Raw genomic sequence first — 72,089 nt, 5'->3', positions numbered from 1 at the left:
CCAAAAAAGGAAAAGATTCTAAATTCACCCACCAAACGGAAGCTACACAACAAGCTGACCACGCCGAACAACATGAGGAAAAGGAAGCTGAGCCAAAACCAGATCAGGCAGCCGAAGAAACTCACAAGCCGGTGGATAAAACTGATAAAGAGGTAGATACAGAAAAAGAGAAAACCACTAAATATGAGAAAGAAACCGAGACTCAGAAGGCAGAAAGGCCTGCAACCGAAGAAACGGTAAGGGTTGAGACCACACCAGTTATTTCCACTCCGCCAAAAACTGCCAAGGTATCAAAGCCTCGGGATGGCCAAGGACAAGAACAACCATCCACCTCTAGAGAACCACCAGCCATTACAACACAACAAGAAGCAACACAGGAGGCTGCCAGCACATCTCAAATAGCACGACATGAAGAGTGGCAGTCCAATGACGAAGTCATTTTACAAGTAAACGAGTATGCAAGGCAGATGCAAATCATGACGGAGAAACTCTGCTTAGCAACCTTCAACCGCAGTACAAAAGCCAAAGAACTAGAAATGGTCATTGATGCTCTTCAAGGAGAGCTGGACGAAAAAATGGTTACTATCACTGATCTCCAAAGGCAAGTACGAGAGCTAAAGACAGAAGCGGAACAGCATCAGAGAGCAAGGGAAAAACAACAGAAGGAAATGGAGGAGCTAGGTGACCTCCTCACTAAATTATCTGATGCCTGCAAGGTGAAAGACGAGCAGCTAACAGAAGTGACAAACGAACTTCTTACCACCTCTCTGTCAGCTCAGAAAATTCAAGTATAGTTAGATGTCGCTAACGCTTCTCTCCAATATTTTGAACAAAGAACCAATTATCAGGCCACTTTCTTGTAGCAAATAAGAGAAAATCCAATCTTGGCCTCGATCAAGGGAACATATAAAGTGTACAAGGCACTTGAAAAGAAAAACAGAGATTTAGAATTGGAGTTGAAGCTTGAACAGTCACAACACAGAGACCTGGCATTGATGCGAGTCCAAATAGAGGAGGAGCTCCTTAAGGAAATTGCAGAACTGAAAAGAATGAATCAACTCCTCAGAGATGGAAAGCTTGATACATAGGAAGAGGCAGGCACTTCAGAGCCGCCCCAAATGGACATCCCCTCGGTCTCATTTGTTGAATTTTAGACGCAATCTATAGCAGAGCCGAGTAGTGGCGAAGACTTTTAGGTCCAAATTACAGATGAAGATATAGTGCCAATGGTCCAGTTATCAAAGGCTCAAGAGGACGCACTGAAAGAGAAGATTACCTTAGAGGAAGATGAGCAGTGGAAGGCCGCTATGGATTGGGAGTTGAGAGTTTTACACTCTATCAACATCACGCAACTCACTCCCAATCAAATCAATGTTCAATGGCACCAACAATCCCTGCCATACCCTCTCATCAAGTTAGAACTCTTACAGGTGAAAGAAAGGTTATACAAGGATATGCAAGAAGATGGCGCAAATAAAGATCACCCAAAATGAAGGTTAAGCTGTCTAAACAAGAATCCAAGATACCTGATTCTATTCACAAGAGCACTTGCGGCCCTACAAAAAGATCCAACATTCTGTCCTATACCTAGAGTAAGGACATGGCAAGCACATGAAGCACTGCAGAAGAAGAGGCCAATATGGCTCAATTTTCCCAGGCTGCCAGCTCCAGAGAGAGGCCAAGCAACAGAAGAATACACGATGAAAACCCTAATGGGTGCCATGACATTCTTCAAAAGTCTATCAGATCTCTCTTGTGCAATGCTATATAAGATCTGCAGAATGCTACTCACATGCATACAGGTTTTCAATGAGCCTGAACAGACAGGAGCCCCATGGCTCTCATTCTTGGAAGGGAACAAAGGCCTATGCTATGACCTAAGTGGGCAACCCTAAGAAGAAATTCTTTATGGATTTTATGCCCGATGCATGTTCCTGTCCTCGCATAATATGCTAGCTTTTGAAGAGGCATTCTACATTGGATTCTTCACCTGGCGAACGAAGACATTTACCGGTGATAAGCAAACTCACGTCAAGATTTGTAGGATACTCGGTGGTGGAACTGAAAAACAGAGTCACCATGAAATTTTTGCAAGTGCCAGAAAAAGAACGAAAATCAGATACCAAAAAGCACTGGAAGCACTGAAAGACCGCCTCGCCCGCCATCAACCCAAAGACTAATTCAGCCCATAAAGCTGTGTCAAGGGACGACACAGGCGAGGAGGGGGGGATTGTTAGCAACAAGCTAATGTGGACACTATTTTTTGGAGTTCTCCTTGTAAAACAATTATTATTTTGATAAATTGGGAATATTGTAAGTCCTATTTTCTTGGTAAACTTTGTAATTAATGAGCCGGGGCTACAAGCTTCCAGATTGTATCAACCAGTCAATTCCCAGCTTTGGTAGAACTCCATATTATTACTTTTGACCACCCAAAAACCTTGGCTAAGGTATAAAAGCCAATTTTTGTAAGTTTTTTATAAGTGTTTGGATAAGAAATACACAACGTGAGCTAACGACGCTCCCTTCTCTCCTTCTCACGCTTCCTACTCCCTCTCCAGTTGTCACATTGTGAATGCGTTTGTTGCATTGCAACCGCAGGTAAGAGCTCTACGCATTGACATAATCCATTCATAGTAATTTGTAGCTTTTGGCGTCACCGACCCGCGGTCTAATTTCATCATAACTAGGAATTTACACTTTTAAAACAAAACTAAGCATAGGCAGGATATTGGGGCATTATTGCTAAGCATTTAGATGCATTCTGGGTCGAAAATGACTAGGTCAAAAATCCACTGTTGTTAATAATCGCGATTTTGGAACTTGACCAAAAGTGGGGTTTGAGGGCATAGGCATGTGTGCTTAGGTCTTATAAACTTGTCCTAGAAGTTTCGTTACGTTTGGATGTCATTTGATGTTGTAACGGATGTGATTTGCTTGCCGATGAGCCATTGGCTTTTGGTGATTTCAGTCACTTGAGTGTAGCCTGAGTTAGATGCGAGTTGTTAGTTGTTTTTCGAGAGATTGACAACCTCTTGTAGCCTCTATGCACTAGTCGAGTCAGCTTCGTCCCATGGTTTGACAAATTAATCGTGGTTCTCGCTAATACTACAATAAGATAGGATGTGAGGTTAGACATGCGTCCCACACTGGCCACTAGGAATTAAGCAAGCCATTGGGGTGCTTAATTCTCATTAGACCCCTTAGCAGGCTATCCAATAATCTTCTAGGAGACTTAATTTCCATTGGTTCTTTTATCAAGTGTTTTTAAATTAATTAGACTAAATTTACTCTAGCCTAATTCTCATTGGTCCACCTCTATGGCCATCCAATAGGATTTGAATGGGAATTGGGGGCAACTGGGCTAGGAACTTGACATGTGTCTAATATGCCCTTTGTGTAAAGGGAAGCCTTGAGTGTGTGTATGTGTGTGTGTGTGTTCTCTCACTTCTTCTCTCTCTTCCCCTACCTTTAGGGCTCTCCCCCTCCCATCTAGGGATATGGGAAGACTTTGTGGTCTTTCCAAAGCATCCAATTTCCCTAAGGATTGACCATTGAACATTTCATTTGAATTTTGGAACCTAAGCTTTTTGGAAGTCTTAATGGGCTGAACCTTAGGGTCTTTGAAGCCCATTGATGAACATTGCTCTTTTGCAGATGGTCCCTCTTTGGATCCCTATTTTCCCTCCTTTGAATCCCTACTATGGCCAGTTTGCTAGCCTTACTAATATTCTAGCTTTTTCTCCCCTAGTACTTCCTCGTATTAAATGATCAATTTAACATGAGAAAAGCATTTAGGAGAATTAGATATTAGTTATCATGACCGGTGTGGTCCTTGCAACAGAGAAGTAATCATCCATAGCTTCAATCCATACTTCTACATCTTTCTCGATATCACCACCCTCTCCTTTAAAAGAAGGTGGTTGCATTTGTTTGACAAAATTTTTTTTTCTTGAATTTTCGTATAAATAGCATTGTTCTGAGGGTTTTCCAACGTAGAAGTGATTTGAGGGTTCTCCTGAGTGTACGTATATATTAATGTTAATGCTCATAATAACTCAAAACACTAAGGTATTTTCCAAACTTAGACTTATCCAGTGCACTAAAAACTCAATAGTATGACTTAACCAATCATTACTTATCCGACCCATATAGTCATAGCCCAGAACTAATGATTGAAGACATAGTTGATATGAGATAGACATAATTTGGGCTTACTCTACAACTAATATTATCGCCAATATGGAAAGTTTCTTTGGTATTCCATCCGTCTCCAAGTACATTATCCAATTCAGTCATAGAAAGTCTTCTTTTAAGACACATCGTCTTTGTCCTCTGCAAGTCCATTGTTTTGAAACATTCCACAAAGACATGTATAGGCAAGAACCATTGAACTTTAATCCTTCTTGGTATCCTGCCCGGAGACATAGCTTTAAGGATTTCTTCTCTGATCTTGGATTTGAAGCTTGATACGGTACATGCATCAAGAGCTTCCCAGTCAAGCGAACTTATGGTGGGAACGGGTAACTAATGTAGTTCTCCATATGCACCTTCTCGTGATGGAACCTTGTATTCTGCAAAATAGACAAACAAATCCATTGTTTTGTAAAAAGAAGGGGTGGCTTGTTAGCATACATAGCATTTGCAATCCCTTTATGCATTGCTTTGAACGTCCTCCACAGGCTGCCATTCCACAGCTGTTGAAGAAAATATATTTGGAATGGAATCAAAAAATGAAAAAACAATGGGAGAATGAAAAATTCATTGTATCAAATAGATAAGTTTTTTTAAAACTTACAGTAAGAATGCAGTGTGGGATGTTCCTCCGTGTGTAACACCATATCCTTGGCCATGTACACATGCTGAACCTTAGCTAGCCAGCCATTGTTGGTCACTTTGAAAGCAAGAACACGACCTTTTCAATGGTTTTTTACTTTATCACGTTTGGATGTTCCTCCATGTCTAACACCATATCCTTGGCCATGTACACATGTTGAACCTTAGCTAGCCGGCCATTGTTGGTCACTTTGAAAGCAAGAACACGACCTTTTCAATGGTTTTTCACTTTATTGCGTTTGGTTCTCTTCACTCTGTGTACACCTTTCCATGAACGAAGCATTGTTACCCAATCATTCACACAAAAAGACATGGGTTTCCAAAGACCATCCTCTCTAACATTATGAAAGTCACAAGAAGTTATGTTATGTGAAGGGCAACATGCAGAAGACGCCATGGAAACTCAAAGATTAGAGAAGAAGAAAGAAAATACAGAGACGAAAAGACCTAAACCTCTCACAAAATAGAGGGAAAGTGAAAAAGGTATACGTTTGAAAAAAATAGGTGATTTGTCATTAATAGCCTTGTTTTTAGAGCCTTATCACATAGATTTTGTATCTTTTGACAACGATTTTTGAAATATAAAAAAGAATAAAAGATGAGACTTCATTACTTTTGGCTGCAAATTTAATGAGCTTACTTATCAAAAGCACCTAAAATAGCAGTTTAGCCTCATGATCAAGACATTTAGCCACTCTTCGTCAAAATAGGACCACCAAAACCCAAGATAGAGGAGACAAGAGTGCCATACTTTTGTATACATGTCAAATAACTATTGGACTATTCCTTAATCCTTAGATTAACAAACAACCCTTTTCTAGCCGTTTTTGGTCCTAATGAGTTACTATCCAAGGTAAGGGATAGTAATTACTTCTGCGGTATAGACATTTCATTCATATTCTTGCATGGTGATTGACATTACATAAGTTGAAAAATTATTGGTACTGATGGGTTCATGAGGACTATTGAATTTCATTCATGATTGAACATATATGATATGACGGAGTGTCAAAAAGGAATTGCTTGCAAAGTATATTAGTCTCTAATCCATTCTGAGTATGCTATCAGATTTTTGAGCTAGTAACATGTGATATACTGCTAGTTTTTGATACATGAGACATATTTTAGTTCCAAAAGTTGTAAACCTCCTGTGGAGGATCTTGTTGGGAGATGGCATATACTGAGTTTTTTGAAATACTACTCAAATTGCAAAGGAGGTGCTGTCCGATTTTCCCCCAGGTGGTCTACATCGATCTTTAACCCAGAAATACATAGGTATTTGCATCATATGTGGTAATAGACACTATTAGTTCTTTTGAGGGAACTCAACAAATATTGGGATATACATGACTCTACATTCAGATGTTATCGTACTAAAAATCTTAACTTAATAGTCAATCCTAAGGGTAAGCTGTAAACTGGGTCTACATGTGCGACATGGATGACAACTGGATCTAGTGTTGACACCTACAAAACGCACAAACATAGCCAGTTAACTGAATGTTTTTGTATGGATGCAGGTAACAATTGGATCCTTCTCCTTGTAGGTTTAGTGGAGGCTTATCCCAAGTAGTGGATGCATACAGATACAACAACAAGATGCCAATTTGTTATGATCAAAGATTGTATTGATTATGAGATGCAGATTGTTGTATTTGACAAAGAAAGGACATATTCTATACACGAAATGTATACTCACTTTATGATGTCTTGTTTTAATGTATTGTTTTTTAATGTATTATTTAATGCAATTGTTTAAGTATGGTTCAAATATGAGGGGATTTCCATACATAAACACACACACACACACACACACACACACACACACACACACACACACACACACACACACATACATAAACACACACCCTCTATCCCTACTAGTCTTTGGTTGGACTAGTACCATACTTAGCAAATGCATTAAAAAAATACGTTAAATAATAATTCAATTACTCCAATCTATCCTGACTTCAATCAAACAATTTTTGTCAAGATATAGGTATTCATACCCTAAGAATTGGAGTATGTACTTACTTATTTTATGCTAAACTTATTCCAAAGTTGCTACTCAAATTTATTCGGACTTTAATCAAAAGATTTTTGTCGGGATATGAGTTTTTGAACTCTAATAATGGGAGTACAATTAGGGTTACCTATATTTGAACTAATAAAAACACGTAAATATTTGGATACTTTCAAATGTACAAGATAGATGAAGTTGGTAGGGTAATGTACATGGACATTCTATCCCTATGAAAAGATGTGTGGTTGCAACTTTTCTTGTCTTATAGGATGGAGGTATACAGTGGCCAACATGATAAAAACCAACTTGATATATCAACCAGATGCATGAGAATCCAGGTATGTCTTTCATATTACCATATTCTCCTCCTACGAGAACCCCTTTATTGAGCAATTCACATATCAAATGTAACATACCCAAAAAAATTCAATAACAGTATTTCATTTACTTTGCAAATGTTCAAGGTTCGTATTTTGTTAAGTTATAAAGCGTTCCAATGGAGCAGTCAGATCGGACTCTGGAACTATTAATTTTGGCCTATATTCACTTGGAAACTACATGTTGATATTGAAAACTTAAGCCTGAAGTCTATTTCTAAGGATAAGAGTTGACCCTTCAGAAAGGAGGAGTATTTTTAGAGAAGTGAGAGCCTCTTTTCTTGGAAGCCAAGCTTCTTCTAAGATTAGAGACTCAAAATCACGAATCAGAATGCTTGTTCGTTAATATATATATATATATTAAAGAGCCGCAAACATGTGCGAACTTATCTTTCTGCTTTTCGCTATTCTTAGCTTGTGCTTTTGGCTCTTGAGAGCCTATATAAAGGCCCCTCTTCCCTCACTTTCAGACACACATAGAAGTTCTCAGAAGCAGAAGCTCTCTTGCCATAATGCTGGAGTTACCCTCTCTCCCTCAACCTCTCACCGTCAACCAATATCCATCTCTACCATTGTCATGTTGGCCTTTGAATTCTTGAGTCCTCTTTCTCTGTTTCCCCCTTCTCTTTTACGATACGATGACCCCGAAGCGAGTGACTCGAAGCTCGAAGGATTCTCATGTCGTTCCACCTCCAAGGAAGGTGCAAAAGAAGGTATCATCTACTCCAGTCATAACTCAAGCGAAGGTATCGGCTCCGAAAGAAGGTGAAATTGTCCAACCTCAAACACAAGAGGTAGTTGAGCGTGTCGCTATCGGGTAAGACAAATGTATAATTCTGCATTGCTATTCATGTTGACTTGGGAAGCTAAGCACATGGATTCCCTTAAACTGTCCAAGAAACGTGATTCTATCACAAGAAACAAGCATATGTTTTCATAGATTAGTGAAAGAACTGTTTGATAAATTGTCACTCTTTGTTAAATTGTTATTGTTTAATAAGTTGTTACTGGTTAATATGAAGAGTTGGTTGATCATGTTTGAAAAATCATTTAAAGAGAAGAATTGTTGGAAGAATATCTTTTATGCCTCGCGGGTAGCAAGATGATTCTATGGTTAGCGTAGATTAAGCTGATGTTATCGGCTCTCTTTTGTTCCTCGCACGGTTAGCGGGATGCCTCGCGGTTAACAAGAGGTGGTTAGTAAGATGCCTGGCGGTTAGCAAGATGGAAAGGTTGCGTAATTCATGGTTAGCTAATTAATCCTTTGCAAAGGCTTTGTTGGTTAGACAGAGAAAGTCCGCAGGTAGCGGCAAACTCATAAAATATTGAAAAAGTTCTTTTTGTTGAAATATAGGACTATCTTCATTAGGCCTTGTTTGAACTGTTTTGGTATTGTTTGAAGGGCTGTATAAAAGAACTTGTGTCTGAACTTAATTAAGAAACACTGTTTGTATATGTAAAACAATGTGGTAGTAATTAGAAAACCAGCTAAAAAGTGTGAGTGTGGGGTGGAAAGTTGGGGCTCGCTTATGTTGCCAGTCAAGGATGGGAGGTCTCGATTAGTCAAGAAACTCTCCACTCCCTCTTAGAAGCAAATTAGGTAGTTGGGTTCCTCTTGACTCTGAGGAAAATTGTCCAGAGTTCAAACTAAAGATCACAGTCCATCCACACACTGAGCATAGAAGCATTATAGTAACAACAAATTGGAGACTACAAGATGTTAGAGAATCTCTTGAGTTTCTTGATGAAACATCTGCCGATGATAGATTCAAAGTGGATGGAATTGTGGTGAGAACAAGGATGGAGAATTCAACGTCTTGCATCACATGCCTTTCGCCAAAAAGATTTGTATTTGAGCCACTTGCAAGCACTTAAAAAAACAATTTCAATGTTGTAATCATTGCATTTTGCAAATATATTTGTCTTTTCTACCTTCTTGTGATCATTATTTATGTTATTTTAAACTAGAATGACACCATGATACACATTTAAGAATCGAATAGTTGGTATTAAATATTTGAAGTACAAAATTATGAACCACCAAAGGGTATATGTTCATATGGACAAAATGAACAAAAGTGTACATAGCTTTTCTGGAGTAATCAATCATGAAACTCCACTTTTCTTTTTGCTTGAGAGGATTCTGCATCCTTAGAGACCCTTTTTCTTTTGTGTTCAAGAGGGGGTGAAGTCATTTTAGGAGGGTGTGGTGGTGACTTGGGCTCTTTAGGGATTGGCACAGGGGACTTGGCAGGGGTTGGTGCTTTGGGCTCCTGAGGAGTGGTTGGCTTGGGTTACTTGGCAACCTTCTTTGGCGACATAAATGGTAGTTTGAAAGGTGATCTAGTTGCCTTACTGCTCTTAGATGAACGATGCTTTTGAACCTTGAATTTCAATGGTGAGTGGAATGGTTGGCCCTTTGTATCTGCTTTTCTTTTGGCAGGGCTCTTCTTCTTGGTGGGGCTCTTCCTTTTGGCTCTTCTTCTTTGTATGGCTTCTCTTTGAAGGGCTCTTACTTGTATGACTCCTCTTTGAAGGGCTCTTCTTTGAATTTGAAGGTATCTTCTTTGTAGGGCTATTCTTCTTGTGATCCCTTTTCTTTGCATCCAAACCCTTGGTGGCCCTACCTTTCTTTGGTGGCAAAGGAGACTCTATTTTATCTGTAGTTGGTGTCATAGGAGAGTCTGGATCTTTTGGGTTTATTGATCTTTCCAAAACCATAGAAACAGCCTTCTGTCTCAGTCACGTGACCCAAGACTCTGGATATTCATGCAATTGCAGCAAATAGAAAAAGAAAATAAAAAACATGAGTACATACATAAGTTAAGAAGTCAAAACAAATCAATGGAACATGAGATGCACACTTACAGTGAGTGTGTTCATCCTGCACCTTGACTCAAGATATGTCCATGCATTGGCAAGCACTCTCCATCCACAAGATGTTAAGTCTGTTTGTAAAGGCACTTTTTGATTGTAGTACTTGAAACCTTCTATATTGTAATCCTTATGTTTGGTACTCATGTGATCAACAATAAGTTTGGCAGCACTGCAAGAATACATCAATCAAAATGCTACTAGTAGAAAACAATGGGCCATCAAGCAAAGATCATACTTCATACTTACAGTTTACTTCTCCCATGGATACTTGACAATGAATTCATAAATATAATATCTTTCTCCAAAAGATTGAAGATAATAAGACTCCAATGCCCTCTACAGAAAAATAACAATTAGCTAGGAAAACCACAAAATTTTATAAATTGTTAGGAGTTAAGACTTACCCTTCAACATAGGGGTATATTATGTCATTGCAGGTCAACATGTCAAAATCTTCAAAAAAACTTGAAAGACTTCCTTAATTGTTAAATAGGCATTGTGTCACTAGAGGATCAAGTATGGAAATTTACATAGCTAAAGCCTCTAGAAGATCCCTCATAAGACACCTGAAGTCAAAGAAAACACATCCCCCAATGAGGCCCTTGTAGGCGCACATGCACTAATAATTAGCAAAGGGGAAACACATACCTTAGACAAATAAAGAGCACAGTATCACCAAGCTCAATGTTGGGGTTACAAGCATACATGTGTCTTGAGGGAACATGTCACAATACACCTCATCATCCCCACACATGGAGACATCCATAACCATTTGGCCTGTAGCTTTTCCATAAAGGAGAGAGTTGGATGCTCTTAAAATTTTTGCTTGCTCTGTAAGGATAGCATCTTCTGACATCATGTCTTGCTCCCTCTGAAACTCCTTGCCTGATTTGATATCCTGGGCCTTTCTTGTCTCATACTGATGTGTAACATCTTCAATGACAACCCCTGACTTATTTTGCTGCCTGGAAGGGGGGATATTTAAAGTTTGAAAGGCCCTAAGATCCTCACTAGGAATAGGCTCAAGAGCCTTATCAAACTTGTACCTCAGCCCTGACACAAGCACAAAATCTTTACTCACTAGTGTGACCCTGTGAGAAAATGCAGTTGCAATGAAGCTATCATTCATAAAGTCTATTAGGAAATCCTCAATAGCCTCCTAAAGGCACATCAAGGCTTGAGATTGCCACCTTACTGAAACAAAGTTTTGATTTTCATCATGCTCACAAGTCTATCTGATATCTCTTTGACAACTCTCATGAAGGGTAGCCTTGGAATAAGAAGACAAGTACTTTCCTTATCTCCCTTAGAGATTTGACTTGATAATTCATTCTCTTCCTAGAAGTAAGCCTCTGGCGAGGTTGTGTAGGTGGTTTCCCTTCTTTCTGCCCAACCTCTGGATTGACTGATTATTCTTGGTTGTCATCACCATCTTTCTTTGAATCTTTTGGAGCTTGGTAAACTTTCCTTGCAGTTTGTTTTGTCCTTTCCATTTGATAGACAGAAAGTGCTTTGTCCTTTTCCACAAATTTGCCAAAACAAGGCGGGAGGTTCAAGAGACTCTCCTCAAATATCCAAAACAATGCAATAAGAGGTCCTCCCACAGCCTGGAGCAACACGATATCGCGCCGTGCGGAAAAGTGAAAAGAAACACTGCAAGACACGATAAGAGGTAGTCCCAAAGTCTAGAAGTTCTCGCTATCGCATCGTGAGGGAAATGGAAAAACAATGTGGCAATTAGAGAGCAAATCCCACAGAACGTGATAGTAGGTATTTCCAAAGGTTGAAGCTACCCGCTATCACATCGCTCGGGCAAATGAGATGAAATAACGCAAAGAACACGAAAGGGGGTGTTCTCAAAACCTTTAACTCCTCAATACCACGTCGTGCGGGTTGATGAAAAAAATGCAACAGAAAGATGAAAGAAGCGATGGCGGAGGATGTTGGAGGTATGAAATGATGCAGGGTGTCGTTTGAGGCAGGTGAAAGATGAACATGTGACATGATCTTTTTATACATCCGACCATTCGTACAGTGTACGTTGGAATTATGCCACATGGCACGTGTGCATGCATGACACGTGTAATAACGGTCATTTTTTACCCCTTATATAAGCTTGATCTTGTCTTTTTTGGTGTTTTATTTCACGTTTGTGCTGCACGATGTGAGAACCCTTAACCTTAACCTCTTCAAAGCTCTCTAGTTCTCACTTCAACTCTATTTCACTGCTCTCTCTCTCCTTATCCATCATGCTGGTCTGCACGACGCGAGGGTGGGTGTTTGCAAAGTTTGCATCATTGCACTATCGCTTCATTCGGGTCTTATTGCCATGTTCTTAACCACCTACACGATGCGATAGCCGTAGCCAATAGAGTGTGCCTCGTGCCTCTATCTCTGCGTTTGAGTTTTGCTTCCATGGCCTAAGCCTCTGCATGACACGATAGGAGTATTTAGCAAGATCTTGCGTGTGCCTCTATCACTCTGTTTTGGTCTTGCTTCCTTGCCTTAAACTCTTTTTCAACCAAATCATGAGTGAAGGTCGTGAAGAGATTTTAGAGGAGAGCCCAAGTGAGAAGCTCTTGGTTGTTGCTGACATGGATGGTGTTGACATGGAAGTGTACACCAAGGCATATGAAATATTCAATCCTTTGTTTGATCTTGCAGTTATGCTAGACAAATTGAAGGACTCTTTGTCAGAGGAATTCAAAGAGTTTGAAGAGGCAGTTGAGGGTAAGTGTTTGGTTTTGGATGGCAAGACTTATTGCCATCTAATTGAATTTACTACCAACTCAATTGAGAAAGGCAAAGTAACAAGGAGGTTAGGAATATTTTCAAAGAAGACTTTATTTATTTGTCCACCGACCATTTCTTGTCAATTACATTCACCTTGCAACCTTGTTCCAAAAGAGGTTGCCTTTCTTTTCTTTTTGTTCCTTAAAGTTGATATGCAAGGCAAAGGTGATGAAGTGAAAGATACAGACAAAGAGGGAACAAATACAAATTTTTCCACAGTCTTGCAACTTGAGAAAAGTAAAATTCTAGAGGAGGAGGACATTGATGCTGCAACTGAGGAGTAGGAGAGTTCAAATTTTGATGTGGCTCAATTTAGACCTAGTACTGTCATTGATGAGCCCATAGAGGAGGTAGAGGTGTCTGAGGCCTCCCTTACTGTTCCAAACCTTCCCTACTTCTATATCAATGGAAAAGAGTATATCCCTCTCCATCATATTCAATGTCTGCTTAATATCAGGGAGGACTACTATATTGCAACTGTTTTTGAAGGTTTTGAGGTGACCAAAGATTTCATTGACACATAAGAAGAGTCAAAGGAGGAGTTTTTGGCACTTTATCTTCAGACATTTGATAAATTATTTCTTGCTGCTCTTGATGCACTTTCTCTATGCATGAAAAGAGTGGAAGAGGAGAAACCTACTCTCAAAGGTGAGGATTTTGAGAAGAGATTTGTTGAGCTTGGCATCCAATCTTTTGGCAGAGACTTCAAGTTAAAGGAAGTTGAAAAGGACGTTGACATAAGAGAGATGACTGGATCATGCAATCTCCTTCAAGAAAAAGTCATTGCCAAGGATGAGTTGCAAAAGGTAGATTTAGTTTCACCTTGATCTCCCTTCTTAAAATCTTCCTTTTTTTCAAGTTTGTTTTAATTACTCATTATTTCTTGTTTTGCAAATTGAACTCCTTGACAAAGACAATTTTCTTGGGAGAGCTAAACGCTCAAAAGGGAAAGCAATAAAGGCACTTCAAGAAGGGATGCCTCCTCTCTCATGCACTACATGCCTACATTGGATAGTGCCACCTTCTGTGATTTTCACATACAGTATTCAAAAGATCATGAGTTGCCAATATTTTCCCTGAAGATATTGTCATGGTTTTTGGGGTACACTCCCCTTCAAATCAATGCAAACAAGATGATGCTACTTGAGAGAGCTGCAGCACTTAGAATATTTGGGTATGTTGCAGGATTCAATGCCTCAAGAGCAGGATACTTTCTTTGCTACCCTAGCTATGCAGCAGCAATTGAGGAGACAAATGTCAACCTTCTTGGGGGCTATAAAAGAAGAAAGTTTTTGAGATTAGGGGTGACATACCTAGTGATACCAAAAAATCAAAAACTGATGTAAAATTGACAATAATTTGCGTAAAAATATTTTTTTTGGAAATTGGATCTCTTTGGAAAGACTCGGTACAAAGTTTCAAAGTGAAGCATTAATCTCCATTTGTGGTTAAGCAGCATGGTTGTTTGATATCATCCGTTGTAATTGCCTCCTATAGAACCAATTGAATAATTCCTTTAGTGCATTGCTCCTTCTTTGTCCTCCTCCCTTTCTTGTACATCTAAAAAATGAAGTCCTCGCTTGATAGTGAGATTTTTCCATTCCCTGAGTATTCCATGTTGCAAGGGGTCCTTGTTTTGCAAAATATGGTCCATGAAGGTATATAATATGCTAAATTTTTTTAAAAAAGGTTAGTTGAACTCATAGGATGCTATGTAAAATACTATCCAGACTTTAAAAAGTAATTGAATATTTACCAAGTAATATGTGATGTCTTTTTCTCCCCAAGCGTCTGTGATAGCAGTTATTAAAAGCTTTATTGTCTTTTTAAAGTCATCTACATAAGTAGCAGAGCTAACTTGTTGTCTCAAAACTTTAAAAAAATTATCGAGCTTCTTCCACACTTCCATGCGTTTGTTGGCTACATCTGGTCTACTTTTGACATTGGTTGTTATTACACAAAGATCCTTCCAACAATTCCACATAGCGTCAACCTTGTTTGTTGTCATGGTTGCTCAAAAATCTTATGGATTTTGCTCCACCCATTGAAACATCTTGCAAAACATCACCCGTTCCTTTTGAAAGAGTAGGATCTTTTTTTAGATGCACTTGACCACCATGAAAACCCATTAGAGAGAGCAAAGCCTCACATTTTCTATGCACTCGTCTGCAAGTTTACTTGACTTAATATAATATGCATAATCAAGATGGAGTCAAAGCAATTTGTCCAAGATTCTAATCTCCAATTTTTTCTGAGTTCAATTTTCAAAAAGTTTCAAAATGTCACTTTTGTTCATTACCTCATTCAAAAATCTCACCCTTTCTTGAACATTGGACATATCAAATCCTAAAAGGCTAGTTACATGTTCTCTAGTAATCTTTAATCTTTTATTCCTTTGTCCAGAACGTTCTGTTAAGTTTACTACATATCTCATTCGTTTTACTTATTCTCTTAATCCTATTGGAGTTTCTTTTAAAGTTTGAAGCTGATGATTTTTTGTTTTAGAGACGCTATTTGTTTTTCAAGTTCTAAAATTCTTGTTGCATTTGAAGACAAAGGAGTTTTGAGATATTGAATGTAATGTGTATGATCAATGTGTAAATGAGATAGCCTAGAACTATATCTTAGTAAGCCATCAATCCCATCTCCAACAAATCTCAGTTAAAAGATGGATACCTTCCAGTGCTAGGATCCAGCAGATACAAGCTTCCATCTATCCATAGATCAATGTGTTTCTTTCCCTCATTGCGAAGTTGTTGTGCTTCATTTACAGTTGTAACTAGTCTTTGATAGACACTCCATGTAGTAGCATATTCTTGGCTTAGCTTAATGTTCAAGTGAAACTTGCGGTTATCACTAATGGAAGATGTATTACTCATTGTAAGTAATGAACACACAAAAAGTATAACGGAGATAATGTAGTAGCAGAACAAGGTGCATTAGAAAAGAAGAGAGAAAGCTCATGAAAGGTTAGAGAGAAAAAAGAGAGATTGAGTGATTCAAAAGTGAAAACAACTATTTGCCGCCAAGTGAAGTAAATGAGAACAAATTTTGAGGTGAGCCGCAAAGGAATGTGAAGAAAACATCTTTTTAAAAATTTAAAGATATATACCTATATATGCTTTAGATTATGAGACATGCTTTAAATGACCAAAACAGCAAAATTTAGAGCCGTTTTGACCATAAATGGCTCTACTAATTAGTAAGTTAATGGATTCCTTACACAACCCTTTTTGAGTCGGTTTTGTCCCTAATGTTATACTTTAAGATATAAAGATAAGAGCATTCTCAAGTCTTTCTTTGATGAATAGATCATCATCTAAGTTACTCATGAAGTAGAAACATGTCAGAAAATAATATGTGACAAATGAATTTTAAAAGGTATCAGCATGTCAGGTATACCAAAATGAGAAGTCTCTTAAAATATATTTTGCCGATAATCATCTAGTCATATGATAGCTAGGCAAATGTCCTGGTAGCTGACATACTTAAAGTTCATTTTTTACTTGGATTAGCAAAATTTTGACAGCATCTCCCCTGCATTTTGAATAAAATTTCAAAAAAACCCAAAAGTTTATGCTATCTCACTTAGAGACCCTCACAGGGGGATTAAGGTCAAATTATATATCATCTGACTCAACATCTGCATTCCATGTTCAAAATCACCTTACCAAATATCTTTAAAAGTCATAAAGCTCCAAATTTATATTCCCTTGCTCAAATTGAACCCATGAGTTCCATACTATCAGTTTGATTAACTTGGATACTCCATCGTCAATCTGCTTGTAATATTTAATCAGTAATAAGTACTAAAACTTATTATTTAAGAAAAAAATCCAAATTTAAATAAGCATCAAACAAGATGCATAAATCTTCATTCAAGATAAAAAGGTCCTTAACCAAGCTTGTTTACCCTGCTTTTCAATTGTAAAATGGAAACCAAACGGTGGTAATATTCTATCTGTATCAGAAGCTATCATGTTCAAGTTTTCACATGCAAATGTGCACAATAAATAATATTCAAGTAAAATATAACATATTTCCCTACTTCATTCCGTTGATAGTAACAGTTCAACATACCCATTCTAAGTAGGTGAAAATCGCCTACCTGATGTTGTTTGTATACCATATGTGTGAGAATTTCTCCATTGCAAGTCGGTTTCCAACATAGTGAGCTTCGATGGCTTCTTGATTTCCTCCCATCTGGAGATCCACCATGTCTTCATGATGATCTCTGTGTGTGTGTGTGTGTGTGTGTGTGTGTGTGTGTGTAGCTGTTTTACCATAAATAATAAGACATAATTGAACTTTTTTTATTCAAAAGACAGCTGGCTCGAGAGAGAAGGAGTGATAAGTACAAAAATAACTCAGTCTTAGAATCATCTTTGTACAATGTTTATATGAATGAAGTTTCATTCTAGTATACAGGTATCAAAAGTACTTCCCTTGTCAAAAGAGTCTGTGTAATCATGTAAGGACAAATGCTTAAAGCCAAAAAAACCTCCAAAGATAAGATAGAGTCCTTACGTGCATCCATCCAAACAAGACAACGGATATGTTAGCCTTGAATGTGTTTTACAGGTATCAAGTGGACTATACCAGTTGTTATCCATGTCCATCTTTAACAAGTTTTTAAAAAAAAACTTCAAGCCTTAGTCCAAAGTATTTATTTTATCTCCCAAAGTAGAAGGTCATACTACCTTTAGAACTAGCTCCATTGATGAAGCTTCATATTTACTTTTCTATAAAGCAAAAGCAATATAAATGATATTTATTTTAAGAATAATCAACAAGTTTTTTAGTATTTACATATAAAGTTTAACCCTAATTAGGGCTCTATGTCATTTTCCTTCCTCAAATGTTACTTACCTTCATTCTTCGATGAGTAAGCCTATTAGCAGAGATCTTTAAATATAAACATGATTTCTAGCTAGACCAAGTGTAAAAAATTAAGTGTGTGTTTTCAAAAAGTATAGTTAGTATGCCACAAGCCAATGGGTTAAGCCCCAATCCATGTATAATGTTGCACCACAGTAAGCAGTAGCGGCCTTACTATATAGACTTAGCCAACCCATATGATGTATTATACATGTTTTAAACAGCAACGAGCGTTACTCCTCAGAAGTGCCATATTTTGTGTTGGCCCGCCACACGGTGGTTTTAATTTCATCAAGCTGTACGGCTGATTATGCCCCCAAAAAATTTCCAGATTTTTTCTTAAGTGCCATTATCAACATAAAAAACAATGAATATCAGGTATGGAAAACCTCCTTTTTTCCAAAAAAAATTATGTAGTTGCAGTTAAGTAATGAACAATTTTATAAAAAAACCAATAATTGTACCATAGTAATGCTCTCAACAAAAACCACATTTACCATGTAATGCCATTCAAAGTCAACCACTGTAGTGGTCCTTAACAGGCTGTAGCAGACGGAACAGAGCCCACCAAACAGAGGTTCAATCATTTATATCAAGCCATGCTAAGTATAGTCATCCTGACTATTTAAGTACAATGAATATTGGGTATGAAAAAACCATGAATAACGGGTATGAAAAACCCCTTTTTTCACCAAAAAAATGTACCTACATTTAAATAATGACTAGCTTCAAAAAAACCAGTAATAGTACCATAGTAATGCTCCCAAAAGAAACCAAATATACCATGTAATGCCAGTCAAAGCGGACCATTGTAGTGGTCCTTACCATGTTGTAGAACGAGGAACAGAGCCTACCAAACAGAGGTTCAATCACTTATATCATGCCATGCTAAGTATAGTCATCCTGACTATTTAAGTACACCATTTTGCTAAGTACATGCATTTTTATGAAACAACACTTTACCATTTAATCAAAAAATGACAGTAACGAGATTATTGATGTTAAGCTTAGTGACCAACCTGCAGTGGCTGAGTTGTAAGCTCCATGCTTGGTGCAAGCGAGATGAAAAAACACACAGTTATTACTCTTGATGCAAGTAAAACACACGCAAAGCTAAGTGAGGGGCAGAATACGTCCTCACCTCTTTAAATAGAAGAAGGATGGCCACCCTCACTCATGGCTAATCATCTGTAGCATATCCTGAGTAGATCGAGCTCCCCTGGGAAAATGTGGAAAATAGCTCCCCGTAATGCACAATAGGTTAAACCCAAGCACCTCAAGGCATAGTAAAAGTTTGTAATCAGTAATTTTTTCACGCTTTGTAACCATCATACCCTTCTAAGGGTCCTATCCCATGTTTCAAGAGTAGTAGGTCCCCTTGAATAGAACCTAGAGTATCGACAAGCAAAATACTCCTTAATCTCATGCTTAAAAAAGGTTACCAGCAAGTGGTTAAATGTGTGTGTGTGTGTGTGTGTGTGTACCCGCCATGTCCCAGGCACCATTCACAATGGGTCGATAGTAGGCCCATTGTGAATGGGCCTACTACCTAATTAAAGAGATGAGACTGTCAAGGTTAAAATTTAATTCAAGCCAATCATGTCAAGTAAGTGATAGTAGAATTTTATCAATAATGTCATATCTATTGAACCCATTAAGGTAGTACGTTTTAATAAGTATCTCAATATCTTCCCAAGCAAGGAGGTAGTTGAAAGAGGAGTAGACAATTAGATATTGTAGTTTGATACAAGTGCTAAGAGCTTCTTTGTGAGGTCTATTACTATTCCTTTTAATGAACTCAAAAGGAGCAAGTTCCAGAAGATCCCTCTTCCATATAATTTTCGGTCATACCCTCCAACATAGGGTATATGAAGCAAAATAGAGAAGTTAAAAAATTGTACTGAAGTGCAAAAAAATCCATTGGGTGTTGTGACCCATGTATAGAAGTAAGTTCTATTTTCAAGCAGTTAGGACATATATGATGGATCTCCTCAAAAAAGATTTTGTTGTTGATGCTCAGTAAGTCATCCATATATCGATAAGTGTGTCTGAACAGTAAAAGCTTATTACTATTATCTCTCATAGTCTTGAGAAACCACTTGTACTCAAAGAAAGCAAAGAATATATTACACATAAGCGAGGAGCGGGACAATCCCATGGGGATGACAAGGCTTTGGTTAAAACACTGTCCTCCAGAGATAATGGTATAGTTTTCAAGTAACCAAGATATATAGAGGCATAGCTTCTCTTCATCGAAGTAAAGGGATGTGAAGAGTTTTTCTTTTTAATCCATCTAGGTTTTTTTTAAAAGAAATATGTAGAAACAACCTCTTTTACTAGCATTAACAAAAGCTAGTTTGAGAACCTGTGATAGTACATCTTTAAGCCCAAGATCTCCTTCTAAAGGAATATTCTCATAACATTGAGTAATATCTGCCGAGAAAAGATGAAAGATGTGTTTAGGGAGGTTAAGAGAAACCTCAGTAGAGTTTTTTGTTATCCAAAAGGGGTTGTATTGTACTTGTGGAAAGTTGTGGTAGATTTTTTGTTTAGATGCACAGATAAGTTCAAATTCTGCTAATATGAGGTCAAGACAAAGAGTGATATCTTTGGTGATATCCGTGAAGATGCCATTTGAAGCATCTGATATCCATCTAAATTTATGTTTATGAATCTTATAGGTAGGAAAAAGTATTGGCAGTTTAGTATCCTGAAGAGAATATCCCAAATTTTCTAAGTGTTTTGAGATGTTATTGGTAACTATTTGTAGCGAAGTATTGATTTTTGTGAGATACTCGAGAATGAGCAATATTCCAAGCTAAGTTTTAACAAATGAGAGTGGGACATATAGAGCTTTTATCTAGACCAACAATAAACCATATCTTAGATTTTTTTTGAAACTCATATGCGAGTTGTGGTGTTAGCCAAGAGTTATCTGTAGATAATCATTTCCTAGGTATTTGTGAGATTTTTTGAAAGAGGCATTTCTTCCACTACTCTGGTTAAGTTCACTAGGACTGTCTTCTCCAATCGAAGAGAACTGACAAGGTCAATTAAGCAGCTAAGTAAAGCTGATAGAGCAAGATAAGGGTTTTTTGGAAAGTTAGGTATGTGGTTAAGCCCTTTAGCCAATATATTTCGAACTTTGTTATTTCCAATGATGGTAAAATCACAAGTACAAACATGCATACCATATGTATCAAAGTCTTTACAAAATGTGATAAACTAATTGCAGATGCATTCAAGGACTGAGTTATGTCAAAGAAAATCATTACTATAGACCAAATTTTTAACTGGTTTTTGATATTTCCATATGATAAGTACATTGTCTAGTAGTTTGTGATTGCCAAAAACTAGGTCGAAGGACTCACAAAAAAGTGTTTTAGGATGTACCCAATCGAGAATCTCATTCTGAAAGAGAGAGTGTACGTAAATAAAGTCCTGGCTTGGAACTTTTTTGTTGAGAAACTTACTTCCACATGGGCTCACAGCAACTTGCAGTTATATCAATAATTACATTTCAAGAAGGTTCCTATTGGTGTGTTTTTGCCTCTTCCTATTGGGTCTTTTTAAAGAAAGGGAATCATCTTCATCAATACATGGTTTGAGTAAGCTCGTGATAATCTTTGCACCTTTGTAATTGGCATAAGTGGTCAGATAGATCCCAGGTTCATCAGATTTTACTTCCTTCAGAATATCTAGCATTAGTCCACGAAAGATGTTGAATGCAATCTAAGCGATTACTGTTTGTTTTGTTTGGCCACCTTACCAAGAGCAAATAAGGGAGAGATGAAAGTCCACTGGTTTCTCTGGTAAGAGTAGGTCTAGATGGTTGAGAACAAGTCATACGGCATGATCAAACCACGTGATGCTAGATTTTCATGAAGCTTTGGGGTCAAGAAACTTGCAGTCACATATAACATAGGGCTGAAAAACATTCCAAATGGATTCTGTGTAGAAGTCAGGGTTGCTTTTGGCAAACTTCATGTTTCCCTTTGTTCAGATGTAGAGGCCTGTATTGGAAGGGCATTTGGAATGATCGATGAGGTTTAGGTTGAAGGGGGCTTTTATGAGTTCCCCTTTATCAAGGAATTGTCCACCTTTCATAATTTTGAGTCTATAGTCTTCAATGGTAGAGGTAGGGAGGTTAGCAAGGTAAACCCGGGTTTCACTTAGAATAGGTGCTAAAAAAGCCTTATTAGGTAGGACCTAGAGCTAATGGTCTCCCCCGAAGGATTCAATTTTAATCTGCCTAATAGGTAGGAAAGGAAAGACTTTAGAGATTTTTGGTACCATTTCTAAGAGGTTAGAGTCATTGAGGGAGCAGAGATTGCTCTGAAATTTTTTAACGGATTCTAGAGTAGCACTATCCCTACAAAAGATGCCACTTGTTTTAGGAATAGTCAGGGTAGCTGGGGTACCTATAAAGGTAGGATTGAGACCGCATAGTTTCTTCAAAAAGTTGTATAGATCAGCCCCAGAGGATGAAAATAAGGCAAGCTCTTGCTGATATTGTAAAGAGAGTATAGGAAGTTGCGTTGTGTATTATCCTCTGAACGCCTCTTTGTGACAAGAGATGTAGCCACAAAGAGGCGTTCAGAGGATAATTCCAAACCTTGCGAGAGAGCAAGGGTCTGCAATATACAAAAAAGTTAATGAGGATATGACTACTTAGTGTAGTCATATCCTCATATTACTTACTACTTAGTGTAGTAAGTAATACAAAATTTGGCCTTTCTTGGTTAAAAAGGTTGAGTTCTAGCTGCTAAGGATTTTTTAGGAGTATGGTCTTTTAGGTAAAACTTAATCTGTTCTAGAATCCTCGTATGATTCTCCGGGTTGTGTTTTACTTTCCAGCGGGCTGTCATTCTAAAGTGTTTGTGATCCTGAAAGGCCAAGAAATATATGAACATAGAATTAGTCCTGTGGATTGGGCCTGCAATCCTTAAACCAGCAAAGTCAGAGACTATGATAGCCGTGAGCAGGAGACTAGAAACATAGTCTATGAGGGGCCACCTAACACCAGCCAACCGGTTAAGGCTTTATAGACTATGGGTCCCACTTAGAACTATGCTTCAAAACTATTCTCTAAAGCGAGCGTCCCGGTTTTTCCATATAATGGAAAAACCTTATGTTTAGGATGCGTGTGTAGTTGTTTTACCATAAATAATAAGACATAATTGAACTTTTTACATTCAAAAGACAACTGGCTCGAGAGAGAGGGATGGATAAGTACAAAATTGATTCAATCTCAGAATCATCTTTGTACAATGTTTATATAAATGAAGTTTCATTCCAACATATAGATATCAGAAGTACTTCCCTTGTCAAAAGTGTCTATGTAATCATGTAGGGACAACTGCTTAAAGCCAAAAAAAACCTCCAAAGATAAGATAGAGTCCTTACCTGCATCCATCCAAACAAGACAACAGATATGTTAGCCTTGAATGTGTTTTATAGGTATCAAGTGGACTATACCAGTTGTTATTCATGTCCATCTTTAACAAGTTTTTTTTTTAAAATTCAAGCCTTACTCCAAAGTATTTATTTTATCAGCCAAAGTGTAAGGTTTTTTAGGGCTTGAAGTTTATCAGCCAAAGTGTAAGGTTTAACCCTAATTAGGGCTCTATGTCCTTTTCCTTCCTCAAATGTTACTTAGCTTCAAGTGTAAAAAGTTAGGTGTGTGTTTTCAAAAAGGTATAGTTAGTATCCCACAAGCCAATCGGCTAGCCCCCAATCCATGTATAATGTTGCACCACAGTAAGCAGTAGCAGCCTTACTATATAGACTTATCCAACCCATATGATGTATTATAACTATTTTAAACAGCAAGGAACATTACTCCTCAAAAGTGCCATATTTTGCGACGGCCCGCCACACGGTGGTTTTAATTTCATCAAGTTGTACGGCTGATTATGCCCCCAAAAAATTTCCAGATTTTTGCTTAAGTGCCATTATCAACAATAAAAAACAGTGAATATCGGGTATGGAAAACCCCCTTTTTTTCAAAAAAAAATTATGTACCTGTAGTTAAGTAATGACCAGTTTCAAAAAAAAACCAGTAAGTATACCATAGTAATGCTCCCAACAGAAACCACCTTTACCATGTAATGCCAGTCAAAGCCGACCACTGTAGTGGTCCTTACCAGGCTGTAGCACGAGGAACAGAGCCCACCAAACAGAGGTTCAATCATTTTATATATCAAGCCATGCTAAGTATAGTCATCCCGACTATTTAAGTACATTGAATATTGGGTATGAAAAAACCATGAATAACGCGTATGAAATACCCCTTTTTTTCAAAAAACAATTATGTACCTATAGTTATATAATGACCAGCTTACAAAAAAAACCAGGAATAGTACCATAGTAATGCTCCCAAAAGAAACCAGATATACCATGTAATTCCAATCAAAGCCAACCACTGTAGTGGTCCTTACCATGCCTAGAACAAGGAATGGAGCCCACCAAATAGAGAAACAATCACTTATATCATGCCATGCTAAGTATAGTCATCCCGACTATTTAAGTACACCATTTTGCTAAGTACATGCATTTTTATAAAACAACACTTTACCATGTAATCAAAAAATGACAGTAACGAGATTATTGATGTTAAGCTTAGTGACCAACCTGCGTTGGCTGAGTTGTAAGCTCCTTAAATAGAAGAAGGACGGCCACCCTCACTCATGGCTAATTGTCTGCAGCATATCCTTAGTAGATCGAGCTCCCCCTAGGGGAATGTGGAAGAGTAGCCACCGGTAATGCACAGTAGGTTAAACCCAAGCACCTCACGGCATAGTAAAAGTTTGTAATAAGTAATTTTTTCACGCTTTGTAACCATCATACCCTTCTAAGGGTCCTATCCCATGTTTCAAGAGTAGTAGGTCCCCTTAAATAGAACCTAGAGTATCGACAAGCAAAATACTCCTTAATCTGATTCTTAAAAAAGGTTACCAGCAAGTGGTTAAATTTGTGTGTGTGTGTGTGTGTGTAGTTGTTTAATCTTAATTGATAAGACATAATTGAATTTTTATATTCAAAAGACAGCTAGCTAAGGAATCGAGGAATAGATATGTACAAAAATAACTCAGTATTAGAATTGTTTAAGTACAATGTTTGTAGGAAAGAGATCCCCTTTCAGTATGTAGATAGTACGAGAACTTCCCAAGTCGCCAGTGAGTGTTCCATCAAAGTAGGGTAGCTTGCCAAAGAACCCTCCAAAATAAGATAGAGTCCTTACCTGCATCCATCCAAACAAGACAACAATTCAGTTAGCCTTAGATGTGTTTTACAGGTATCAATGGACCATATCAGTTGTTATCCATGTCCATCTTAAAGAATTTAATTACTTTAAACAAGCTAGGTCATTAGTAGAACTTTTATGTTTGCAGTCTTTACTTATTACTTCCAAACTGAGTGGTACAATCTACCTTCTAATCAGAGTGCTATAGTTCATCAAGAATCCAAAAATCGTGAGTTTTCTTAAAGAAAATTTAAAGTAATGAGGTTTAATTGTTACCTAGAGCAAGGAAAAACTCCTTCTAATTATAGAACTGATGTTGTAATGAAGTCCAATGTAATTTTAATCAAATTAGAAATCCACTAATGGCTAACAAAAAAGTAGAGGCCTAGCTCATCCAAACAAGATTGTAAATGTCATATTGATTAGGTCATTCAAAGTAAGCCCTGTAACAATTTTCAACCCCAGTACATAGGTCCGAGAAAATGCAACACCTTAAGCAATGTCCCCATTCGACAAGTTTCTCTAAGTATCAAAAGGGTGGTAGATATCATGCAATATAGTACTATCAGCGGCAAGAATAGCAAGAATCTATCTTCTAAACGAGGTACATCATTCAAAGAGTCATAGATCACTTTCTTTCCACATGCGAAACCCAAAGTAGCTATCATATACTTACCTTCAGTAGAGCAGAACAATGATCACATTACACCAGCCATTAGCATCCCCTTTAACAAAGAAAGGCGATGTCCGGCTATGTTTGTGAAATGAGCAAGATACCAATCTTTTTCCCATACCGTGTAGCAACTAAAGGTACCAGACGATTTTTAATCAATAACCCCTTTCTCCATAAGTAAACCAGTTAAAAGCGACACAACCAGTTTAGTCAGCAACACAAAGACCTGCAGCGGCTTGAACAAAGCCAATAAAACAGAGTAGAGAGATTCGAGTTTGCGTGCAGGTTTTTACTCAAAAAAAACCAGTCGATAGAAAATCCCAACAATCACCTTCTTTAAGTAAAATCATCATACATTTAAAGTTATAAGGGAAAACTGTACAAGCGCCCTGGTGTATCAGTTGTTGAAAAAAAACCCATCATGTCAGCAAGCCAAAACAACCCATAATGCATCTGACAAACCATTTCTGATCATGCTAATCAACCAAAATGGCAGGGTGTTGCTAACCGTTTTTTTAAAACAAAAAAAACAGAATCGGTACTGGCAATAAGGTAAGCAAAGGCCAAAAACAAAGGCACCTGAGAAGTTTGAATGGTGAGATCCATAGCTCAGTTTGTGAAGTAGACAACACGCAACAAAAACCAATCAAAGGCTAAGTGAGGGGCAAGGTGTGCCCTCACCTTGTTTAAATAGGTTGATCTGCACGCATTTTGAGCTTGCAAAATGAGTAGGCCAAGCCACCCTCCGCTGTGTGAGATCATCAAGTGGCAGTAGATACCACCGCCGGGGGAGATCCATTGCCAGAGAGTAAAAAAGGCCGCCTTCTCAGTTTAATGAGAATAGGGAGATATTCACGCTCGACTCTCAGAAGAAGTATACAAAACAAAGTCCTATTATATTAATGTGGTGGAGGGGCGGGGGGTGGGGGGGGGTTGTGGTGGGTGGGTGGTTGGGAGTGGTGTGTCAGGGTGTGTGTGTGTGTGTGTGTGGGGGGGGGGGGGGGGGGGGGGGGGGGGGAGATGTGTAAAAAAAGGGGGGGAAATTTAAATTGTATTCAAAATACATATAGTACCTTAGTGTGTGTGTGTGTGTGTGTGTGTGTGTGTGTGTGAAATGTTAGAGAGAGCAAGGAGAGTACTCAGCAATAGTGCGAGCATAGGGCCATGGCAATCAAGAAAAAAGGTTTGTCTTAGAGGGGCCGTGAGCAAGAAGATACTTCAAAGGGTTGCATCTACAAAGGAACTTTCGGTTGTCAGAGAAAGCAAGAGCAGAAAAAGAGTTGAATCAGTAAACAAATATTCAAGGTGAACATCCTCGAGAGATATAGCAATGGTGCATTGACCAAGTATAGAAAACCAATTCATATACAATTAAATACCTGCATATGTGGTGGTTGAAAACCACAAGGGGAGCAAATCTCATACTACTAGTGCGTCACCAAGCCAGACAGGGGGGGGGAGATGTGTAAAAAAAGGGGGGGAAATTTAAATTGTATTCAAGATACATATAGTACCTTAGTGTGTGTGTGTGTGTGTGTGTGTGTGTGTGTGTGTGTGTGTGTGAAATGTTAGAGAGAGCAAGGAGAGTACTCAGCAATAGTGCGAGCATAGGGCCATGGAAATCAAGAAAAAAGGTTTGTCTTAGAGGGGCCGTGAGCAAGAAGATACTTCAAAGGGTTGCATCTACAAAGGAACTTTCGGTTGTCAGAGAAAGCAAGAGCAGAAAAAGAGTTGAATCAGTAAACAAATATTCAAAGGTGAACATCCTCGAGAGATATAGCAATGGTGCATCGACCAAGTATAGAAAACCAATTTATATACGATTAAATACCTGCATATGTGGTGGTTGAAAACCACAAGGGGAGCAAATATCATACTACTAGTGCGTCACCAAGCCAGACAGGGGGGGGGGGGGGGGGGGGGAGATGTGTAAAAAAAGGGGGGGAAATTTAAATTGTATTCAAAATACATATAGTACCTTAGTGTGTGTGTGTGTGTGTGTGTGTGTGTGTGAAATGTTAGAGAGAGCAAGGAGAGTACTCAGCAATAGTGCGAGCATAGGGCCATGGCAATCAAGAAAAAAGGTTTGTCTTAGAGGGGCCGTGAGAAAGAAGATACTTCAAAGGGTTGCATCTACAAAGGAACTTTTGGTTGTCAGAGAAAGCAAGAGCAGAAAAAGAGTTGAATCAGTAAACAAATATTCAAGGTGAACATCCTTGAGAGATATAGCAATGGTGCATCAACCAAGTATAGAAAACCAATTTATATACGATTAAATACCTACATATGTGGTGGTTGAAAACCACAAGGGGAGCAAATCTCATACTACTAGTGCATCACCAAGCCAGACATCAACTTATTTGAAAGGGTAGCTTGCCCTCAGGTCCTCAGTATGTATACGCCAAGCAGCTAATCTACAATCCGAGAGGGGTCTCCCTTGCAATTGTGTGTGTGTGTGTGTGTGTGTGTGTGAGAGAGAGAGAGAGAGAGAGAGAGAGAGAGAGAGAGAGAGAGAGAGAGAGAGAATACCAAATCTATGAGGGATAATGGTGCTCAAGAGCTCAGAGCATGATCCTTTACACGGTGGGTGAGTGGACAGAGAGATGCGATGTGTAGAGTGATTTGATGAGAAGTTTAATAAGCATAGGCCACATTCACCTCATTACTTGAGGGAGGCATGAAAGAGAAACATTCCAATATGTTACATGGGTATCATTAAATACGACCACCACTCCTATGAGCATATTATAGCTCGAGGATGTTATGAAACCGATAATGTGCCCCGATATTGTACGAGAAATAGTGTGTGTGTGTGAGAGAGAGAGAGAGAGAGAGAGAGAGAGAGAGAGAGAGAGAGAGAGAGAGAGAGAGAGAGAGAGAGAGAGAGAGAGAGAGAGAGAAGAAGAAGAAGAAGAAGAAGAAGAAGATAATTTTAACGTTGTAGGAAGCTATCCCAAGAGACCACAAAGATCTATCCAAGGTTGAACTCAAGACCTTTTATTTAAGCGGGAGAGTATAGCTCGTGACTGAGTAAAAAATGCCACGCGTGGTGCATGAGCAAAGAGAGAAGGACACAAAAATGGCCTTAAGCTTGAGATAAGGTACAATCATCTGGAACGGTATATTTCAAAGTAAGTGTGCAATTCATCCACACCAACAAGACATCCTATGTAAGTGTGTGTGTGTGTGTGTGTGTGTGTGTGTGTGTGTGTAGTTGTTTTACCATAAATAATATGACATAATTGAACTTTTTACATTCAAAAGACAGCTAGCTTTAGAAGAAATGAAACGATAAGTACAAAAACAACTCAGTCTTAGAATTATTTTTGTACAATGTTTGTAAGAATGAAGTTTCATTCCAGTATACAAAGTAATAGAAGAGCTTCCCAAGTAGTAAGTGAAAGTGTAATCCAGTGTAGGAAAGCTTGCCAAAGCTAAAAAAAACCTTCCAAGACTAGATAGAGTCCTTACCTGCATCCATCCAAACAAGACAACAATTCAGTTAGCCTTGGATGTGTTTTACAGGTATCAATGGACTATACCAGTTGTTATCCATGTCCATCTTACAAACTTCTTTTTAAACCTTACCAAGCTTAGTCCATAGATTTTTAGGAATAAATGTTATCATTTTTCCTTTTTTATAAAAAACACTAGAGATTTAAAGAATATCGTTTTGATTATAAGGCCATCACCCCTTCTAATCCAAGTGTCTGTATTCACCATCCTTCTGAAATCATTTTTTTTAGTTCCTAAAAACCCAATCAAATGAAGTATAAATGAGCAGCTTTCCTCAAAAAATTTCCTTTTACAAACTTTAGTCAAAAACTACAGGTCAGAAGTCCATTATGGTAGAATGGACTCTGAAATATCCACTATCACTTACCCATATTTCTCTTTCAAGGAACCAAAAAAAACCTGGTTTATGAGCCGAATATATGTCATGTTTTTACCGTGTTTAGATTCACCTCAGTACTAAGTTTATGAGAGGAGTACCATTCGTCCAAGTAAATACATCCTAAATGAATAGAGTATATTCCAATGCATCCATGGTAAGCAATAAGGTCCAACATTATTTAAAATTATAGAGCAGCTGGACAGAGAACAACACATCTAGCCAACCATCTATGTGTTATTAGGCAATGCAATGTATAGCTTAACCTAGTCCATAAGGTAGTAGGCACAACAGGATGGTGCAACCGGGCTCAAAATATTCCAAGAACCAGAGCATAGTAAGATAGAAAACACCACCCCCTCAAGTAAATACATATACCCAATACGATTACAAAGTCTATGTACTAAAAGGCCATTAGTAGGCCTTGCAATGTGTCAAATTACCATAAAAAAGATTTGCCAAGCAAGGCAATGTAGCAGCAATCCCAAAAGAACAAGCCATTGCTTAATGTAGAGACGTAGTCACACAATCAACCCAGTGTTGACAGAAATCTATCAAGCGGTTTAGCAGTTGGTAAACCATGATGATAGAAAAAATTGCTTAAGACCAGCAGCTAAAAAAGCAACAATATTTAATTAATCCACGCGGTATTCTGAAGACCATTCGGCCACCAAGGTAGGCCTGGTAACTCTCCAGACAATAGAGTCAAGTTCAGTAGAGCGGCAGAAAAGAGCCATCTTTCAAAAAGCTAGTGTAAACCTCATGCCGTTAGAAAACAGTGAATAAGAATGACACCTTTATCTCTTTTAGTAACCACGACTCACCACAGTCACCATGTCATAGCACGATTTAATATATACGCTCCCAACCATGGAGGATCATAACTAGGTTTAGAGCAAAAACACCATGCTAAATATTAAACACAATCTACAACAGTTTCATCAAAGTAAAAAATGCTCCCCCTTTTAAAAAAAAACTGCAAAGAAATATACATGGGCAAAGTGGCCGACCTGTGTGTCAGTTGTAGCAAGCTCCATGCTTCAATGTAAAACACAATGCAAATCTTTCTAAGCAGAACACCAAACAAAGCTAAGTGAGGGGTAGGGAAGCGCCCTCACCTCTTTATATAGAGGAGGGAGGTGGGTTGCCAAATTGCAGCAACAGTGAGTAGAATCGGCATGAATGGAATGACTCCCTTCTGAGAGAGCAAGGCTGCCTATGCTTGCAAAGAGAAAACCCTAGCCCCTTCACGACAAGTTTTGGTTATAGGGTAGTAAACTACTTAGTAAAGAATCCGTTTTTGCCAGTATAAGAGATGGGCCGAGTCCCATGGTGTGGATTTTTATGGAAGTGAAGCTTCAAGAGTTAATAAATAAACCAAGATCTCTTTAAGTACCACTACGTGTGTGTGTGTGTGTGTGTGTGTGTGTGTGTGTGTGTGTGAGAGAGAGAGAGAGAGAGGGAGGGAGGGATCCTTTGGGCCAACCTGTGCAACCATGCTCAGCAAATAATCGTATGTAGGTTGCAATGGGTAAAGCCCATCGATGTTTGTGTGTGCGCGTGCGCGCGTGCGTGTGTGTGTGTGTGTGTGTGTGTGTGTGTGTGTGTGAGTGAGAGAGAGAGAGAGAGAGAGAGAGAGAGCAAAGCCTTGGTCCCAAAATAATCCTCAATTTTCAAAAATTTCCAAAATACCCCCAATATTTTGTCATTCCAAAATTCCCAAAATACCCTTGGTCGTGAGATTAAATTCCTCCAAAGATCAAGAAATTTGTAGCTTTTCATAAGAAGAGTGATTGTCTATCAATACAAGATGCTAAAACTAGAATTTGAGTCGGTTATGCAGGCCTTGGAGATGAATCGCTTCATTATTTTTAGACATAATCAACCTTTTTTTGCAAGGTAATTTGCGACTCAAAAATGGATCACAATTGTCAAAAAGAAATAAAGATCACAAAATCTTGAATAATCTGACCAAAATAGATACAAGAGTACTTTGGAATGTGCCCAACTTGGGTAGAGCCAAGGAGCTCTGGTCGTTTTTCGGTGGACGAAGCGATGTTGTCTCTCTAGACACAATCACATACGCTCTAGCCTGTTTTCAGCTAATGCGAAGTGAGGGTGTCTCTCTAGATGCAATGTTGTTTCAAGCAGTGCATTGATTGTAGGATATGTCCTATAGGGTCAGGTCAGGAAGAGAGAGTTTTTTTCAGCATCTCGGAGAGACGACATCTCTGCAAATGAAATCATGTCTTCAACTTTCAAAAATTTCCAAAATACGCCCAATATTTTGTCATAAATTCCCTTCAAATTTTCCAAAATTCCCAAAATACCCCTAGTCGTTAGATTAAATTCCTCCAAAGATTGAAAAAGTTGTAGCTTTTCATATTGATTGCCTATCAATACAAGATGATAAAACTAGAATTTGAGTTGGTTATGTACGCCATGGAGATGAATCGTTTTCATTATTTTTATACATGTTCGACTTGTTTTTGTGAGGTAATTTGTGACAAATTACATGCCAAGCACTCAAAAACGGATCACATTTGTCAAAAAGGAATAAAGATCACAAAATCTTGAACAATCCGACCAAAATAGATACAAGAGTATTTTGGGATGTGCCCAACTTGGGTAGGGCCAAGGAGCTCTGGTCGTTTTTCAGTGGACAAAGCGATGGTGTCTCTCTAGACACAATCACATACGCTCTAGCCTATTTTCAGCTAATGCGAAGTGAGGGTCTCTCTCTAGATGCAATGTTGTTTCAAGGAGTGCATTGATTGTAGGATATGTCCTGAAGGGTTAGGTCACGTAGAGAGAGAGAGAGAGAGAGAGAGAGAGAGAGAGAGAGAGAGTTGTTTTCAATCGGACGTAGAGAGACAACATCTCTGCAAATGAAATCATGTACACTGGCACCTTGAGGGCATGTGGCAGTACACAAGATCTTGTTATAGGAAAAAAAATCTATCTATACTATTATGATTCCCTCCCTCCCTCCCTCCCTTTGTGACATCTGACATGTGGTGCTCTTAGGATCATTTGGTGAGTGGGAGCGAATTTAACGATCGCGGCAAGTTAGAGAGAGGGACTTCATGGATAGAATTAATGATGGGCTAGGTTCAAATTTATTTCGTGCGAGTGCTTCAAGTCACGAGGAAAAGATTTAGCACTCACAGCAAGCGACGTGCACCTCCTTGAAGTGTTTATCGAGCCACTCCTGCTCCAAGCATTGCATGCTTGATCAAGTTTGACGAGAGAGAGAGAGAGAGAGAGATTATCAAGCAGTCTGCACCAGAGCGACGTGTACCTCCTAGGAGTGTTTATCGAGCCACTCCTACGCCTCCAAGCATTGCATACTTCAAGTTTGACGAGAGAGAGAGAGAGAGAGAGAGAGAGAGATTTTATCGAGCAGTCTACACCAGAGCCGGTGCTGCAGAAACGACTAGGCTTGGTGGACAGTGGGTGTTGGGGGCAAAGAAGGAGCCGCAGCCTCCTCAGTTGATAGCAACCCAGCTTCCAAGCTTCACTGCGACTCCTGCCCCAAGGAGCCGCATCCTCCTTAGTTGATAGCAACCACCCTGCTCTGCGACTTCTGTTCCAAGATTCCAAGCTTCACTGCGACTCCTGAACCAAGCAGCCGCATGAGCCTCCTTAGTTGATAGCAGCTTGCCTGCTCCAAGCATAACTGCGACTCTGCTCCAAGCTTAACTGCGACCAATCAACAACCTCTCTGCGACACTTCGACGTCTATTACATAGGTATGTTGACGGGCCTACCTCACAGGTATCATATCTACCACACAAAAGTATGTTGACGGGCTTGCTCTTTTGTTGATGGGCTGCCCTGGAGCGAGCGACTTTAGCGCCTGCTATGCCGTTTAGCACCAGCTATGGCGTCGATGTTCCCCTACTCCTGCATGCACGGCCAACAACGTTTAGTCAACTCCCTCTCTCTCTCTCTCTCTCTCTCTCTCTCTCTCTCTACCCCAGTACCCTCCAGCAATGACGTCGACCCTGCTCTCGCTGCCTCTGACTCCCATTGTACTCATCGCTCCTCTTGAGAGATTTCTACATGCAGTCGCCATCGCATTACCTTCAAATTCGTTCAGATTTTAAACTTAGATTTAACTCTAAATTTTAAATCTCAGTCGTCGCATTACAAATTACCTTCAAATTTCATTCAGATTTAAAGTTTAGAGTTAAAATCTTGTAGTGTGCTCACATGTGGACAAGAGTAGAGCCCAAACGAGCGTGCCCCTTCTATGAGGGTGCACCTCCTTATATTAGAGGAAATCCTTACATGCCAAGAACCTAGGGTGTCCTCCCACACTAGGTGGTCAGACACCTACTGACCACACACACCACACCTCCCCCCTTAGGGAGAAAAAGATGGATATCTTTTTACAAGATTGAACTGAGAAGGGACTGCATCAACTCCAACGCCTCATCCGGGGGGAGTGATCATACAACGGCTTAGGGGTTGAGCTTGGGGGACTAGATTCGTCATCATGCCGATCATCATCAAGGCATGGAACTCATACATCTCGCTCATGCAAACATCAGGTCGCTATCCCAATGTAATGGACAAGACGAGGAAGGACAAACTGAGGATTGGGCATGATATTTTTGTGACATACATTCATTTCCATAAGGGGTTTGGTGTGATGATGAGGGTTGGTCACCAAGACTTAAATGAAAAGAGACTTTGACTAATAAGCTCAAAAATAGAAAAGGATAGGCTATGCGGCTGAGACTCTGCATCACTACTCAGTGAAAGCGAAAAGACTGGGCACCTCTGCAACAAAGTTGCAACAACTCCCGTCTCTAAAAGAAACTTGTAGGCATGCGTGCCAAGTGGCCTTCTTCATCACCACTACCATCATCTTTGTCTCCTAAGCATTCAAATGTAGTGACATGACTTGCGTGTGCTTACTTGCATTGTAAGATTTAGCAAAAAAAAATGAGCACCTGCCTAGGCTCTTTGCATATCCAACTTCAATGGTTCCAAAGGCCGGAGTTCTTGTTCCATTCTCGAAGAGTTTAGCAAGGCCACGAAGCTGCGCTTCTTTCTTACTCTGTATATTTCTCAAACCTTGTTGCAGGCACTGTATTTCTTGTTGTGTCGCAGCCAGCTCCTATCGGAGAGCCACACGAGTTGCAGCCAGCCTCTCATTCTCTGTCAACAGCCTTTGAATCTCCTAATGCTGAGTAGTTATCTTCTCCTCCATGACCAGGCCTTAAGGTGGCAGCACATCCATGATTGCGTCAAATAATTGGACCTGGCATGGATGTGAAATGCAGGCGACCCATTTGGTGTGGCCTTGGTTGTTGCCATACAAAGCTTTACTAAATTGGGCGTACAGGACATCAACTGCATAAACAACATCGTTTAATGAGCCAATAGTAGCCTGGGCATCCATCAAGCTCTTGCATAGGCTCGGGCAATCAGAGAGGTTAACAGCGGAGCCTGCGAAATTAATGCTGGACTTGAGTGAAAGACAATGTTGCACAAGCTGACGGTTTAGGCCGCTGATGGGCACCTCAGAATTGATATGGAATGCCGGCAAGTTGCATCACCTGATCTTCTAGCATAAACTGAAACAGGGAGCATCGCAGTCGTCCTTGAAGTTGTTCGACCTACTGCAATTAGCAGCGTCGCTGTCAGACCTGGCTTGGCCACCTTGCAAACACCTTGCTGTAGAGAGCGACGTTCTTGAAGAAGCAGGCGTTGACACACTACGAACGTCAATAGGACCTCGCCATCAGTTTTCTTCGTTGATGTACTAGAAAGAGGTTGCTAATATAGTTGGTGCCTCGTTGCCTTATTTGGACACCTACAAGATAGAAGGAGAACTACCTTGTGTCGAAACAGAATGCCATGGCCAGTGACAGGCAAACCCAAGCACGTAAAGAGAACTACCCCAAGAAGATTGTTATGCCCGCCGCCTCCACCAATGTAGTGTGCTCACATGTGGACAAGAGTAGAGCCCAAATGAGCGTGCCTCTTCTATGAGGGTGCACCTCCTTATATTAGAGGAAATCCCTACATGCCAAGAACCTAGGGTGTCCTCCCACACTAGGTGGTCAGACACCTACTGACCACACACACCACAATCTCATGCCCACTGCTCGAAATTTCTTTTTTAAAGATTTTGATTAATTTCCAATTTAAAATTTAGAGTTAAATCTCACGCGCAGTGCTCGAATTTTTTTTTTACACACTACATTACATAATATGTTTTCTCCCACACTAAACCTAGGTTTTTTTTCGAACACTGCCGTTCACTCTCTCTATGTGGTAGGTCAATGCGCATGCAAGTCTGAGAGAGAGAGAGAGAGAGAGAGAGAGAGAGAGAGAGAGAGAGAGAGAGAGAGAGAGAGAGAGAGAGAGAGAGTATGTGTGTGCACAAGTGTGTGTGTGTGTGTATGTGTGCATGCTTCTTTGTGGGATGCAATGGCGTTAAGGGAAGAGAAGAAGAAGAAGATTGTTTTAACGTCATAGGAAACTATCCCAAGAGACCTTAAAGATCTATCCGACTAGGGGGGGGAGAGAGAGAGAGAGAGAGAGAGAGAGAGAGAGAGAGAGAGAGAGAGATTAAGTTTCTTGTGTTGCATTGCAGGGGAGTGGTGTCATTGTAATAGAGGCGACACCAAGTAGAGCGTCAACCGGAGCAGTGCGGCGGCAACAATCAACACCCACCCGGTAGGAACAAGTTTTTTATATTTAAAAAAAAAGGAGTTTAACGATTCTCGATTTGAGAGAGAGAGAGAGAGAGAGAGAGAGAGAGAGAGAGAGAGAGAGAGAGAGAGAGAGAGAGAGAGAGAAATGAAATGATATATCATTCAAGAGGCCAAAATGACCTATAAGACCAAACCGTTGCAAATTGGTGAATCTAATACCATGTCTTCTGGGTACATAAAATAAAGTAAACTAAAATGAAAGTAGAAGAACTGCTAGGGTAGCTGGAACTGTGTGGGGTATGAAAAGTTACATCCATGGATATGTGTGTGTGTGTGTGTGTGTGTGTGTGTGTGTGAGAGAGAGAGAGAGAGAGAGAGAGAGAGAGAGAATGAAATGAAACAATATATTAACGTCTTCAAAAGGTCAAAATGACCTATGAGGCCAAACTGTTACAAACTAGTGAATCTGATACCATGTTTGGGTACATAAAATAAAGTGAAATAAAATGAAAGTAGAAGTACTAGGCTAGCTGGAACTGTGTGGGGTATGAGTGATCATTGAAACTTTTTGCACTTTTGTGTGTGTGTGTGTGTGTGTGTGTGTGTGAGAGAGAGAGAGAGAGAGAGAGAGAGAGAGAGAGAGAGGAGGACAAGGAGGAAAATAAATCGAGAGATAGGTAGAGATAAAAAGAGGGATAAAGATAGAGAGAGAAATGGAAAGAAAGATGGATAGAGAGAGAGAAGTAGGGGATCGGAGATTGATAGGGATAGAAAGAGAGGAGAGGAGAAAAATATTTAGAGAGACAAGAGATAGAAAGGGAGAGGTGGTGAAATAGGAAAATAGAGAGAGAGAGAGAGAGAGAGAGAGAGAGAGAGAGAGAGAGAGAGAGAGAGAGAGAGAGAGAGATGAAGAGAAGCAGGGATACAAAGAGAAGTAGAGAGAGAAGAGACAAAAATGGAGGGATAGAGGGATCGATATGGTGAGATAGGGAAACAGAGAGAGAGAGAGAGAGAGAGAGAGAGAGAGAGAGAGAGGAAGAAGTTACGAGAGGTAGGGGTAGAGAGAAAGAGGGAAATAGAGGGGTAGAGAGAGAAATTAAGGGAAGGAGGGATAGATATGGTGAGAGAGAGAGAGAGAGAGAGAGAGAGAGAGAGAGAGAGGTAGGTAGATAGGAGAAAAAGAGATATAGAGAGGGAGAAATAGATAAGGGGAGGGATTTTGCCCCCTAACACGTGGCGCCTATTAGGAGCATTTGGTGAGTGGGAGCGAATGTTAACGACCGCATCGGGTGAAAGAAAGAGTCGCAACCGACAAATGAGAGAGAGGGAATTTATGGATAGTACTAATGATGGGTTGTGTTCAAATTTACTTCGTGCGAGTGCTTCTAGTCGCGAGAGAAAGAGAGAGTACTTTTTTTAATATGCTTTTATGAAATTTGTCAAGAGCAAGAGGTTTGAGGGTAAAAGGAACCATGTCGCCTCTGAAAATGACGTCGTTTTACTTATTAATAACTTCTTGAATGCACGTGAGATAGGAAACTTTTGATTAGTGACTTGTTTAAGATACTATTTGGGTTTTTGAGGACTCGTTTAAGTTGGATGTTTAGTGAAAATCCTAATTTGTGCTAAGCACCAACCATGGATTCCTTTTTTGAGTCTTTGGTGGTTTTTGACCAGAAGTCCATGGGTGAAGCATGGTAAGTGTTTTTGGCATAAGGGTCAAGAGTATTTTTGTAGTAGAGGAGGGGGATGTAGAATTTTCAAACAAGGTCCACCGTGTGCTAAGACACCTTCCCAAAAAAAAAAACAAGTTGTTTGATACTCACTTTTATCTCAATATTAGGAAGATTTATGTCTTGCCAAGCAATCAAATGTCTCGCTTTACTTTAGCTTTGCAACCACGTTCTTGTTTCCTCGTTTTAGTAATGTCGTCTTCTCCTTCCACTCATTTTTAGTAACTTCACTATAAGTCCAAATATCGAGTTTCCTTAGACTATTTCAAACACTTAAAGTTGCTAATCTTACAAATACACATCGAATATGGAATCTTTTTAAAAAAAAAAAAAAAACCATACGCACAATTGTGAGTGGAGAAGATATATTAACTTAGCAAAGAATGTACAATAGACCTCATGCACTACACATGTCTTGAGGGGAGAAAAGTGGGTGTACAATTTGATAGCACTAGCCATTGATAGAACATAGTGCATGTTTTCATTCTTCAGCTTGTGCAATATATCTACTCTTGATCCAATTACAAAAATAATCTTTGTGCTTTCATCCACTATATCCTTGAATTAAGCTACCACAAAGTTTCTCTCAAAGACTTGAAGGCTCCTTGCTTACTAATACCTTCCCCCTCCTAGGACCAAGTCATTTTTAAAGAAGAGCACCTTCCAAGTCCATTCTACCCATCTCCATTCTACCTATCTATAGATTTTGGTGGCCAAACCTCAAGAGGAAGGGTAGTCTTTAAAGAGGTGCAAAGGATCCTTCGACGTCGTTTTGCATCTAGGGCAAGCAGATGTACCAACTCCTCTAGCAAGAATATCTTTTGTAGTTGGGATTGCCTCCCACAATATCTTCCAAGTGAATATCTTCATTGAGCTTGGCCATTTTACCTCCCACATCTTGCTTATGCACTTCTTCCATTTCTCTTCAGACCAATTCATCTTCCACAATCTGATGAGCGGAGTGAACCAAATAGCTTTAAACATCAACTTGCTATAAGTTCCAATGTTTGGGGAAGCTAGACAATTCTATCTTTGGGCCAATGCCTTTCCAATTGAGTTCCGACATCAACTACAGGCATTGTGCTATTCTAGAGAACTTCTAAGAACCTACCGATCAAGATCTTTTCATCCAAATTTAGCCCATCTTGCACCACCAATTGGTCTATGTAATGGGAGGGCACCACCTGCCAATGGGAAAGAGCAGAGTGAGCAGACTTTTAAGCACTTCAATAACAACTGAGAGAGAGAGAGAGAGAGAGAGAGAGAGAGAGAGAGAGAGCAAGAGGTAGCGAGTGTATTTCGGTTGGAAATCCGTACTGCCACATCAGCAGTTGTTGTTAGTGCAAATTACGGGCGTCCGTAATAGTGCCACATCAGCATGTCATTGTGAGTCACGATGTATCCATACAGTGCTACCATGTCATCAACTTCGTACGCAAATAATTTATGTGTGTGTTTGTGGGTCCTACTTTACATTATTATTAGCCTTTGAAACCTGGGCCCCATTGAACGGGGTCCCATAAGTTGGTGGGACTTCTTTTATTGCTTCTCCTTAGCGTTTAGGCCCTTGGGTCGGGATCTATAGGTTGGTTGTGTTCTTTAGTGGCTTGACACGTCAGCAGTTTATGACATCTCTCCTCCTTGAAAGAAGAGTAATTGTTGGCGATTACATTGTATCTGCAAAACAGCTCAAGTTAGCTCAAAATTTTTTGAGGGTCATTCCAAGGGACATTCTGAGGGACAATCAGTATCACAACTAAGACTGCACTACAAACAGTGCCGCTAATAACTCCCGCAAGACACATGGTATATTGCGTTATGAAGCTACTCAAAGACTACCTTAACACTTCCCCCGCAAGCTACCTAAAATGGTACGGTCCATGAGCTCAGAGGCCTGATACATCAAACATCCCCTAGATTGCAACCTGCATCACTTGAGGTTTCAAGCATACAACCAAACGCTCACTAGAAATCATGTTTGCATCATTCAGAGGTTTTCCAATGTACAACAAACGCTCCCCGGACATCTGTTTGTGTTGTTCCGAGGTTTTCAAGCATACAATGAAACGCTACCCAGACATCTCGTCTGCGTCGTTCCGGGGTTCAAACAATACCAGAACAATATTTTTCACTACTCTTCCCGAGAGTAAATGACCAAGCATTGAAAATAGTATCAAAACCAAAGTCAAAAAATTCAAATCAGCACCAAGATAGGTTTAAAACAGATACCATCCATTTCAAACAGTACTTTCTCAAACAACGTTTAAAACTTTGAGGACGACTAACTTGTCCTTCTACATCAGGGTATTGGTACGCTTCTGGATTTGGAGGGTCGCGTCATTCTTGTCATGCCAAAACATGCCCAAGAAAACGTCGTAATTGCCCAACTTCATGATGTGTAAATTGGTTTTTCCATGGTATCCTTGTATGGTCACTGGAAGCGCACCGATGAGAGGTACCACTTTCTGGGTCTGACAGGTGGCTAACTTGGCTTCAATTTCTCGTCCCTTTGCATCATAATCAAAGTCCATCTACTTCAAGAATTTTGGGTGGATGTCCTCTGTAGCTTTGGGGTCAAAGAAGATCAATGGCTTTTAAGTCGTTGACTTCGCTATAAGTTGTGCACAATTCATCGAGGTTTATACTATAAATATTAGAGACTAGTGCAATAGTGGGTCTAGCTCTCTTAGTTGGAGGTGGCCCTGGGGATCTTTCTGCCATCAGAGTGGAAGGTTGCTTTGAAGATGTTGAGGCTCACTGAGGACATGTGTTGAACGTATGCCCTGTTTGAAAACATTCAAAGCATCAGCCTTCTTGTAACAGGGTTTCTCGTGGACGTTTCAGAAAAGGGCTTTTGAGGTTGGGTTTCACGAGACTCCCAAGGATTTGTTCGTTATTGTCGGGGGTTCTGGTTAGTGGCCAGAGTTACTTCTGTGGTAAACTCCACCTTTTCTTTCATCAGTTTGTAGCCGACCGCAGCATGGTCCATAAGCTCTTGCATGGTTGAGACTTGCTTGGATAGACAACATTCTTGCAGCATGAGGGTAGTCCAATGGTGTATCGTTCGCATTGATCCTCTAAGGGAATGAACTTAAAGGATGCCAAAAGGTAGACATCGAGAAATCTTTGGTTATAGTCATCCATGGTCTCTATGGAAAGCATTTTAAAGTTGCCCCATTTTGACAAGATGTGGACGTCAAAGAGAGAAAACTTTCATATAGCTGCTTCAAAATATTGCCTTGAAAGATCCCCAGGTCCTTGAAGCATGTCACTATGTCGTGATCAAACTCCACCATTGCATAGCATTATCTTTAAGAAATCTTGTTGCTTGAGAAATCTTGAATTTGTCTGTATAGTTTCCCAAAGCATAGATGTTTTTGAATCACCATAGGAATTGCAATGCTTTCTTTCAATCTTTCACCCCAAAAAAGGTGAAATTTTTGATTGTCATATCTCCATCTTTGAAATTATTTGGCTGGTTGGGTGCATATTTTGGGTACGGATAGTAAGGGTATCCATACGGGCTCCAACTATCATAGCATGGTCATGGTGGTGGTGGAGGAGGTGGGAGAAATGTCAATCGAAAAGGCGGTTGCACTTGATCAAGGACGACGGATGGTTGCACCATATTCTTGAAAACTCCCTTGATTGGAACAGACGACAGGGAAGGTTGTCGATTGGAAGCTGCCATACTTTCTAATGCCGGAGGAGGAGGTACCACCTGTGGCATTAGTGGGGGTAACATGTAATTTAGAAACTATTGGAAACCTTGCAACATCAGGAGCTTCTACTGCGGATGCCGTGAAAGAATGTCTCAAAGCTCGTCGAGGAGAAATTGAGTATATTATGTCGAATCCATAAATGCCATGTGGTCTTGGGTTCTTTATGGCTTATGCCCCTTAAGATAGAGCAGAGAAGACGAGAGTGCACATGCATGCCCCTTAAGACAGAGTGATGAAGATGAGAGCGCGCCCCCGATGGACTACGGATGAGAGTGGCTAGTAAGTCTAGGGAAGGGACTCAAAGTTTCTTTGATAGCTTTCTCTATTTGCTCTTTGAAAGGACCGGTATGCTTTCAGACAAGTGTACACCTGAAGCTCTAATACCATTCTAAAGGGAGGGCACCATGTCCCATCAAGAAAGAAAAGATTGAGAAAACTTTTAAGCACTTCAAATAACAACTGAGTTGAGGAAGAGGAAGAGAGAGAGAGAGAGAGAGAGAGAGAGAGAGAGAGAGAGAGAGAGAGCATGTAACATTTAATGGCCTAGTAACTTGTGTGTAGCGGAAAATAGCATGAACATAGTGAGAATTTCATTAGAATAGAGAGAGAGAGAGAGAGAGAGAGAGAGAGAGAGAGAGAGAGAGAGAGAGAGAGAGAGAGAGAGAGAGAGAGAGAGAGAGAGCATGTAACATTTAATGGCCTAGTAACTTGTGTGTAGCGGAAAATAGCATGAACATCGTGAGAATTTCATTAGAATAGATTCCTAATGAGCATAACGAGAGTGCTTGGGTGGAGAGAGAGAAACTAAAAGCATAACACCTAGTTAGATAACATGAACAATACTTCAAAAGAGAGAAATTAAGTAATTGAAAACAGTGGAGGACCGGATTTACATGGAGCCGGTCCCCCCTCCAAAAGGCTTTGTAGTATGGTTTCTCCCATGAAGAGAGACATTTTACAATACAATTCTTTGTGTTCTTTCAATACTAGCTAGTGCAATGAAGATGGAAGCTTCAAGCACTAAGCAAAACACTTATAAAGCACAACATCAATTCCCTCACAGTCTCAGACCCAAGACCTCACACACCTTCCAAGATGGTGAGAGCCAGCGGGGTATGAAAGTAGATTGAGAGGAAGAAGGAGTAGTCTTACGAGAAAGATGTACATCTCCTTACATAATCACTCATATTAGCATAGCTTAGCTTAGTAATTAGCATGGTAGAGGAGATGAGCATGCATTGAAGCTTGGCTCTTGGTTGGATTTGCATCACAAAGCCAAGAGGTTGTTGGCGTAGGCCTCCCCTCTCACAAGCTTGGAGTAGGTGATAAGCTTTCCATTAAAGCTTGAGAAGGAGGGAGAGTCTTCTTTGATTCACACATGAGATTGTGTGAGTGTGTGTGATAATGCCTTGCAAAAATCAGCCCCCTCTCTCTCTTGGTCGACCCCCCTTGCTAATTACTCATGCTACAACCCTATTGAACCTCCCCAGCCTCAGCCAATGGAAATTAAGCAGCATAAGTGATAGCCTTCTGACATGTGTCCCCCTTTCCCCTTTTGTGAGAACGTCAGGTAATTATTTAATTCAACTAAACTCTCATTGGACCCCTTTGCCTCCTGACCAATAGGAATCATGCAAGCCATTGGGCTGTTGAATGCTCATTGATCCCCTTGGGAGGTTGTCCAATAGTCTTCTAGAGAGCTTAATTCCTATTGGTTCTTTTATTAAGTGTTTTTAAATTAATTAAACTAGATTTACTCTAGCCTAATTCTCATTGTTCCACCTCCAAGGCCATCCAATAGGATTTGAGTACACCTTGTGGGCATCTGGGCTAGGGAGCTGACATGTGTCCCTCTTTCCCCTTGTGTACAAATGAAGCTTGTGTGCATGTGTGAGAGTTTATCTCTCATCCCCTACTTCTTGGGCTCGCCCCTTCCTTTGTAGGCCTTGAGAAGACTTTTGGGTCACACACAAAGCATCCAATTTCCCTAGGCTTTTGACCTTTGGACACAACCTTTGAATTTTGGAACCTTAGCATTTTGGAAGTCTTAATAGGTTGAACCCTAAGGTCTTTGGAGCCCATTGTTGCACATAGCTCTTTTGCAGATGCCCCCCCCCTTTGGATCCCTACCGTGGCCGGTCTGCAAGCTTAACCAATATTCTAGCTTTTTCTCCCCTAGTACTTCCCCATATTAAATGATCAGTTTAACATGAGAAAATCATTTAGGAGAATACGATATTAGTTATTATGACAGAGCACAACACACGAGACAAGGAGTGACAGAGCTGCACCCCAGAGAGAGCAGTGGCCCCAAATCTTGGTGCCCCTTTTGGTATTTCTTTATATTGCATCAACAAGGTACAAACTCCAATGGATCTTTCGCGTGTAGATTGCCAGAGTGAGAAGATGGGTCTTATTTAAAGGCCCTTGGCCTCTAAAAGCAATACATGAAAAACATAGTATTCAAAAGCATTTGGTCCAAAAATCTAGCGCTAAAAAGCAACCAGCATATTTTGCAAATATTTGTACTGCCACATTACCAGCCTGCCAACGTAAATTATCATGAGTGTCCGTACAATGCCACGTCAACATGCGAGTGTGAATCACAGTGTCCATACAATGTTTCCATGTCATTAGCTTTACACTTACATAATTTGTGTGTGTCTATGTGGGTCCTACTTTACTTTATTATTGTCTACCTCCTTCTAGCCATTGTTGACATCATCCCAAAGACAAGCTAGCTTGGAGATCCCTTTGTTATTCACTTTCTGGAAACTTCTCTCTAGAAGGTGTTAGGATGTGTGATATATTCCGCACCACTTATGGCGCCCTTCCCTAGCTAGTTATGCAATAAATATTAGATGATGCCCATCCATACGCATATGACCCATGGAGGTTTCTAAATCTAGTACACTTTCATATGAATCCACTTAGAGGGTCAAAGTAGCCCTTAAAGAGGTGCATACCAGTTTTTCCCATGATTCTCTCCTTTTGGGCTGATTTGGAGAACCTCTCACACCTCATAGATGATGTAAGCAAGATACCTCCTCCTCCTCTTATATAAGGAGCTTATTGTACTCATTTGAATCAAGAAGGTACATTATGCACATTTCAATTATGAATAACTCACTTGCGTTTTTGCCATATCTTTTCAATTGGTATCTGAGCCTATATTGTAATTAGCATCTCTTATTTACCCCCCTTCGATCCTAATCTTCCTTTTCTCTCTCTCTCTCTCTCTCTCTCTCTCTCTCTCTCTCTCTCTCTCTCTCTATGCTAGACTTAGTGTGCATATACACACACACGTGGTTATATGTCATTTTTCTTAATAAGCCTCTAATTAGCTTTTAACCTCTTGATTGTGAGTATGTCCATGGGTCACTACTCACATCAAAAGGCTTGAGTGTTAATTATAAGCGATTGATGCTTTATTAGCCACTATCTAGCTTAAATTTTTTGTGCTTCTAGGAGAAAATTTTCACAATAATTCTTCTCATTGAAAGCCCCTCCTCAATTGTGTGAGTTCATTAGTGCAAAGCCCTTGAAAAGAGCTCTTTGATAAGCCTCTAATCTGTGCAATTGCACATGCCTTGAGAGAGAAACTTGAAACCAAAGCTTTGATGCCACTTGTGAGTGTACTTGGAGGTGCATGCAGAGTGCAAGTGGAGATCAGTACACAGTGTATGGGTGGAGCACAAATGAGTAAAGATAACTCAAAGCTACTTATTCTTATGCTACATCAAAGAATAAGGTTAGGTGGTAGGTTAATAGTGGGAATTTGCCGACCAATTGGCCTAAACCCCAACAACAACAGAGATATAAAAGGAACAACAGAGATATAAAAGGAAACAAGAGTTGGAACAAACATAAAAACACTAACAAGCAAAGATGAATATCTTGTCCTAGTGAATGCACAAGACTACATTAAAGGAAAAACAACAAGATGTTATTTGACTCAACCAATGCAAGCCCCAAGGAAAAGTAATAAGAAGATTATTGAGCCAAAAAACGAACTAGAATAGAAAATATGGAGAACAAAAGCAATAATACAAAATATTAAAGGAAAACCGAATATAAATAGCTCAAAAAAACTCTCAAAGAAATTTGGACTATTGAAATAGAACTAAAAATGAAAAGGGGAACAAAGCCATCAGTGTCTTGTCCCACTAAAAGGGGTACATACTTCAAGATAGGAACATTGTGGTACAACAACCCATGAAAGAAGTGAAAGAGCCAAGAAAATCATATGATGGTTTTGAGAATGCTAAGAACATTGACCTAGCATACCTATAATGAAAAGTTTGTGAAGAAGATCAAGGCACATCTTGATTGGTATACATTCCTAAAAGGTAGGCACATATTTTTGGCCCAATCCTACTATCAAATTCTCTAGGAGAGACATTTGATACTCGCACCCTACTGCTAAATTTTCTAGAGGAAACTTTGTAATTGGGTGCTACATATACACTCAAGGGGTGGCTTGTTAGGGTGTGTAACATATTTTGCACCACTTATGGAGCCCTTCCTTAACTAGTTATGCATGTCTAAACATCCTAGACGGTGGCGATCCATGCATATATGACCCATAGAGGTTTCTAAACCTAGTACACTTGCATATGAGTCCATTTAAGGGTAAAAATAGCCTCTAAGAAGGTATCCAAGTTTTGCCCATGATCCTCTCCTTTTGGGTTGATTTGAAGAACTTCACACCCGTCCTAGCATCAACGTTACTTTATTGCACTTTCTTACTAACTCCCTCGTGCGACCTCAAAGCTTTAGACAAGCCTAGCTTGGAGCTAGAATGTTGTCTTGCACTTTTGCTCCTTTCAAGGGCCTCCTTGCCATATGAGCTCTATTGTGTCAATCACATCTGAAGTCATGACCACCCAATCTTGCATTTGATTTGTCAGCACTGCTGGAGGCATGTACTAATGCATAATTTTGGTTTTTTGTGGACAAGATGGGGTTACTTTTTATGGGCGAGAGGGGAAAGTTCAAAAGAGGAAATTGGGTGTGCGAGGCTTCTACTGCTGCATTGAGAGATTGAGAGAGAGAGAGAGAGAGAGAGAGAGAGAGAGAGAGAGAGAGATTTCCGTTGCGTTGTGGGTAGGAGCAAGATTTATGTGTCGAACATTTCGCAAGTACGTGATTTGCATATTGCAAAAGGTCTCCTCTTTCTTGTTCTCTCTTATTCTCTCCTACCCGCAATATGCTAGCCTCGTGATTATTTGACACCCTCGTCAGGTGGGATCTATGGTCCCTATTAATTGGGGGAAACAGGATCGGTTTTGCACCGTTCGATGGTGGATTAATCCCCAAGTGATCACTATGTGATCACAATAAAAGTGAACCCACGTAAAGTTGATGTGAACATCAAGTTACCACCAAGTGATCCCCGTGTGAATCCCAATCAAGATATGATCACCTTGTGAACCCACCTATTTAAAAGTGATCATGGTATGACCCCATCCCAAAGTGCTCTACGACGACAAGTGAACACCAAGTGATCCCCACCCCGTCATTTTTGTTATATGATCGACCGTTCTCACCTCCATTTCCTCCGATGTGGTAGGTTGTGGTTCAAGTCGCGGGGGCTCAACCGATCGAAATCTTTTTATTCCAAAGAATGAACGGAAGGTCCACATCGTTTGAAGATCGTGGACCGTTGATCCCATCTGACAAGGGGGGTGTCAAATAGTCCATAGGGTATGCTAGGGGAAATTGAGGCATGTAGTGTGACCGTTTGAAGATGGCGGGCCGTTCATCCCACCTGACAAGGGGGATGTCAAATAGTCCCGAGGGTATGCTAGGGGAAATTGGGATGTAGAGTGTGATTGCACGTGCACACGCGCACACACACACACACACACACACAATCTTCTGTTGCATGCATACAAGAAAGGGAGACTGACCTCAACACTATCTAACAAGGCGGTGGGATCAAATGTGGCGGACTAGTTGCTTGAATCTCGAGGACGACGAATGACGGAGAAAAGGATCAACGCATTGACTCACGACCCCCCCGCTAGTGACTCAAAACTCGAAACCTCGTGTTTGGCAACCCAACGCCCTAACCACACGTTCGCGTGGAGTTGCTTGTCCCTAAGGCAAAACCACTAGCTAATAAAGTGAACTGGATGAGGACAAAAGTAAAACATGGACAAAAAAAGTAAACAAGGACAAAATCGAACGATGCCCGATTTTTGTGGAAAATGTGTTGCACTTTAGCGTCGTAGATCGCACCGCTTATAGTTCATTGAAGATTGTGTCGAATAGTCCTGAGGGACGTCACCTGCGTGTCACATGTATGCTCTTTTATCTAGGCATGTTTGTGTGTGTGTGTGTGTGTGTGTGTGTGTGTGAGAGAGAGAGAGAGAGAGAGAGAGAGAGAGAGAAGAAGAAGAAAATTTTAACGTCGAGCCACATGTATGTTCTTTATCTATGTACGTGTTTTTGTGTGTGTGTGTGTGTGTGTGTGTGTGTGTGTGTGTGTGTGTGTGTGTGTGAGAGAGAGAGAGAGAGAGAGAGAGAGAGAGAGAGAGAGAGAGAAGGGGCAAAACTCTCACTGCACCACGAAGAAGGAAAAGTTAAACCACGATGCCTATGAAATTAAGCCGTGACTAGTCCGCTTAATACCAACGATGGTTGCCAATTTTTTTAGAAAAAAAATATATATGGCAAACGTTGGGTTGTCTCTCCCACGTAAAGATTCTTGTCTTCTGTTCTTTTTCCAAGAAAAAACTTGTTTTGGGGAAGCATTTTTAAGGACCCACTCTTGTTGGCACTAAACAAGTTAAAGAAATTGGGATAGTGGCGTGTACCCTCGAGCCTATTACATTCTTGTACCTAACATTCATTAGACAAAATTGAACTTACAAGCCCTAAGATGAAGAATAGTGAGACGTCAACCTGAGAATCTAAGACAAAGTAGGAAGACCTTTTGAAAGAAAAATTCAAATCAGTAGCAATTTAAAGGAGCATAGGAGGGCTTAAAGAAAAGGCTAGGCTATTGACCATAGCACTTGCCCTCAATCCTACTAGCCCAGTTTTACAAAGCTCTAAAGAATTTTTTTAAAAAAATGAAGGGACTTAAGTAATCACAACAATCAAGGATGACTGATAATAGTCACGTGGCAAATGGTGCTGGAAAATGGGAAAACTTTGAGCTTGGCAAATAGGCCTTCCAGTAGGCAGTGATTATGGGAAATGGGCAATCACAGACCTTTCCCTGCACCAAAAAAACGGGCATTGTGGTTTGAGAAGGGCAAAGGGTCTCCAAAGAGACGGATCTAACGACTACAACTGTCTTACACATAAGACGCATTGAAAAGAATGCACATCATTTCTGCAAACGTTGGCAAAAACAAAATCTGGATATGAGCCTTGACTATTAGTACACGTATAAAGCGAGAAATACATCACAGGCGGGTGGAAAAAAATAAGAGCCAGTTGGTTTCTCAGCTTAAGTGAAGAGTTAATACTAGGGGAAGACCAAAAGTAGGAATAGTTGGAGAAGCTGGAATCGCAGATTGATATGATAGGACCTTGCAGGATTAAGACAGTTAGCTACTAACTATGCTTGGCGGAAGATGAATCTATTTAGGCAAAAACCAGTGGGCATATCCAGTAATAAGGTTAAATTTTGTGTCTATACCCTTCTCGGAGACCTGAGCCACCACATCTCCTACGCCTTTCATAATCTCCAAGCCGGTGTCGACTTTGTTGCGACCAAAACCAAACTTTTGTAACCCTTTCTCCATTCCAATGTCGATCTTTTGGAAACCAAAGTAAATGCATCCACTAGCGAGTAGAATGGACCCTCCCACAAAGACAAAACCTGTAAGCCAAAAAAATACAGTTAACAAACAAGAATAACTCCATGCAACAAAGACAGATTATACCTACTGTGATGAAGCTTGATCTGAAAACGGCGTCGGCGTCGACGACGAACATAGCTACTAGTTGAGAGAGATTCGGATTCTGAAAGAGGAGCATCAGAGGGCGGCGAGGCAGGTAGCTTCTGTTGCTGCTCGGGCTCCCCGCCATCAGATACAATGCCCTCTGTGCGGGAAACCCATACTTGCGCTCTCGGGTAAAAACAATCACAAGGCCTGCCATAAAATGGAACTACGAAGTAAAATGCATAAGTAGGTATGTACGCATGTCTTTTTAATGCGAATCTCACCAGATGCTCGGATTGGCTTTGAGGTGAAAAACGAGGGAGACGGCATGTGAAGAGAGAGAGAGAGAGAGAGAGAGAGAGAGAGAGAGAGAGAGACATAAAAGCTTTGTGCATCTGTCAGGCAGCACGACACGCACGATTGGGCGGACAGGTGGCAGAGAAGGGTCTGCGTTGGCATCACTTTTTTTTAAAATCATTCAATCGCGCACAGTGCAACGAGCATTCGGTGGTGCATTCGCTCAGTCTAGGCGACCTTGATGTGAGCGCGATATCCAGAGTTCAACTTGTTGTTTGTATGGCGACAGCCTTCAACACAGTGGAATCTCTCTTTTGTAGATCTGCATGCGGCGAACGATTTCTTGTTGCAGTCATCATAGTTCTCTCTCTCTCTCTCTCTCTCTCTCTCTCTCTCTCTCTCTCTCTCCGCGTGATGCACAACATGCCGCCTTGTAAATCACTTGGGTCAACTACGATCCTCCGTTGTCCATCGTCATCCCAATCCGTTGCCTTGCACATAGGATAACCGTGGGGGGGAAGAGCTGCCTTGCAGGTCAGATGACAAAGGTCGTCAAGGGCAACAAAGTGGGTTGGTTGAGGCCACAAAGACGTGATTGCAGAACACAGCACATGAGGCATATTGATCTGGTAGACTTTGAAGGAAGAGGGCTGGGCGGTAGGGGGTGGATTCGGCCATGCTTTCATGATCTGTAGGATGAGCGCTGCAGGGAGGACGACGAGGGCTGCTAGAGTGGCCAGTTTGAGGCAGGAGAAAGGTTTTTTTTTAATATGGAGGGTTTCAAGGAAGAGTCACAGAGGTAGGCTGTGTGTATTGGCTCACAACAGTGAGATCTACCTGCGCGGCATGTCTCGAGCTCGATCGCACAATGCACGCACCAGTTGGCAAGCCAAGAGGCACGGTTAGGTAGTGCTCCTTGGGGGCATCACCTTGAGGGCCTAGGTGGCGGACTGAGGCACGTGAGGGTGGACAATGGCAAGGGAAGGGATGAGCACTGAGAAGCGTCAGGTGAGGTCGAGCACTATCTGCTGCGGAGAACTGAGCGAAGGATTTTTAACAAGGCAGATCAGAAACAATATCTTCGTGGAATCTGCCAAGATTCTAGCTAATGAGAGTGGACCGAGTAGGCAGCCAAAACGAGTTTTTTGCAAACCATTAATTAATTAGTTTTGGGGGGGGGGGGGGGGGGGGGAGAAAGGAAAAGGGAAGGCTAGGGAAAAAAAGCGAAAGGAGAAAGGGGGGGTAGGGAAGGGTCGGGGGGGGGGGGGGGGGGGGGGGTATTTGTTTTTTTTAGTGCTTAAGGGAGCCCTAAGGGCAGCCAAGGCGAATAGCCTAGTGGTTTAGGTTGAGTTTCATGGTATGTACGTGAGGAGTTCAAATGCTACTCATTAAGGTTGGTTTTAAATGGTGACGTGCATGGATATGCTAACTGGAGATGCTAAAGGATCTTGAGGAGATTCTATGTAATGAAAAACAAAAGTAGTACAGCCAGTAGGTTTAGATGATTAACATTAGGTTTAGCTAATGAGAGTGGACCGATTAGGTGAGGAAAGCATAGAAAGCTTGTATCTTCATTTATGTCGGTTTTGCATTTAAATATAAAATTAAGAGATTCTTTTGGCAAGCTCTTAGCTTATCTCTGGTGTGTGTTGTGGAAATAATTGTTCATATAAACATTCATTAAATCCTTGAATGCCCAATCTAGGCTTCACTTCGATATTTCATTGCAATAAAAACTTTGAAGTTAATGTCCTCAAGCCAAAAGCCAATTTGGACGGTTTGCTATGCAACAAGAGATTGCCATTGGTTTGTGATTTTGTAGGAACTAAATTTGTGTAACTATAGAATTTTGAACGGTGTCTCTCAAGTGAGAAATCTCCTAATTGATGCATGAGATCCCATCTTTCCACTTGGGATAGAACCTCTCGTAGTTTTCATTAACACTAAGGTTGTTGGTGGACCCCGAGTAGATTATGCTTCTATTCATGACTCTACACATGGCGGGCTATGTGCATTTATGTATACAAAATCATTATAGGTCAACTCTCGGCTTCGTCCGAATTATCAGGCTTGCCACTCCCATCATCTTTGTGTAGGGCTTGTTGTGATGCCATTCAAGGTCAATGGTCTTCATACTCTTAAAAGTTTGGTATACATTGCAGAGAACATAAGGACTACCATTATGGTACTTGCAATTTCCTCTATTGCAGTGTAACCACCTTGTTCAGTGGACAAAGGGCAAGGATATCAAAAAAGACACAGAAGGTAGTACCAACTGAAAAAAATAAGGCGAATCGCTTCACAAAACCCCTCTTTGCCCAATTAGACAACATTCTCTCTCTCTCTCTCTCTCTCTCTCTCTCTCTCTCTTAAATAGCCACATAAAAAATAATTGCTTCACTAGCAATGAAGGTTCGAAAAAAGGCAAGTTCACTTTATCCAAATTAAAATATGATTGCCTCAAATTTTAGCAAGTTTTAGAAATCGCCAATTTGAGGATTTTTATATGAAAAGTTCAAGTTTTTGTAAAGCTTTCCTTCTCAAATATCTCATAAAGGGATTAAAAGGATCAAAATCCAGCTTGATAAAGTTATTTTGGGAAAATTATCAAAATACCCCTCTAATTTGTGGATATTTCCAAACAACCCCTCAAATTGCCAAAATAGCCTTGTTTCTTCAAGATTTTCTAATCTATATTCCTTTTTGACAATTGAGGTCCATTTTTGAGTGCTTAGCATGTAATTTGTCACAATTACCTCACAAAAAAAGGGCAATTATGTTAAACATTAATGAAGTAAATTGTTTCCAAAGCCTACATAACCAACCCAAATTCTAGTTTTAGAATCTTGTTTTGATAGAAAATCCATCTTCTTACGAAAAGCTACAAATTATTTCATCTTTGTAGAAATGTAATCTCAAAACCAAGGGTATTTTGGAAATTTTGCAAAATTTGAAGGGCATTTTGGGAACTTATGACAACATGTCGAAAATTTGGGAATTCTAAAATTTTGAGGGGTATTTTGATAATTTTCCCAATTATTTATCAAAGCATTGGTGAATTCTTATATGAGACATGAAATAGTCGTCTATTCCCAGATGTGCATTGAAGGTCTCTACCCTATATTCAAAGTGTACTAATAGTTAATTGATTGCAGGTACATGCTTGTCGAGATTGCTCTGCATTGTATCGAGGGTGATTAGGTCTCCAAGTTTCATGTCACAAAGATTTGGGTGAATTAAAGTCCTCATTGCGCCTGCTGTTTTCTCAAAACTCTCATGTTCTGCCAACCGTGATGTGCTACCACCCCGAGTTTTTTGACAAAGGACACGAGAAGATCCATGTAGAGTTTGAACCTCGATGTCGATTGCCTTTTAACCTTTGTCTTCACCTAAATGTGTTCAGGCTTGCTTAGCTTGTGGTAGTTATGATAACCCCTGCCATCACATGTGAATACGAGGCATAAATTAATAGTTCTCCACAGAATGAGCGTTTGAGCTGCTAATGTGTTTCCATGCTCTTGGCCAATAGTAGGCTGAAAAACGAACATGTTCCTCACTTTGCAAAAGCAATGGGACTTCCAAGCTTTGAGATGAGTGTGTGTGTGTGTGTGTGTGTGTGTGTGTGTGTGAGAGAGAGAGAGAGAGAGAGAGAGAGAGCAGAGTGCATCAATACTTTTCAAATTTATTTGTTAGTCTTTGCAATGCGTATTTTTTCTCATTTAGCAAATGAAACTGTAATTTTTTTAAAACTAAGTTTTTCTTTTTCACTAGCAAAAAGTGGAGGCATTAATACAACACCACTCCTTTGGGGCCAAATATATGAAACTTTCTAGAGACCATTTGCTGTCCTCCTAATGCTACACCCTTATTTTAGAGCAGCTTCACTTCCAACAAAGAGCAACTTGGTTAGAAAACCGTTCCCATAAAGTCTGAATGCACTAAACGTTTTATCATTAATAAAATATCATCAGAAATTGCCTTGCTCAGTCTAGTGTGAGTATTGTGCAAGCACACTATTTTATATGATGCTTGGAACCAAGTCAAGACTTAGCTATGATCATCATTGCAAGATCTCCCTGGTGCGCTTAGAGAGCCACAAAGAATATATTTTTCAAAACAAAATCATAAGACCATACTACTATTTCGTATGTAACTAAATACAAAGATATTTTGCACAGAGCCACACCAAAAACTCAAGATAACAGAGCATCCAACCGAGGGCTGCAATAATATATGAACATATAATGATTTTTAACAGCAAATTCTCGATTAAGAGAATGAAAAATGTCAGGGTTACATACTTTCACCATTAAGAACATGCCAACAACAGTGTAACAAGGCATGTAGAGACACCTGTGCATTTGTGTAGTCACCTAAACCAAGAAGGGCGAGAAAGAGACATAGATAAAGAAGGAGATGTTGCCACGGGTCAAGCTACTAGAATTATGAATCGGAGAGATGGATGGAATTGGAGTGCCAAACCCTGCATGAAAGCAAATGGAACTGAGTTCTACACACACACACACACACACACACACACATTGCCGACAAGCAATAACATCTTCACCTCCAAAATTTGCCCTGTGTAGTATACACACATACACCCACCTTCTGTTGAAGGCCCACAAATGCCGCTGCAAGGACAAGCAATAACATCTTCGCCTCCAAAAGTTGCCCTGTGTAGTATACACACATACACGCACCTTCTGTTGAAGGCCCGCAAATGCCGCTGTGAGGACTCCACCCTACACAAATAGAAGTTGTCGTATTAGACGCGCACAACGTGAGACAACTTGTCACCTCCATCACACCACCCGGATCATGCATTGTTACCAAAAGGTAAATGATCTTCATAGCGAAAAAAATTAAACCTGGGAAAACCCCATCAACCCATCAAAGGGGCCATGCTCTAGCATATAGTTGGAGATGGTCTCCTTGCATTCCTCCAAATTGGAGAACTCACTGTAGTCCTGGAGAAGGACACCATAATCTCATTATAACGAATGATAGCAATAAGCTCCTCCAACCAATTCATGATGTCTCTGCAGAACATATCTTGGGTTCTGGCTAGCTTGTAATTTTTCACAGGAGAAAGTTGATGAGCCTGGCTAACATGCCTTGTTAAACTGAAACCATTCGACATAGGGTCCACGGAAAATAGCTCCACCTCGGACTTGCCAGAAGCCGCATAAGGTCCGTCGAGAAAGGTCTAAAGCTCAAAAGCTTCGCATCAGCTTCACAACTTTTGCAAGTATACCAATCTCCAACAAGTGCATGTTCCCACAACTAGGGAGCAGCATATAATGCTCATATACAACTGAATCACACCCACACACAGGACGCCGTTCTACAGCACATACAGATCTGCCAGCGATGTGGCTTGCAACACATTGAAATATGCCCCAAAACTCAAGCTCTCTGTTATTGTGTGGAGGTGCGCTAAGCTGACAAACACATACGCACGCACACACACATATTCTCTCTCTCTCTCTCTCTCTCTCTCTCTCTCTCTCTCTCTCTCTCTCTCTCTCTCTCTCTCTCTCTCTCTTCTTGTGAGCCATGCATAACGAGCTACTCGTTCTTCTGCATCGCTGTACTGCAGTAGGCCCGCCGGCTCCCATGGCCAGGAAGATCATTTGCGTGCCTCGATCAGGCTCATGAAGAGCCGTCGGACTCTCAAAGATCGTTTGCTGGCTCCTTCAACATCTTCAGAAAGGAAACAAAAGCATGCACGAGAAAAGAGGAGCCAGCTGCCAAACTCTAATTTCGAGCATATTCAATAATATAATCTTGTAAAAAATCTTACCTCAAGATCTTTTGAGAGAAACATGAGAATCGAGATTGTCACCCACTAGGCCTAGTGCTCACTACAATACTCACCAATCAAATATTTTCATTTTTCATTTTATTTGTTTAAAATACATATAAGATTTTTCGCTAACAACAACAAGAAAGGGAGAGAGTTTGGCCTCGCTGAGTGAGAGAGAGAAAGGATTAAAGGGAAGATCTCAAAAGATGCCTCAACTTTGTCTTTTTCCCAAAATTCATATATGACATACCACATTGGATTCTTTAGCAACCCCCAAAAATCTCAAAACTAAACCCACTTTTTCTTCAATGGAGGCAACCCAAAATCTTTAATATTTCAAAACTCAAGATACCATCATTAGAGTTACACACTCTTCATTTAAAATGAGTGCCCACTATCTTATTTCAACCAATGAGCAATTTTGGCCTATCAAAAAATGCTTTAAAATACAACTCAATTTTTTTCTATTTTAGTCAGCAAAAAGAGAAGCCATCTCTATAGCCTCTAACTGCCTCTAATAGGTGTCATGAAGCCTTTATGAGAAGGAAAACCCAGAGATGCAAGATGTTGTTGATATGGGCAAAAGAATTCACGATGATACTAGTTGGGTTCACATCAGGGTGATGGAAGAGGGTGTCAAAATCCTATTGTTCGAGCCGGACGAGAGTCGAAGACCCTCTTCCACCGCCATGAGGCTCACACTAAAGGGGTGGACGAGCATAGGAATAATAACAAAAAATGCCTTCAATGGTTAGTAAAAGAATATAAGGCCCATGTCATAATAGGCGACGGACAATGATGTCATGGCACTGATTGGGCAATGCCTCAACGAGTAGTGACGTGTCTGCTACGTCATGTATGAACTACAAACGCATTGTTGCTAGTGATGTGGATCTTGGGTGGGGTTGGGGGGACTCAGAAGAAAATCTCACTACTTTCTATTGTGCATTGGCGCCTCTTTGAAGCGCTTCCACCAAGTTGTGTGAATGCATCTGCCTTGCTAGCAGTCGACCATTAGTTGCAGCCCAGCTCAGCAGCCTTATTGCCTCAACAAGGCCTTTTTAGATGTCTTGCAGCCCTCGCTTGGCAATGCCATGGTTGACATGTATGCCAAATGTGGTGATAGTATTAGTAATTCAGAAAGCATCCAGGGCGTGGTCTCTTTGAATGCAATGATTGTGGGATATGCCCAACAGGCAGTGCAGGGCTAAGAAGTAGTGGGCTCTTTTTAGCAGATGCAAGTTAGCATGAAGTCTTTCCCGAATGGATAGGCAACAACAATAGCTCATCTTAGGACTTGATGCGCATTGGGAATAGGCAAGTTGTGTCCCATGGCACTCAATATACAATAGATGGCTATTAATGGGCATAATTGAATCAAGCAAAGGATTGCAGCTTAATCATTGTGCTTAAACCCTACTCCTTAACCTACTTTGGTAGTTGTTTGCAAATTGTCATTCAGCTTGGGAATATCGGCCATGTAATCTCTAGACCGGGGACCTATCTTACCCTAAATCAAGCGTAGTCATTCTTTCCTTATTTCTCGTAGAACCTGTGTGTGTGTGTGTGTGTGTGTGTGTGAGAGAGAGAGAGAGAGAGAGAGAGAGAGAGAGAGAGAGAGAGAGAGAGAGAGGGAGAGAGAGTGTGTTACATGTTGTCACGGTTGGAAGGAGCAAGGATTCTTCGTTGGTTGATATGTATGCTAGATGCGGCGTGACAGCAGCACAAGTGTCTGCTTCATTTGAGTCGGTGGGTGGTGTAAGAGAACGATGGATTAAGGTCTGATTGCATGACTATCAGTTTGACCAACAAAGGGTTTGGCTCTCAAAAAAAAAATTGCAACACATATTGTGTTATGACTCTTAGTTTGGCCTTATAAATATATCTACACTACCAAAATTGTCTAGAGTACACTATACGAGTGTACAAGCACCAATCATGAGCATATGCCAGTCCAGGTGGCTCAAGCAAGACCATTTGTATGTCCACAAGGGAAGTCCGAGATACACTCAAGATGGTGGTGAAGGCTTGCTATAGAGCTTTGTAGATGGAGGCTTGTGGAGCCTACTAGGTCTTGCACATCCATTTTTTATTGCTCTGTGGAGGGAACATACAGCATTAATGACAAATAGATGTGATGCAAAGAGGCATCCAATGTGCCCATCTCATGGAGAAGAGTTGCACCACATGCATCCTTTGGGTTGCATCAATCCGAGAAATCTCTTTCTGAAGTCAAGCTTGTACGTCAAGAAGTACAGACCCCCAAACTGGTCCTAGAAAGTGCAACTAGGTTTCCATGGAGTTAAGAGGATGACCTGCCTCCTGGTGGGGAAAGAGTACTTAAGAGAAGCCCAAATAAGAATTAGGGGGTGCAGATTTGAGCTCCAAATACATTAGCCAAGGTATCATCTTCCTCACAATGCATCCAGATGGAAGGAGCACGAAGCCTTTTTCCCATCCTTCTAAGTATGGAACTACAAGTTTGAAGCCTCTTTGTGGTCAATTTTGGATTTGCTGCTTTGGATTGCTCATCTCCTTTGTAGAGGTAGCATCCATGTCATCCCCAAGGATGCTCTTCTTGTCATAATAACTAATATTTAATTCTCCTAAATGATTTTCTCATGTTAAGCTGATCATTTAATATGGGGAAGTATTAGGGGAGAAAAAGCTAGAATATTGGTTAGGATGGCAGACCGGTCACAGTAGAGATCCAAAGGAGCAAAAGTAGGAATCCAAAGGGGGGCCATCTGTAAAAGAGCAATGTGCATCAATGGGCTTCAAAGACCCTAAGGTTCAGCCCATTAAGACTTCCAAAATGCTAAGGTTCCAAAATTCAAAGGTAATGTCCAATGGCCAAAGTGTGGGGGAATTGGATGGTCATGGGGAAGACTAAAAAGTCTTCCCACATCCCTATCTAGAAGGGGGTGATCCATATTTGTAGGGGATGAGAGAGAAACACACACACACACACACTCTTCCAAGCTCCCCTTACACAAAGGGCATATTGGACACATGTTAGCTTCCTAGCCCAGTTACCCCCAAGGTGCATTCAAATCCTATTGGAAGGCCATAGAGGTGGACCAATGAGAATTAGGAAAGAGTAAATTTAGTTTAATTCATTTAAAAACACTTGATAAAAGAACCAATAGAAATTAAGCTCTCTAGAAGAGTATTGGACAGTCTCCCAAGGGAGCTCTCACAAAAGGGAAAGGGGGACACATGTCACAATGCTATCAGTTATGCTTTTGAATTGTCATTGGCTAAGCTTTGCAGGGGCCAATAGGATGCCAACATGAGCAAATAGCAAGAGGGGTTGACCAAGAGAGAGAGAGAGAGGGGGGGGGCTGATTTTTGCAGGGGATTATCACACACACGCTCACACAATCTCATGTGTGAAGAAAAGAAGACTATATCCTTCTCAAGCTTTAATGGAAAGCTCATTATCTACTCCAAGCTTGTGAGAAGGGAGGCCTACACCAACAACTCTTCACTTTGTGATGCAAATCCAACCAAGAGCCAAGCTCCAATGCATGCTCATCTCCTCTACCATGCTAATTACTAAGCTATGCTAAGCTATTAAGAGTGATTATGTGAGGAGACTTACTTCTTTCTCGTAAGAATACTCCTTCTTCCTCTCGATCTACTCTCATGCCCCGCTAGCTCTCACCATCTTCGAAGGTGTCCGAGGTCTTGGGTTTGAGATCGTGAAGGAATTGATGTTGTGTTTTTAAGTGTAAGCTTGGTGTTTGAAGCTTTCATCTTCATTGCACCAGGAAGTTATTGAAGGAACACAAAGTATTCTATTGTACATGTCTCCCTTGATGGGGGAAACCTATAATACAAAGCCTTTTGGAGGGAGGACCGGCTCCATGAAAATCCGGTCCTCAAATGTTGTCAATAGCTTAATTTCTCTCTCTTTTTGAAGTATTGTTCATGCCTATCTAACTAGGTGTTATGATTTTGTTGCTCTCTTCATCCAAGTACTCTTTATATGCTCATTATGAATCTATTCTTAATGAAATGCTCACTATGTCCATGTTATTTTCCGCTACACACAAGTTACTAGACCATTAAATGTTACATTGGTATCAGAGCACAAGGTTTCTCTTTTCTTGCTCAAGAAGAGAGGTCCTCAAGCTGACTATAAATGGTTGGTATTATTAATTGCAATTGAGTAAGTAGAATAGTACACCTGCTTTGTGCAGATAACGGGGCACCACGGTCAAGAGCTATGGTCTTAATAGTGGAGTCCTATGGGGCTTGCCTAGGGCTTTGCCTACGGCTTAACCACTATTGAGCTATTAGAAGCTTGACAGGAGCCAATACTATTTTGATGGTGAAAGACCCTCTCTTCTATTCCTTGCAATTAATGATATTCGAGCCACGTGTACAGGAGCTTAAGTGCTTTTCTAAAGGGGTTAAGAGGAGTAGCAACTAGGGCTTGAAGTGCCAAAGTACACTTAAAAACTTTACACCTAAAAGTTGTTCGAATGGCTGACAATAGTAAAGAGAGTGAAATTAATGTTGATAACTTTGATTTTGCTAATGAACAGGCTACTAATGATGCCCCTATGCTTGTCAATTACCTTGTTACTAGGCTTCAACAAGCCATGAGCAATCCATCCCTCCAAAGTGAAGTGCAATAGCAGCTATGTGCTCATGGGATTCTCCAAATTCCCCACCAAGAATAGAGAGTACCTAGGAAGCCTCCTTGTGAGACTTCCAAAAGAGGCCTCTCTCCAATATGGGAAGAAGAAGAGGATATGTACAAAGGGCTCAAAAATCTACTACTTGACGATGCATCTCCTTCCCAAAGGAGAACTAAAGTTTCAATGGTAGATCCCCCACCGAAAGAACGAGAAAGAAGTGAGTCTCCTGCCACCTCGACGGAGATGGCTCCACGAAGACGACGGGCAAAATGCTCTCCAACACCCCCTACGGAGAAGACCATCGCACACTTCTCCACACCATAATTCAAAGAGGGACGAGAGAAAGCAAGAAAAGAAAAAGGCGAGAGAGAGGTCACCCTCTTCTCCATCTTCTTCATCCTCTTCCTCTTATGAAGAAAGTGATGGTGAAGACAAAGAGGAACAAGGGAAGAAAAAGGCGAGAAAGAGGCCACCCTCTTCTCCATCCTCCTCATATTCTTCCTCTTCTAAAGAAAGTGATGGTGCAACTCTTGAACCACCTAAAAGAAGAGTCCATAGGAAATCCTATGCCGCCTGGAAGAGGTCGTCCAAGCTCAAAAAGTTCAAAGAGGGAGGAAAGAACATCTCTTTCCTTACCTACGATGGCACTTTTGGTGCTACAGACAAAGTCTTGGCTTTTATCCAACAATTCGATGCGGCGTTTGGAGATGAGGGCTTCCCGGAGTCCTCTAAGCTACATCATGTAGCTATGCATTTTTAAAAGTCCGCCAGGCAATGGTGGTCTAGCCTACGAGCAAACGGTGAAGCTCCACAAACTTGGAAAGCTTAAGCAGTTTTTGGCTACCGATGCCAAAGACAAAGTACTCACCGAATAGTAAAGCTTGAAGCTCTCTCCCTACGAATCTATCCACAAATATGTAGACAAGTTTTGGGATTTACATTTCAAAGACACTGTCTTCAAAAAGATGGATTTTGGACAGCAAAAACAACAATTTTGTGCAGGTTTAACTAAAGATATGGCGGAGTATGTCAACTCCCAAAGGCCACGCACCATATCTACGGTCATACACAATACCATGGTGGCTTCACAAATCAATTTTCAACAAGGGGCTAAGAGAAATCCTAAGCCCACGGAAAACAAGGACCATAATAACAAGCCCAAGGGGAAGGACAATGTCCAAAAGTCTCCTAAAGGCAACGCCAACAACAACAAAGCTAAGGAGAAGGGAGTTTATAAAGGTAAAAATAAACTCTCTCCTGAAGAGCTTGAGCGTTATCGTAAAGATAACCGTTTTTTCAAGTGCGGGGAGCAAGGGCATGCCTATCGTGCTTGTCCCCACAAGAATACACAAAATGAGCCTCCTAGAGCTACCTTGGTCTAAATCCAAGAAGAGGATGCTCACCACCACAAAGGATCTCTTCTATGCCATGCTTGGGGAACGGTAAGAGAACATGATGCTTTTATTCTCTTTGACCCTGGTTCTACTCACAATTTCATATCCACAGAGTTGGCCATCAAGCTAGGAATCCAAGACTATGAGATGGGAGATGTCCTACCCGCTGATGGTGCTTTCAAGGGGCAAGAAGCCTCAGTCACTCCCTTAATTGGAAAATTGAGGCTCCATGTCCAAAGCTATGTGGACAAGTCGGACTTCTTTATCTCTCCTCTCAAGCACGAGGATGTAATCCTAGGGGCACCATGGTTTGATCGCATGGCTACCAATGTTAAATTCCCTTAAAGGCAAATCCACTTTAGGTTCAAGGAAAAAGATATGTGCATAAATGCTAAGGAGTTGGGTAACACCATACCCATTGTACATATGCAAGCTTTCAATAAAGAGCTCTATTTCAGTGTACATGATTTTTGTTAAAGATTCTCAAAATGAACCTAATGCTTTAGCAAAAGAAAATATTAACAACCACAAGGAATTAGAGTTATCCAATTTTCTCAAGGGATTTCAAGATGTTTTTATTGACGACATCCCTTGTGAACTACCTCCTAAAGGAGGCAATGATGACCATGCAATTGAATTTCTTCCAGGAAGTTCACTGCCTAATAAACCTCCTTGTAGAGTTTCTCAAGCTCAACAAGAGGAGATTATGCGGCAAGTGCATGAGTTAGTTGAGAAGGGCATGGTTAGGCATAGCTCGTCTCCATTTTGTTCACCCGTGTTATTAGTGCAAAAGAAATACGACACATATCGTATGTGTGTTGACTATAGAGCACTAAATAGGATCACTATCAAGAATAGGTTTCTCGTTCCACAGGTAAAAGACCTATTTGATAAGCTACAAGGGTCGACCTACTTCAGTAGAATTGACCAAAAAAGTGGCTACCATCAAATAAGGATAGTTGATCAAGACATTGTAAAGACCGCATTTTGCACTACATTTGGTCTTTACAAATACATTTTCATGCCTTTTGGCTTGACCAATGCACTAGCCACATTTAACCGCTTGATGGAGAAGCTATTCATGCCTCATCGAACCTTTACCATAGTGTCCTTTGATGATATAATCATCTACTCTAATTCACTAGACGAACACAAGCAACACCTCTAGGTGATATTTCAAGTTTTACAAGAGAATAAAATTTATATCAATCGAAAGAAAAGTGAATTTTTCTTACAAGAGATTCAGTATTTAGGTTACATTATCTCTCAAGATGGCATCCAAATGGATCCATCAAAGCTAGAGGTAATAAAAGGATGGCCTAATCCAAGGAATCTACATGAACTAAGAAGCTTTATAGGCATGTGTGCATACTATAGAAGCTTCATAGAAAAGTTCTCACAAATCATGGGACCATTACATGACCTAATAAAGAAAAACGTTAAAAGTATACATGGTCTACCAAGGAGAACAATTGTAAAATGTCTCCCTTGACGGGGGAAACCTATAATACAAAGCCTTTTGGAGGGGGGACCGGCTCCATGAAAATCCGTTCCTCAGATGTTGTCAATAGCTTAATTTCTCTCTTTTTGAAGTATTGTTCATGCCTATCTAACTAGGTGTTATGATTTTCTTGCTCTCTTCACCCAAGCACTCTTGCTATGCTCATTAGGAATCTATTCTTAATGAAATGCTCACTATGTCCATGTTATTTTTTGCTACACACAAGTTACTAGACCATTAAATGTTACACTTCTTCAGCTTTTGATGCCTGCACCATGGTAACAACCCTCAATCCAGTAACCTCAACACCTTGTACACATGTAAGTATGTTCTCTCAAGTCTTGCAATCTTTTTTAGGCAGCTTCTCAATCATGCACTTGGCAAAAGCCCTTGGTTTTTAAGGTCGAAATTGGAATAGCTGTCACAATTGTTGCCTACATGTGACCCAATTCACACCAGAGAAGCCAACAACCACACAACAAACAACATGGCAATGGTGACCTAAACAATCCAATAGTCAACCAACTTCAAAGTCTCCAAAACCAATGTTCAAGTACCAAAGTTAAGCCGAGCCAAATAAACAACATGCCAATAGTACTCACTAGGTAAACCATCAAAATTCGAGTCAACTAACAACGGAACAAATATGAAAAATCAAGAGCAATTAAGAACCCGGTGTTCAAATGACAAGCCGTTTGAGCTGCACCTGGTATGTCTTGAGAAATGTGCAAAAGCAAGGTACATATGCACATTGCATTCAAGGTAATCCAAACACATATAGTCAAGATGTGCAAATTAGACCTCATTTGCATTCAGTCACTTGAAAGAGAGAGAACTAGAGAGTCTTTTGCAACCTAGAGCACTCTGCTGTGGTCTTGCCCACAAACAGACACCCACACTTCACTAGATTGGACAGATATGATTCTCTTTAGTTCTAGAATACTTGTGGATTTCCAAGAACACCAAAGAAGTGCACAAAAAATAGAATCAATCAAACCAAAGACGAGATTTGTGAATACTATCACACAAGACTTTTGTATAGGAAACAAAGTCCAAATTCGAGGATAGGTTCACATGAATGCTCCATTCACCTAGCAAGATGATAGTAGGCAAGAAAGGGAGTACTCATCAAAGGGCATACCATTTATCACAATGGATCCATGAAGAAGCACCTCTAGGAGTTGACAATGATCTACCAGATTCTTATCTCTTCAATATCCAGATGGTACCTAGGTTTGGTGAGCATGTAATATCATTGCTCACCATCGATTCTCTTCAAATTGAAAGGCAATCATCAGTCATTTAGCAAACACACTTGCTTGCTTATAGAAGGACACCTACATAAGCAAAGAAGGGACGAAATAATTAGGATATATATATATATAGCCATCAGAGACTTAAGCTCAAATTTAGCAGAGACTGATGAGACTTGGGATGTATTGGCTTCATATGTAAAGAAGTGTGCATAACTATGTAAGTTCGTGTGATACTTATGCTATTCAAAGGCCAATTAAAAATGCTACATTGTTAAAGATAGCCAAATCACCCAAGTCAAAAAATATGTAATGGATTACATAGAATAGGGAGTCTTTCCAGTAAACATGAGCAGATCTAGAATACATTCAATCCAAAGAGGAGCAAAAAACTACATAATCATCAAAAAATCACCTTTATCATAGAGGAATTGATAACATACAAATATGTGCCGTGGAGAACGAGTACTTATGGATTCTTGAGCAAGCAAATACTGGACTAGTAAGGGGTCACTTTTTGACTGACAAAACCGCAAAAAATACTTCTAGTAAGTATTTGGTGGCCTACTCTGTACATGGATACATAACAATATGTCAAACGATGTGACAATTGTCAATGAACAAAATAACCTATTCGATATGATTAAATGCTTTAAAGATCAATGATGGAGGCAAGGGATTTTTCCAGATAGGGAATAGATTCTGTTGTGCCTATCTTACCACCAACATATTGAACGCATGCTCAATATATCATAGTGGCAGCAAATTATTTGATCAAATAGATAGAGGCCAAAGTGACACAAAAGAATGATATCGAAACAACAACGGAGTTCTTGTAGGAGAACATGTTTACTTAATATGGGCTTGTGAGTGATCAAGGAACTCACTTCATAAACGATATGGTCGACTACATAGAGAATTTATGGTGCTTCATTTGCAATCAGTCCCATATCACCCTCAAGCAAATGGACGAGCCGAGAGCTCAAACAAAATTTTATGCACGGTGCTCACAAAAAGTGTAAACAAATCAAGAGCCAATTGGGATCAAAAACTACACTCAACTCTATGGGCATATAGGGTAGCATACAAAACGCCACTGAATATGACACCTTTCACTTTGGTGTTTGGGCCAAAAGGCTCGTAGAGTTCTTGATTCTTGTACTATGAGCTGGACAAGGCTTATGATGAACTGGACACGAGTTGTTTGGAAGACTAGAATAGTTAACTAGGCTAGACAAGTCATAACTTAGGGATGTTGCAACCATCTATGCAAAAAAATGACAAATGAAAGAATTTCATGACCAATACGTGATTAAGAAGGAGTTTTAAGAAGGAGATTACGTATTAGTTTATACCTTGAAGCAACATTCCAAGAAACTAAAAAAACGAGGTAATGGTCAAGGATATATCACCAAGTGCCCCTGTGCAACTTACAACATTGGAGGGAGAGGAGATGCCCAACTAGAACAATTTGTGATTAATGATATATCATCAAGTGTCAACATGCAACTTGCAACATTGGAGGGAGAGGAGATGCCCAATTGGATCAATGGGTATAGATCAAAGAAATACCATCTACCTCTCACTTCAAAAATGTTGGAGAAGATTCATGAAGCAAAGGAACGGAAGCAGAAGGCTCAAGCAATTCAAGAACACACAAAGGAGGAAGCCAGGTTACGGATTCTAAAGTGCAAAGGATGATTGAACAATGTTCCAATCGGCACCCAAAAACACCATCTCCTCCTATTGAAGTAGTCCAGATCTAGCAGAGTTGACTTGGAGGTATGGATGCATGTATCAATGTCCAACTTGCCAATAGAACAACAGAAAGAGCACTTGTAGATATTGGAGCACGTGTTAATGCCATGTTGTATTCTACATACCTCAAAATATCAAACTCCATGATAGAACCAACAAAGATTGAACTCAAAGCAACTAATAGAGGAACAATGGTTAGTTTAAGACAAGTCAATGTCTCAATTAATATCGATGGTAACATCTTCCCACATCAGTTCCACATCATGGTAGATATGGATCTCAATGAAGAAATCATCTTGGGAGTTTCATACATCTGCACTTACCAGGTGGTCGCAAATTGGCAGGATGACACTCTCAAGTACTATCTCAAGGGCACATCATAGTTGCACCCTTGGCATAAACAGATTACATTTTGAAATATATAGGATCACTCTGAATAGTCAGTCCCATAGGAGACAAAGCCAGCCATCCAGTTGCACCAATCTACAAGCATCCCATAACTTGAAGTTGCCTTTTCTCTATTAGTGTTTTGAATTGAAGTGGCTATCATTTCTCCCATCAAAGCTCTTCAAGCTGCCACTTTAATATGTCCATGTGTCAAAACCAAATAAACTTTTTAACTCATGTTTATTGTAACTAGACTCCTATTTTAAGACAAAATGCATCCCATGTAAAAGATACAGACCTGCAAGTTACCCTTGGCAGATTGGAAGATTGCATTGAAACTTGTCAGTTACCCCTTGTAGATTGGCAGGTTTCATTGAAACTCCTGCTGCATTGAGGGGTGCAAAAGGTCATTAATGAGCTTTTGATTACAGAGAATATTTTAGAGCATCCTCATCGTAGCAACCCTTACTTGGACAAGAGACTACATAAAACTTTGCGTATACACTTCCCGTAAGTGTGGCATGAAAATAAGCCCTAAATCCATCCCTAGTCTTGCTTACTTTAAGACCCTCATGCAAGAGGGATGGAGATTGTACAACACTTCCCATCCATAAAAAGGGAGAGGGACTACCTCATAGTGATGACCTCGTCATATACTTGACTGCAAACTACACGACCTTATCATATAGGGGTGTTGATTCCTGCATCATGCAATGATATCTACACACGCATTGGGTGGTGATACCTCTATCATGCAAATTGAGGTCTACATACCAAAACATCTTCCCTAACTTCATCCTTCATGCACAATTGGAAGCATAGAACTAGGTATCAACATATGCCTATACATACCCTTAAGACACCCCATGTTGCACTTATAGATAGTGTAGCATGGGCCAGGTGTCATTTGATAAAGGGATCGACAATAAATACATCAACTCTAGAGAGGATGGATCCCCTATCGACAATGTATAATTCCTGATAAATTGTTGAGGCTGAGATCCAACTATGAAGCTCGTCCATGGTGATTATGTTTGTGCAAGTAGAGAAAGCACGACAATTTTCAATTGCCTATGAGACCTTTAACAATACAAAAGAGCAGAGATCCATATGCTTGCACAAGAAGGAGTGCATCAAACTAGCTTTCACATCCTAGATTGTTGTAAGGGAAGAAACAAAGTGGGAGGATCTTACCATCTGGGCAGGAATAGAGGCACCAAGAGGCCAAGAGCTCAAGCATAGATGTACAAGGAGCCAAGAGCTCAAGCATGATGGCTTTGTGAGGATTCCCGTGCTATGGAATCTAGAGCCTAGAGAGAGAAAGGGTCACGTACGTCTTAGAGAGAGAGAGGGAGAGAGAGAGAGAGAGAAAGCTCTTTTTGCAGATCGATGGAAGATTCATCATTGCTTTAAGACTCTTTTCAATAATGGCAATTCTATGGTGCAACCAATTGTAAAATTTCTTTCAAAATAAAACCACACTACTAGTGATGAAACATGATGTCAAGACCCACACGATCAAATGCTTTTATAGCTAATCCATGCAATAATCACCCACTAATTTCAAAAACCGATCATAAAATTTTTCACTCTGTTTTTTTTTTCATATTTTTAGCTAGCCAAAAAGAGAAGTCATCTCTACGGCCTTTGCCCTTTGGGCAGGCCAAAAAAGGGCACCCACATCATACATTAGTACTTACAAATATTATAACCTCATGATCCAACTCCCTATGATGTTGTAAAGGAAAATATTATGTATTTTTTAATTTGGGGGGTTAGAGGGCTCCCCCATAGCCCCGTTACAAATAGAGGGCCTGCTCTGTGAAGCATGACTGTGAACCATACTCCTAGATGAAGCCAATGCAATTCAATGGCCTTGTGGCTTGCAGCTGAAGGCAATGGTGACGTGTAGGTGGCCATGAGTTATTGACCCAATAGTGTAGGTTATAAAGGCACATCATTGATGTGGGGTGGTTGAGGCACCCCGAAAAAAGAATAGCATTTACTCTGCCATTTTTGCAAATCGCTAATTGTTAACGTTGTCGCACTATGGGATTGTTGAATTCAGTTTGAAGGGCCTTCTTAGGGCACATTTAGAAGGTGTATGGGAGAGCCCTCTAGGTAGCTATGCTTTATGATGTAGACCCACATATGAGAGAGAGAGAGAGAGAGAGAGAGAGAGAGAGAGAGAGAGAGAGATGCACACACTCTAGCATCAAAGCTTAGAACCGGGTCTCCCTAGGCATTAATGACTCCAGTGGTATTCATCGCAAAATGGTGTCCCACTCTCATGTCTAAGAATTTGGAGTAGAGTGATTGTGATTAGCTCCTTCTTGATTTCATACATATCCTTCGTCTTGCCTATCTCAAAAATGGCCAATGAAATTGAAAGGAATTTTTGAAACCCATCAAACGATTCTTGTATGGAAAAATAACACCAAAGACTCAACTTCATGGTAGTGGTGGACATGAGACTCAAGGACCAAGGTATCATTAGCATCTTGGGCCCAACATTACAAGTCAAAGCATGTCTGCAAAGCTTGTAGTCTCCCTCACAATTCAAAGGTAGGATTAGGGGATCATGGCTTGGGATATTAGCTCCAAGTTGGACTTTTCAAAAGCTTGGGGACTTCACAAGGGAGATACTACGAAAGTGTATCAAAGTGGCATCATCATTGAATAGGAGAGACCTTCAAATACTTCAAGTGATCCATCCTACACTAGTTTTGTCTCTCCAAGCTTAAAGGAAGATACTTGAACACCCTTTGGGGGGAAGTCACAAGAAAGGCGAACAAAAAAGGGATTTCCAAGCCTATGCAATTTTTCAATGCGCGCCACCGGGACGAACCTCAATTAGAAGGCTTAGCATTGGCCCAAGGACATAATTTTTGCACTTCCAAAAACATTAGAAACATATAATGATATGAGTTATAAACCAGATTGGTTCACTCCTCGTAGTAAATTGTGGAGGGTGTGTTGGTTAGAAGGCAAGTGGCTAAACAATATAAACAACATCTAGGAGGTCAAATGGCCAAACTCTATAAGATATTCACTTGGATGGTGTTGTGGGGGCTATCCCAAAAGGGAAAAAGATTCTTGCTAGAGGGATTGGCACTCACACTTGATCTAGGTGCAAAGTAGCCTCATAGGACCCCTTACATATATTTAAAGACCAAATTTCTCATAGACTCTTGCCACCAAAGTTTGAAAATGGGTGTAAAAAAAGAGTTGAAGGATTCTCTTCTCTAGAAACTATTTGGTTTTGGGAGGGAGAAAATTGAGAATCAAGCAATTCTAGTATACACTCAAATCTACTAGATGTGCTATTTGATGTAAGTATGGAAAGCTCAAAACCTTTGGATTTTTGAGAGAAACTATACCGTAGTTCAATTCAACGATATCGTGTGTGAATGCACCAAGCTTATTTGCATAATAGGGTCCAAGAGGAGGGGTAGTTACACAAGCTAAAGAATGGAAACATGCACTTAGTTACATTGGAATGGTGCACTCTACAACGAAAAAAACCACTAATTTACGATTGGATATACTTGATAAGGAAAGATCAAGGTCTCTTACTTATGAATTGTACAATCCCTTTTGGAAAAATTATTTCCTCAAGGCACAAGCAGTGATTGAGGTTCATTGTACTTTCTTTGTTGGGTAAATATAGCATCTCCACTCACAATTGTGAATATGGCAAAAAACAAGAATTTGGAGCTTTGAATACGAAAATCTTCCATTTTGTCCTTGGGCACAAGGCAGCAACTCGCTTTTTCATGTGTTAGCATTCCAAGAAACCTCTTAATACATGGCAAATTGTCAGTATTCAGAGTCTACTACTGCATTTAAGGGTCTTGTCTCCTTGATCTTACTAAAACAAGAAGTCAAGTTTGTGTCAACAATATTTAAGACTTTCTTAATGTCATTGATATTGTAAGAATGAAGGGGGACTTTGCTCTTCATAGGGACAACAAGGGTGCACGTGGGTGTGCCTACACACACAAAGTGTATTACTTGCCTATAGATTCTGTAGCATCATTGGCATCCTGGATTCTACTAAACACACTTCCTAGTTCTACTATATAGGTTATCCACCATGAGAGAGAGAGAGAGAGAGAGAGAGAGAGAGAGAGAGAGAGAGAGCACACGATATACATGGTTCACCCAATGTGGGCTACATCCATGGGAAAGTAGTCACTCAATGGCTTTAGTACTTCAAAACAAGCAGTAGATTACAAAGGGATTATACCATTTTGGAGCTCCTGCCTTGCTTCACTCTCACCACCTCTCGTCCACCTTGTTGCATCAACTTCACAATGCATCACAATGATTCACCTCTTCAATCCATTTTTGTGTGTAGAAAAGGCCTCCTTTTATAGGGCAAAAGGGTTGTCCTCTCTCATGAGAGGCAGACGTGTGTAGCCGCCCTTGTGTAGACAAGTCCGAGTTGAATTCTCCCATGCGCCCATGTATGGCCGCCCTTGAGAAGACAAAAGGGTTGTCCTCTCTCATGAGAGGCAGACGTGTGTAGCCGCCCTTGTGTAGACAAGTCCGAGTTGAATTCTCCCATGCGCCCATGTGTGGCCGTCCTTGAGAAGACAAGTCCGATTTGAAATCGGTCACTGGCCATTGACTTCCGACCATCGGCCATCGACCATTGACTACCAGCCACCGACCAACCGGCTCGCCGTTCTTCGACCTCTTTCCAGCCGTCGTCCGATCATAATATTCTGGCAAAAAGGAATATTTCGGTGGCCATGACAAGTTTGGTTTTTCGACGAGTGATTTTTCTTCACGCACGATGGCTTCTCATCATAGCGGGGGCCTTACAAATGTGCGTTTTTAATACAAAAAATTACAAGGGGTAAATTAGGCTTCATACTTCACACAGGTGTGTATAAATAGTGTAAATATCATATAAACGCCAAAAATATTACAATTTCACTCTATTTGCATGCTTTTTGGCCAAGATAATGATAAACATGGAAAAATTCACAAAAATATGGCCAAGTTTAGTGTTTATGTGTGTTTAGGTAATTTTTGAATTGGTTTTCTATTTTTTGGAGTAGTCTAGTATTTTTCTTTTGAATTTTTGATAAAAAGGGTCAAAAGGAGAAAATAAATAATAAACAGGCTCATATGAAAAAACAAAAGACACCCTGATGATCAGGAAGGGAAGACGGATGAGCATGTCAAATCTTGTTTGATTTCAACAATAATGACAAAAAGCTTCAGAGCTTGTTTTGTGCACGCATTCGTCCACTCTTACTAACCTCTATGCTACACAGTCTCACACAAGACATGAGGGGTACGCTCCTAGCTTACTCATGAGCATGTTTGAACTTGTTTTTGGGGTCAAGATAGCTCCCAAAAAAACCCTAGGTTATCGAAACCTTCCCAGGAGAACACGAGGTGA

The 72,089-nt window shown here is 40.3% G+C and overlaps 2 pseudogenes; one reads left to right on the top strand and one right to left on the bottom strand.

The window, feature by feature from the left end:
• Positions 1 to 34,674: 34,674 nt before the first annotated feature.
• LOC147440185 (uncharacterized) lies at positions 34,675 to 35,468 on the bottom strand (annotated as a pseudogene).
• Positions 35,469 to 57,426: 21,958 nt separating this feature from the next.
• On the top strand, positions 57,427 to 58,097 carry LOC147440184 (uncharacterized; annotated as a pseudogene).
• Positions 58,098 to 72,089: the final 13,992 nt, after the last annotated feature.

Source organism: Adiantum capillus-veneris, chromosome 15, assembly GCF_014529385.1.
Source record: "Adiantum capillus-veneris isolate H3 chromosome 15, ASM1452938v2, whole genome shotgun sequence".
In the NCBI taxonomy this organism is placed as follows: Eukaryota; Viridiplantae; Streptophyta; class Polypodiopsida; order Polypodiales; family Pteridaceae; genus Adiantum; species Adiantum capillus-veneris.
This window is presented reverse-complemented; position numbering and strand designations above follow the sequence as displayed.